This window comes from Gigantopelta aegis, chromosome 12 (genome assembly GCF_016097555.1).
Source record: "Gigantopelta aegis isolate Gae_Host chromosome 12, Gae_host_genome, whole genome shotgun sequence".
NCBI classification, from domain to species: Eukaryota; Metazoa; Mollusca; class Gastropoda; order Neomphalida; family Peltospiridae; genus Gigantopelta; species Gigantopelta aegis.
The window spans coordinates 49,442,742-49,505,384 of NC_054710.1; the positions used below are offsets into that span (position 1 = coordinate 49,442,742).

Here is a 62,643-nt window from a genome sequence, read left to right on the forward strand (position 1 = left end):
TCCCACTGCTCAGACCTGTGACGTACCATCAGGCGTTCTGTTAGTAGGTCTTAACACATTTGTACATCTACTCTAATAGTACCTCGATTGGTGAGGAAGTGGTATATAAACACGTTAACCTAGTTACCTACCTATCTGTGACGTACCATCAGGCGTTCTGTTAGTAGGTCTTAACACATTTGTACATCTACTCTAATAGTACCTCGATTGGTGAGGAAGTGGTATATAAACACGTTAACCTAGTTACCTACTTACCTGTGACGTACCATCAGGCGTTCTGTTAGTAGGTCTTAACACATTTGTACATCTACTCTAATAGTACCTCGATTGGTGAGGAAGTGGTATATAAACACGTTAACCTAGTTACCTACCTACCTGTGAACAGGAGGACACAAGTTCAGCCCCGACGTTTGAACGTGGGATATTAACATTTGACTGTAATAAAAAAATGTGTTCAGATCAGAACGCATTCAAAACAACAAGCAGAATAAATAACATGATTTCATAGATTAATACCACATAAAATAGGGATCTGAATTTATTGTCTTAGACAGATGGGTATGATGCAAAGCAGGTATGAACACATAAATAATAATACAATTTATCTTGCTACCTACACCCGTTACTACAGGCGTTCATTGTTTGCTAAGCATTCAAAGAGGCGTGATTATTTCATAACACTTTCTGTGGTGCCCTAATTACCGGGGAACTGCCGTCATTGTTAAAATGTGACCACTGGCAGACAGTAGGTATGATCGCATGCAGGTGTACACAAATCCTGTGATTGTCGCTTTGTTTAAAGTTTGGAAACACTACTGCTTTGATACATCCAAACACAAAACAATGGTTCACCATATTTTACATTTGAAAACAATCTCCAAAAGAATATTCCATCCATACAATTCAATTCAATATACTAAAATGTTTCCATTTTAAAAATAAACATGTTCCACCTTCCCAGTAAAATGTTTGAAAGGCTGCGAATCACGCTGTCATGTTATGCCGGTTAGCAGATCACGGGACCATGCTACTTGGCTCTACGAGTCAACAGGCGTGTTGGCAAGCGATGAAAAAAACACCACGACTTTTGATTGCGAATATATTAAAAACGGGTATTTAAAAAAAAAAAAATGTTTTATTGATACTTCATATATATTGTAAAAGGTATACGTAGATACCAAACAATAGTGAATTACGTTTTTGATAAATGTTGACCTTTAAGCGGTCACACAAGTGAAAATAATCTACAAAATAATTTTGAAATAGAAAAATATATTTATTACAAAACACTATGAAGCATTCTATAAGCAATGGACACCCTATATAACTACATGTATATTTAATTAAAATATCATTCTCTAATACTCTCTCAATATCCCCACAACTTCTTTACACTTGTCTACTGTTGTTGCTCTCTCTCTCTCTCTCTCTCTCTCTCTCTCTCTCTCTCTCTCTCTCTCTCTCTCTCTCTCTCTCTCTCTCTCTCTCTCTCTCTCTCTCTCTCTCTCTCTCTCTCTCTCTCTCTCTGCCTTTTCTTAAGATTTACGTCTTATAAATATAGAAAGCATTAACATATTTAAATAGCATATTTTGTTTAGATACAATTGTTTAAATATGTATTCTGTAAGACAGTGACCACGGCTCCCCAATCTGTTCACTGCCTATTGTATTGGTGGGAAATAAATCTTTAAAAAAAACAACAACAAAAAAACACAACAAAAACAAGTATAATCTTATGTATAATTAACAAAATGGTTAAATGGTGATGCCTATTATATATATATATATATAATGTCAGACATAGCCATTTTGTACCATCACAGTCAATACGCCATCTGCCGAGCCAGTGGTTACGTAATACATAACGTGTCACATCAGGAATTAGTCTTAGAACTGGAGAAACAAACATACCTGATTTTTGTGGATGCATCGCAATGTTTTGTAATAATATCCACCCCAGTAAGCCAGCAATTAGTATATATTATTTTTCAATACAAAATAAACCACCATTGTCAAAGTGTCGAAATAACTGTATTATGTTTTGTCCATACATTAACGTACGTACTTAAATAATAATCGGAGTGTTTTCTTGGTTAATTGGTCTTTTCTTTCCGTGGCCTGTACCTGTGGTTCCTGATTTGCAGATGTATATTTTGAAGGTCAACAGTCAAGGTCATTATTTACTGCTGTCTAGACACAAATAAATACGTGTCTGTTTTATTAAGATCACAGGGTATTGTGGGATAAGCTGCCACCCCTAAAATGGTAATGACTTATCAGCCGTCCTGCTTTAAGAAAAACAAATTATCACTTGGGTATTGTTTGTGGTCGTTTTTGCTCCAACTTACCCTACCAATAGGCTGTATTAATATACATTTTTTCTTTGGATTTTTTTATTGATGCAAATTGAAATATATTTAGTTAAATAGTTTATTATACTATCAAGTCATGTATGTTGTTTTGCAAGTCAGGTTGATGAAAGCGAAGTGCCTTGTCATAAATTACAGCGTTTGTTTACACTGTGCATACAGAAGTTGGTCCGAGCTGCGGTGACTGTGCCCAAAGCTAGAATGCCGGATGCACCAAAAACAAAAAGAAAATGGCTGCCCCCAGTTAGGAGGAATAATCACGTTTTTTTTTTTTTTAATTAACTCTAAAATAATGTCTTTTTCATTTCTTAAAGTGTCAGTATGTGCTCAAGTCGATAAACAGCGAAATCCAAAATTGCCGCCATTTTAAGACATTTGTCTCAACCAGTTAAAAATCGCGGAGTATAGTGAAAGGTCTATTCCAATGTGGTTGTCTTTCTGATGGCAAACCTGTACAATATCCAAATTATGGCATTGTGTATGCAGCCCATTTGTCTATATCTGTAGTATGCCCAAAATCCCTGACTGAGAACATTTTGTTTTATGATCGTTTAATTGTACGTAAATACAAATGTTTGCTCGATTTGGAAGACCAATGCAACTTGTTTTTGTTTACAGGTCCATAGGAAAAAGGGGCCCCTACATGAGGACAAAAATGCATGTTGTTGTTTTTTCTTGATTATTTTTGTCTTACTCTAAATAAAGATAAACATAGTGCTTATACCGTTCCCCACCATTAGAGAGTATGCCCCCCCCCCCCCCCCCCCCCCCCCCCATACCTCCAGATATGATGGCAGCACTAAACCAAATAAGTTTCGGCTGGGTCAAATTTTGAGGTGCAACAAACTTTTGACACCACATGTCCTGTGATTGGTTATAAATGTGAGTGTGTTGGTTGTAAAAAAAAAGAAGTTTTATCTGGGCTAAAAATGTATGCGATTTTATTTCATCTAGTACCACTGTCAAGTAGCCTTGTGCTTGGTACATGTATGGGGTACCTGTAAAAAAAAAAAAAGTACTAAAATTTTGTGCGAAACTAGTGGTGTTGTAAAAGCATCTGGTTATACCGAAAATGAGCCATGAAAGGTACCATTTTCTTCACTTAATACTTTGAGGTAGGGGTTGTAGTACTGATATTTATGAGTTATAGTTTCCTTGATATATTGCATATAGTGTTTTTAAGAACAAACGTTAATATGGTCACCTATGGGATTTTATATGGTATAGTACAGCCTTATATGCAGCATTAAAATATGGCTATTATGTGTCTAACATATATGGTTATTTCAGCAATTGCTCATGAGAGAAAGCCTTCTGCTGCTAACGAGGCCAAATAGCCTTGCCCTCAAATGTGTGAAATTCAAGGTGCTTGGATCCTTAATTCTGTAAATATGTATAATTATACGTAAAGGTATGTAAGTGTGACATTAAATTCGATGAAGTACATCCTGATGTACAATGTGATTTTGCTTGAGACAATTGTTTTATCATTACAGAAACACTAAACGATGAGGAACATGTGTTTGTTGTGGCTACATCTTTTACTTCTGAGTAGTTCAGACACTTCTTATGGTAAGATGCACATTTTTTTACACCCATCAGTGATGGGTCGTATTATGGTATGGCATTGAACGTCCGTCTTTTTCTTTTTCTTTTTCTTGTCCGGACCATATCTTGAATACAGATGCATACAGGACCATCAAACTTTACATGTAGGAACAACTTGGGATGGCAGTGTGTCTTGTTCTATTACTAGGTCACTGTGACCTACTTTTCACGGTATACTGCACATAACAGTAAATCCTTGTCTAGATCATATCTTGCATACAGATGCATACAGAACCATCAAACCTCAAATGTAGTAACAACTTGGGATGGTGGTTGGTCCAAAACAAACTATTCATCCATACCAAGTTTGACATAATTAGAATTGAATCATACCCGTAACCAGGGCTTCTAGAATCTTTATAAAATCTACTAGCTATGGGATCAGTGATTTAAAACATGTACTAGCCACCATTAAAATTTCACTAGTCCTACTTTACTAAATAATAATAATAATCAGATATGTCGCCTAAAGAGGGAAATACAGCTTAAAAATTCTAACATTGTGTAGTTGGGGTGGAAACGGAATATTCATATGTACAAAATAGAGTCCTGCAACATTTGACTTATATTTTGCACTAGCCGTCAGGCATGGCAATATCAATTATTTACTAGCCCAACATTAAATATCACTAGCCATGGGAGCGGGGCTACCATAATCTAGAAGCCCTGCCATAACATAGTCATTAATATAAATATGGTTTTCCTTCAAACTCTTATGGAACCATTTAAGAAATTGACCTTAAACTTCTACATCATGACCATTATCCTAAGCAGATCCATATTTTGTTTTTGTTGTCATGAGATCAAAAGTCACTCAAGACAAATTGACAATGCATTTCCTACAAAACCGACTTCAAACTTCTACGTTATGACTTTTATATTAGACTGATCCATAACGATCTACCTTTGGGGGTCACCCAGTCAAAGGTCAAGGTCATATTTTACTCATTGTGTCACTTCCAAACTACTTAACAAACCAGCGAAGGGGGGGGGGCACAAGGCCACACCCCCAATTAACCCTTTTTTTTAACTAATAAATGTTATAACAGGGCTCGAACTTAAGAATTTATCACCCACGGTGAAAGGGCCCACCGACGGCAATTTTGAGTATGGCAGACGGCAATTTTTATAAACTGACTTTTGCAGCAAATAATTCACCCCACCATTTAAATAAAACAACAAACTAAAAAACTGAAAAGCAAAAAAAAACCCCACAAAAACAAAAAAACCAACAAAAAACCAACAACCCAACAACCACGTTTGTTTACCGTATATCGTTGCTCGACCTTGTAAAAATACCTATCCCTTATTTTGCCCCTCAGTATCTGGTACTGAAAATTTGGTACGATGTACAAGCTGCCTTATTTTTTTGTGCACTGTTAGTTAACACGTAGTTCAGTTAAAACGGTATCTGTGTGACATTCACGGGTATTCATTTTGCTAAACCGATCAAAGTTTTAATATTATTTTAATAAAGATTTTAATATATCTGAAAAATAATAAAGACATTTTTTAAGCGATCCCCTTCTGTGGGATAACATTTTTCTGTTCTTTTTATTTCCATCTTCATCGAGTGAATCGATCGCATTGATATTGCCAGCTGATAAAAAGTTTCATTATTGTACGACGGTGTATATATTATTTGGCACCCAAGATAAATGAGTTTAATAATGAACACTACACTTTTGTTTTTATAAGCGGTGATATCTCCCCCACCCACCCCCCACCCCCTAAAAAAAAATCATATTAACAAAAATGTTGTTTTGTGTTAAATTAAACGTTTCTAATATTTTATAAGGAATTGCTGAATAAACAAATGACAGTACTGTAAGTAAAAATCATCAGTTACGACCAATTAAATCTGCAGTTGAGGTTAAAATATCAGATTCGAGTTAGTGGACACAAAAGACAGAATGACCGTTCTGATCACGTGACAAATTTGATGCCAAATAAGTAGTTTTTTCAGTCGGAGATTGCCGAAACGATAAAAATAAAATGTTTTCATTGCTAAAATAAAATATAACTGTTATTGTGTGTATCAAACATACAAATGGATACTGGTATGGGACACAACAGAGGCTGTTAAACAATAGTGTTAAATTACGTTACGGACCCTGCCGTAAGCTACTGAAGTTTTTCGTCAGTTGCCCTTTCGTACACAACGCGGCTTGTTTCCTTTGATGTCCAGTGTATAGACTGATCGATATGTTTTGCAGTGTGAATAAAAGTGTGCATTTTGAAATAGCGGAGCTGGGTGCTGTAAATTATAACAGGATGCCGAAAAATAAAGAGAGGCGCAGAAAACCAAATGGGGCTGCCAAACGTGAAAAGGGGCGGCATAACACGAAAGTGAGGAGGCAAAATGCAGTGAGAACGTATATTATACAACACAGGGTACGCGCATGACTAAATATAGTTCCATCGCATGGTACTAACTAAACGCCCATTAACTCCAACAAGGACCCAAACGATAATGTTGATACACGTTTATACATTTTGTAGTGGGTGAGGAGCTTTTCCGACAGCAGTAATTTTTATCGCCGTTAAGTTCGAGCCTGTAACAAACTGACCTCAATTGTCTGCTCCATGACCTTAGTCCTACATAGCCACATATAAGAGGGTTTGGGTCATTAGGTCAAAGGTCAAAGTTACGTACATAAAACTAAAAATTCAAAGTAGTTTTTTTACAAACCAATCAACAGATATCACTATCATGTGCTAAATGATTTAAAGTCGTTATCAGTAAAACATTTACATTAGATTTTTTCTAGATATTGCTGCTCAAATCATTGAGAACAAACACCACAAAATCATCATGTTAAGAGTAGTTTCAGAATGACTTGTAAGGTCAGGGTCAAATATCAAGGTCACTATGTATACTCTGTCAAAAAAGAAACGCATAGGCAAAATATTCATGGAATTATCTTTTTAATACAAAGTGTCGTAATTTCGTATCACAGTCAAATTTGACATGAGTATGTGACAATGATCTTGCTATGAACTGACAGCAGTGGAGGCGTTTTCGTCACCAAACAGCGTCACACGAGGGCGCTAAAATCAGTACCTTGTGTGCCCACCAACAGCAGCAATCACTGCGCAACATGAGTCTCTGAATCCGGGTACGTGAAATCCTAGCCCATTCTTCCTGCAGTGCATGTGACAGTTGCGGAAGCGTCTGAGGCTCCGGGTCATGCTGGCGTACACGTCTGTCCAGTTCGTCCCATAGCTGTTCAATAGGGTTGAGATCTGGTGAGCTTGATGGCCATGACAGCACATTAATGTTCTCATTCTGTAGGAAATCCATTGTTACATGTGCCGTATGCGGCCTGGCATTGTCCTGCTGAAAGAGTTCTCTCTGTCGATCCAAAATGGGAAGCATGTGACGGCGAAGAATTTCATCCTGGTAGGGTACAGCTGTCAAAATACCTTGTACGAACACAAGTTCACTTCTGCCGGTGTATGAGATGGCTTCCCACATCATGACACTCCCTCCACTGAATCTGTCAACTTGGGCGACGCAGTTGTTGGCAAAACGTTCATTGCGGCATCTGTAAACACGTTGTCGTCCATCACGTCGCTGTAGAAGAAAACGGGACTCGTCGCTGAACCATACTTGCCGCCAGTTTCCCAAGTTCCACCCCTGTACATTTGTGCACCAGCGAACACGTAAATGTCGATGTTGACATCGCAGGACGGGGCCAACATACAGTCTCGTAGCCCGTAAACCAGCTTCTCGAAGTCGGTTCGAAATGGTTTGTACAGATACCCTTCTCAAACTAGGTATGCGTCCAGCAGTGTTCGTTGCTGTGGCAATTCGGTGACGCAAGTGCAGAACCCGGATATAGCGTTCTTGTGCTGCAGTTGTTATGCATGGTTAGGATCCATGTGTCTTGGCGAGGGGTTGTCACGGGTGGTCGGCCACTACGGGGACGGTCCCTGACCTGGTTGTTTTGTTGATATCGTTACCATAAGTGCCATATGGTATTTATGTGGACGTTGAATTGACGTGCGACGTCACGCTGTGAGGTCCCAGATTCAAGCATCCCTGTGACTCGTCATCTGTCATTTTCACTGAGGTGTGGCATGATGAAATTGCATCAAACAGTTCACTAATGGTGTTTTTCTGACTTCTGATTTGCGACTGAATGTCTGGCCTTTTATGGTGAACACTGGACAGGATTTCTCCCAAATATTCCATGTTTCTTGCACAAAGCATACAATCTCTGCAACAACTGCTTGGTTGCATTTCGTCGAGCTGTTTCATGCACATTTTCTCTGGTTTACATCCATAAATCCATTCACACATTTATTACTACAAACAATCCTTGTCACAATAACTTTTGCCTTTTAGTATAGTAATAACGACCTTTGAAAACTCAAACTTCGAAAACTGGATAAACTCGATCTCTCGACCCGATTCTTTGGTCCCGCCATAAAAATTTAATAGAGTATGCACCTCTAAAACTCGACGCGTGTGGATTGATTAAACTGTCGTTGCCGATAGTATTTTAAAGATGAGTGTAAGCGGAACGAAATGTTTGGTAGTCTGTGTTTGTCCGTGATGGAGAGCCTCGCTACGTAATACTTAATTACAGACACAGTCTAGTTAACTTGAAAGAGCTTTTGTAATAATTGTTAGCGCTGTTTGCATTTGCTCTCAAAGGTTTGAATCGTGTCAAATTTGAGCTTTTCTATATATGTATTTATGTACTATGTAATGCTTATCAATTACCAGTCGTTTTGTTATGTTAAAAATTGATACATCACAGATCAAGCAATCTGTGGAAGGATCCGGTAATGTGGGGTTTGCCAGATCGGTTTAAAAAAGTTCTGCTTTCTTGTCATCCAAGCAATCTTGCGAAGGGCCCAGAAATGAGGGTAGGTGGCTAGATTGGAGAAAGAAAATAAGAGGTGTGAAGCGTAAATAATTTTGTGTAAAACAAATGTACTTATAGTGTTATTCGGCATTCAGTGTTTTATGTGTTAGTTACTTTCCGCCATGTTTTGACATCTGTAAAATATGTGAGCGTTCCTTTCTGTTATTTGTATGTGTATGTAAATGCCTTCTTTTTTCGTGTTTTTTTCTTCTTCTTTTTTCTGTCAATAAATAGATGTAGCCTGTATGCCCAAGCATATATATTTTTTTGTTTTATTTACTTACTTTTACAATATACGCAAATTAATGAATGCACCACATGTGTCAAAGATGCCAACAGCAGTGGTAGGGTGGGGTGGGATGGGATGAGATGAGGTGGCATGGGGTGAGATGACTGATATATTAATTTGCCTTTCAACTGGGGATGCGTGGATTACAGGTAGGCAGCGAAGCGTACGCTTCTTATAGTGGAGTGGCTTAGCTCCAAATTTTGATGAAATCGTGACACGCTGGTCCAAAGCACCAAATTTGGCATACTTGTCAGTTAGGTCATACAAAAACATTATTTGATGAGGTGCCCGACCTACGATCCCCGGAACAGTATTTTTCAAGATGGCCGCCATCAGCATTATCAGAAATAACCCTTTTCACCATAACTTTGACATAAAGGCCTTAAAGAAGTGGAACCACTGTCTATATCTACTACTTGAATGGTGTTACTGGTTTTATAGTGATTAAAATCATATATATCCATATTCCAAGATGGCCGCAACCACCATTATAAAAAATATCACCCTTTTCAACATAGCTTTGAAACTACAAGACATAGAGAGATAGAACCAGTGTCTATACCTACTATTTCAGCACCAAGGTGTTATGTGGTAATACTACAGTTATGTTGGCCAGTATCATACTTGCCCATATTCAAGATGGCCGCCACCACCATTATAAAACATCACTCATTTCAGCATAGCTTTGAAACTACAAGACATAGAAGGGTAGAACCAGTGTATATACCTACTATTTCAGTATCAATGTACTTCAGTTAGAAATGCTGATTCTCATCTTTGTCTGTCCTCACCATGAACGAAACTTTTCCTTGTACATTGAAGTACTGGAGACACACCATGGTTCTTTGTCTTTGACTATCATAATTATGCTCGCTGGGTCTCTATGCATTTAAGAGGCATGAAGACCATTCCTGACGGAATCAAGGATCAGCTAAAACACGTTTGGGTTTTCCTAAAGGAAAGAAGAGGTTTTCAGCTATCCCTCTGGGCCAAACTCATGAACAAAACAATACAAATGTAAAAGACTCGGAGCTATTGGATTGACAGAAAGCCCACACGCATTGAAGAGGTGGATGGTTGCTGGTCCCGAACAGGTTCGACTACTGACAGAGTTTGAGGAGCAGTATTGTGGGTTTATCAACACAGTAAACCTTTAAAGCACAGGTCAACAAGTTCTGTGCAACAATTACGTCAATGGGTAATCCTTTTTCCGAGAAATGACAGGAGCTCATGTCTCTTGATAGGCATGACTGTGTGAACCAGGCTGTAGTAAGCACTTTCCGCAACATGGAAAACCTTGGAAAAGAAAAGTACAAAGAGTTTGTTAAGAAGGTTTTGGTTGAAAGAAATCAATCCATCCATCCACGAGCCAATTAAAAGAAATAACATCCTAATCTTCAAGAACCAATTATGTGGGGGTTTGGCATGTCAGTCAAAGAAATAACTATGGTATTGTGAATCCTAATCTTCAAGAAACCAATTATGTGGGGGTTTGGCATGTCAGTCAACACTGATACACAAGTGCGTGTAATAGCCACTATGGTATTGTGAATGTACCATTATGTGGGGGTTTGGCATGTCAGTCAACACTGATACACAAGTGCGTGTAATAGCCACTATGGTATTGTGAATGTACCATTATGTGGGGGTTTGGCATGTCAGTCAACACTGATACACAAGTGCGTGTAATAGCCACTATGGTATTGTGAATGTATCATTATGTGGGGGTTTGGAATGTCGGTCGACATTGATACACAAGTGCGTGTAATAGCCACTATGGTATTGTGAATGTACCATTATGTGGGGGTTTGGACAATGTCGTGTCGACAGTGCGTGATACACAAGTGCGTGTAATAGCCACTATGGTATTGTGAATGTATCATTATGTGTGGGGGTTTGGCCACACCGTCGGTCGACACTGATACACAAGTGCGTGTAATAGCCACTATGGTATTGTGAATGTACCATTATGTGGGGGTTTGGCATGTCGGTCGACACTGATACACAAGTGCGTGTAATAGCCACTATGGTATTGTGAATGTATCATTATGTGGGGGTTTGGCATGTCAGTCAACACTGATACACAAGTGCGTGTAATAGCCACTATGGTATTGTGAATGTACCATTATGTGGGGGTTTGGAATGTCGGTCGACACTGATACACAAGATACACGTGTAATAGCCACTATGGTATTGTGAATGTACCATTATGTGGGGGTTTGGCACACTGTCGGTCGACACTGATTCACAAGTGCGTGTAATAGCCACTATGGTATTGTGAATGTACCATTATGTGGGGGTTTGGCACGTCGGTCGACACTGATACACAAGTGCGTGTAATAGCCACTATGGTATTGTGAATGTACCATTATGTGGGGGTTTGGAATGTCGGTCGACATTGATACACAAGTGCGTGTAATAGCCACTATGGTATTGTGAATGTACCATTATGTGGGGGTTTGGCATGTCAGTCAACACTGATACACAAGTGCGTGTAATAGCCACTATGGTATTGTGAATGTACCATTATGTGGGGGTTTGGCATGTCAGTCAACACTGATACACAAGTGCGTGTAATAGCCACTATGGTATTGTGAATGTATCATTATGTGGGGGTTTGGCATGTCAGTCAACACTGATACACAAGTGCGTGTAATAGCCACTATGGTATTGTGAATGTACCATTATGTGGGGGTTTGGAATGTCGGTCGACACTGATACACAAGTACGTACACAAGTGCGTGTAATAGCCACTATGGTATTGTGAATGTACCATTATGTGGGGGTTTGGCACGTCGGTCAACACTGATACACAAGTACGTGTAATAGCCACTATGGTATTGTGAATGTACCATTATGTGGGGGTTTGGCACGTCGGTCGACACTGATACACAAGTGCGTGTAATAGCCACTATGGTATTGTGAATGTACCATTATGTGGGGGTTTGGCACGTCGGTCGACACTGATTCACAAGTGCGTGTAATAGCCACTATGGTATTGTGAATGTACCATTATGTGGGGGTTTGGCATGTCGGTCGACACTGATACACAAGTGCGTGTAATAGCCACTATGGTATTGTGAATGTACCATTATGTTGGGGTTTGGAATGTCGGTCGACACTGATACACAAGTGCGTGTAATAGCCACTATGGTATTGTGAATGTACCATTATGTGGGGGTTTGGTATGTCGGTCGACACTGATACACAAGTGCGTGTAATAGCCACTATGGTATTGTGAATGTACCATTATGTGGGGGTTTGGAATGTCGGTCGACACTGATACACAAGTACGTGTAATAGCCACTATGGTATTGTGAATGTACCATTATGTGGGGGTTTGGCATGTCGGTCAACACTGATACACAAGTGCGTGTAATAGCCACTATGGTATTGTGAATGTACCATTATGTGGGGGTTTGGTATGTCGGTCAACACTGATACACAGGTGCGTGTAATAGCCAGTATGGTATTGTGAATTGCTATTAACAGTTACAGTTATTTATTAAGTAAAACTTTAAATTGGTATGTGTGGCTGCCACGTGTGCACTGTGAATAGCGATATTAAATATAGCTCAAACTGAAACCTCAGTTTCTCTTCATGTCATTCTAAGTGAACAAGTATAAATTTTAACAGTTAGATGCATGTGTAAGTTGAATAATAATAATAAAACAATTAAGAACAGTTGTCTTTATTGTAAAACTGCAAATCGGAACAATAAAAATAGGTAAATTTTGTTTTATTATTTATTTAATTAAGGACAATGTATTATAACAAAATTAATATAATTAATTATGTTTTAAATAATATTGCATATGCATGAATTCAGTAGCACTCAAAATTCCCAATTATGACTAAAATCGCGCTAATTTTCCTATTCCGATCAGCCATGGGACCCTGGTGAAAAATCCCTGTTAATATACTACAATGTGTTAACATTTTAAGTAAATTAAATATATAATTAAAAACAGAAAAAATAATCATTCCAACTAGAATGACAACACAGAATAGAAAATAATAATGTGTTTTCAAAGATGACACTACAAATAGGCATGCACTATTTCAGCTACAAACCATGCGATCAATTCAAATTCGCCTTTATTTAACCTTTAGACTACTTTATTAATTTTTGACAAAAACGACGTTGAGTGCATCGGTACAAGTTTATAATTCTTACTCACATATATTCACTTAAATGTTGTATAAATACATGAAATAAAGTTCATATTTAAATTGAAGTATTATTTTTGTGGGTTTTTTTCTAATTTTTATGATATTTCAGATCAATTAATGTTGGTTAAACTTAGGCAAAAAACCCTAAAATGTTGCGTTTACTTAGGTGCATTTGTGGCCAGCTGTCCAGTAAGTATGGCCATCATTCCCAATATCAGTGGCTTTCTGGTGAGAACATTTATAAAAAAAAGAAAAAAGAACTACAATTTTATCCCAATATTTGGTGACTTTCGTTGTTGGTAAAACCATCAAAATTAGTATCAAAATAGCTGTCACAATCAGCTATCGATCCCTGAAAATGACCGCGACGTGCTGCCATTGTTGTCAAGCGAAAATAATTGTTGAAAACCACTTTTTCAATTCAAAATTTCAAAGTATTTTCCACTGAAAATTAAAAATCTAAAGACACAGGAAGCTGAGTATAAATTGTCTTCAGTTTCCTGTTAAAGGGACAGACCCTAGTTCCAACCCGTGAAAATTAACACTAAGTTTAGTTAAACGGACAGACCCTAGTTTCAACCCGTGAAAATTAACACTAAGTTTAGTTAATCCACAAACCTGTAACACATTTGGATAAAGTTACTACAGTAACAATTGAGTGAATTGAGGTATGTTTCTTTAATAAATGGTTTCCGGTGAGTGTCGTGTGCAGAACGGCGGGAAATATGGATTGGGGAATGCACTGTATACAGTGTACAGTATATCAACTGGCGTGACGTCGAGCGAGATATCTCACCTGCAGTAGTCGGAAGGTAAAGCATTATTCCACCAATATGTTATACAAGGAAATCAATCTTACTTGTAACTAATTACGGGTCCATCGAGAGAGAGAGAGAGAGAGAGAGAGAGAGAGAGAGAGAGAGAGAGAGAGAGAGAGAGAGAGAGAGAGAGAGAGAGAGAGAGAGAGAGAGAGAGAGACAGAGACAGACAGACAGAGAGCAGACAGACAGAGACAGACAGACAGACAGACAGAGAGCAGACAGACAGACAGAGAGCAGACAGACAGAGACAGAGACTGACTGACTTAATGGCGATATTTTGGTGGAATTTACATTGATCTTATTCGACATTCTCTCCAAACTAACGTACATAATGTGAAGTGTCCCATAAAATGAATTAACGTAAACTGAATATATAGTTGTGTACAATTGCTGGATTTATTTTGCAGGTACCCGTATTCTGAAACTGAGCAAGAGTATGGCAGTGATTGGTCAACGACTTGTCCTGAAATACGAAAATGACATGACGAATATTACAGAAAGAGTGACTTTTAATTTGGAAGGTATTATACAGGGAGTTTGTCAAGATCTTACTTTTCTTAATGGACAATGTGGCTCTGGACTTGGACATACTGTCACCAGAATCTCTTCACGTGTAATCACGCTTGAGGTACCTTCATTTGATGCAACAGTGAATGCTGGTACTTGGAAAGTAGAGGAAGGATTAAGTGTCTTTTCAAATGAATTGGGTTTGACAGCCCCATTTGCAAGTAAGTGTAACCTGACGTTAATTATTACCAAAGAAACAAATAAAAATACAAACAGCATTACGTAATTTTAGAGAGGTATAGTGGTATCAGCATTATAAAATGTTGCAGTGCTGAGAGGGATTTAAATAGTTTTTAAACGATTCTCTTTGCACACAATCAGTGCCAGGGCTCGCACTGTCGTAGCCAAATTATCCATTGGCTATTTTTTTTTTTTTTTTTAAATGGCTAATACAATTTGCCAGTAGATAAAATATTGGCTAAGCCATTTTCTATCTTCTGATGTGAACAAATGGTTACATAATCTATCCGACACCTGAAATATAATAATAATAATACCACATATTCAATTAGTGTAATAGCGATTTCGCGACCGGTAATGAGAAACGGTGTTATTCAGAATACAGCATAGGCCTTATGATGTTTGCTTATTTTAATAATCACGGTTATTAATGTTAACGGCATGCATTCAACATGTATGAAAACAAGTCTGAAATATTTGTAGCTTGTTATTTTATCTTTGTAAAAGTCTTTGAACCAAAGTAATAAAAACAGACCGACAATGTGTGTCAATTTGAATACACATGCTAGCTAGTTCAGGGCCGATAGACAAGCAGGCTATCCCAAGGGCCAAGTTCAGCCAGACCTAGCGAAAACAAAACATTCGCTACACTGCTTTACGCGCTTCATGTTAAACCAAATGGACACGTCAGGAACCAAAGAAAGAAATGTTTTATTTAACGACGCACTCAACACATTTTATTTACGGATATATGGCGTCAGACATATGGTTAAGGACCACACAGATTTTGAGAGGAAACCCGCTGTCGCCACTACATGGGCTACTCTTCCGAATAGCAGCAAGGGATCTTTTATTTGCGCTTCCCACAGGCAGGATAACACAAACCATGGCCTTTGTTGAACCAGTTATTGATCACTGGTCGGTGCAAGTGGTTTACACCTACCCATTGAGCCTTGCGGAGCACTCACTCAGGGTTTGGAGTCGATATTGGATTAAAAATCCCATGCTTCGACTGGAATCCGAACCCAGTACCTACCAGCCTGTAGACCGATGGCCTGCCACGACGCCACCGAGGCCGGTTGTCGGGAACCAATCAACTAGTTCGCGAACCTTAGGAGAACGTTCGTTGGCTGAACTTAGGGCTGTTCTCAGTTTGAATGAATATACATCACGATTCAGAGTCAGCTGAGACCCACGTGTCAATTAAGTGGCAACATTGCAGACAGTAAACAATACGATTACACATAAGTAAATCTTGATGTAAATTTGTAAAAAAACAACAACAGTAGTTCGTATCAATGAATACTGTATATCCTGAAATTAATGCAATCATAATATTAATGCGAAAAATGTGAGTTTGTGTTATTCGCATTAATAATATGACCCATTTATTTCTATGTTTTGTCTATGTGTCCCACATTATTAAGACAAAAACAAACAAAGATTAAAATTCGGACATCTTTATAAAACACAGCTGAAAAACAATTCATTGTAGACGAGACAGACCAATTGTCCTATAGCCCATCAATATGCCAGCCACGTGTGACGAACACAGGGTCTTTAGCCACCCTGTCAAAAGCCGGGTACGGTTATAGAATATTTCCGCTACCTAAGTACAACCATTTACTGTACACTAAATAACAAATCTGCAATTTTCGATAATTTTAACTACTCTGATGATTACTAAAATAAAGCCAATAGCCTGTTCAGACATTTGCACATATTTTTCGCGATCATAATGTTTCCGAATCAGTCATTTTACATCAAGTGAACAGCCATTTTGATTGGCTACTTCTTACAACAGGCCATCGGGTTCCACGTTAACGATCGTTGTCGGTAGCTTGTCGGCAAAACCACGGAACCGAAATTTCGTTTCCCATGATTATTATGTCGATTAAAAAAATTAAAATATTTATCTATATGTATATATATATATATATATATATATATATATATATATATATATATATATATATATATATATATATAAAACTACTGGAGATAGTTTTCAAGACAATCAAGGGGTCCAACCTAAACCGTATGACACGTGCTTGAACTTCGTATACCACTACCAAAATGGCGGATAAAGCTCGCTTCGATACACGATGGTGAGTACAGTTTGTCTTACAGCTGCATGCTAAATGCCTTTCTGATTAAAATAATATTGCGATACGGCTCTAGAATGAATACTCTATCCATCTGTTTATGTAATTTTTTATTTTGACGGTCAAAACAAACATGATCAAAATATTTGGTGTTATTTTAATGAAACAAGTTATATTTATATACTTTGAAAGTGTCATGATGAAAGCTAAATTATGCAAATATGTTTTGGAAAGTCATTTTATAAGTGTTCATCCAAGACATTTCTTATAGTTTAGGCACATCTTCGTCAGCTACCCCTGGTTTAAGCCAAGATTTCGTTTACTTCAAAAATTATATTTCCATTTGTACCCCTAAAATATCGTGATTATATTTTTCAACTTAAGGTGTGTCTGTGGGTTTTTTTCAGTAATGGGGAGATAAAATAACGAAAGAGGACAGTTGTTTCCCCTTTTGACACCTAGAAGATCCAGTTCTGGCAAAAGGCTGTGTAATCGTTGTACCTCAGACTTTACAAATTGCACAAATAATGTTCCCTCAATCCATTTAAGAAAGTATCTTCCATATCAACACCTATAGATGTAAATCCTACATCCAACAAGGAATTGCCAACACCACCACAGCAGAGATCATCACAGAAGAAAGGAGAAAAAAGCGATTTAGGAAGACGTTGTCATTCGCATCTCAGAGTGTAAATGACAGTGATGATAATCATACATTTCAAGTGTTAGATGAACCGTCCCTTGACACAGACATGTATACTAATGATATAACAGAAACAATGTCACTCTTCAGAAGCAGTGTTCAAAATGGGGGGTTTTCCACAAAAATCCAAAACAAAACATTTCGTATGTATTATTTAAAGATACGCTAAAATGGCACTGTCACGGTAATTCATCCTGCACGAGGTATTCTGACGCCAACAAGGACTTGTTTTGGACAAGAACGTTTTTTGGAGGTCAGTTTATCAAATTCATGAGTGGGTTTTCTCACCGGGATATTGGACCACCTCAAGGAGTTCAACCTGCACGTGCCAACTACAAGGTGGATGAAGGAAAGATACTTCCTTCATTATGGCTTGGAATCAAGGACAAATGCTCATATGTTCAGATGTTACATGCAATTAAATTGTGCACATAAACTAAGTTTCAACTATTCAAATGCGTTCTTATTTCTAAAAAAAACCCTAAAAAAAACCCCGACCCAAGTATGGTTCGAGACCTGTGAATGCTTATATATAATGGTGTATGACTTGATTACATGTACATTTATATTCAAAGGCAGCCTGAATAGTTGATTTATCCTGAAACTGCTCCTGTTACATCACTGACACTATGTGATACCACTGGCAGCAGTAATGAAACATTTAGGTTATCACACTCCAGATGACAAACATCTCAGAGGCTTTAGATTGGATAAAAACGAATTGTAATGCAGTATTTTTAATGTGACGTCACAATTGTAATTCCAATTTTTTTCTCTGTTCAGCTTGAACAAATTAAAAACAAAATTTAGTAGAATGGCAACAGAAATGTAATGCAAATAAATTTCTCAATTCGTGAAGGTTGACCATCTTACTTATGTCACTCACGTTAGTTAATTTTCAAAACGTCACCTAAGACTAAAACACATGTCTTAACTAACAAAAATGAAATAAATACAATAATCAACCGTCGCTCGTTGTGGAACTCATGTACACAATACAACTTTCAACTTACGTCATATTGTCATTAAATCTTGTCTAAACACTTCTGAAAACCCCCAGATGTAGGTCAAGGTTCAGTCAAGGTCACAGTAACCTATTCGAGATACACGGCATGCATCCATATACTAGGATTGGTGTTTTAGGTGTCCAGTGGGGGACTAACAACAAACTAATACTACATTGCATTATAATGTCGATTTATTAAACAATATATAAAAACTAGATCAGTCATTCCAATGAATCTGGAAACGCGGTGTCCTTGGAGATGACTGCTAGTTAACAACACTCGTCCACAGTCAGTGCACTTAGGTCCGCCTGGTCTGCCGTGGTGGACAACCACATGTCTGTGGACGGCAGACCTTCCAGAGTATAGTTGGCCGCAGTCTTCACAAACTGTTCTGAAAAACAAAATTTGGAACATACGATTAGGTGTCCTAAACCTGGGGGAGCAGATGAAGATATGCCTAAAGTATAAGAAAATTCTTGGATGGATATTATATAATGACTTTCCACAACGTATTTGCTTAATTTAGCTTCCAGGGTACACAAACTTTCATCAAAACACTTTTTAAGTATATAAATATAACTAATTTCCTTAAAATAACACCAAAAACTTTGATCATGTTTGTTTTGGCCGTCAAAATAACGATGTTTTTCTTCAATAGCTTTTTTGTGGTTGAACAAAATCGGGAATTAAGTAAACAAATGGATGGAGTATTCATTCTAGAGCCGTATCGCAATATTATTTTAATCAAAAAGGCATCCAGCATGTAGCTGTAAGACAAAATGTACTCACCGTCGTGTAGCGAAGCGAGCTTTATCCGCCATTTTGGTAGTGGTATACGAAGTTCAAGCATGTGTCATACGGTTTAGGTTGGACCCCTTGACAATCACGACACCCGATTCGGATTCTCAGTGTTCGAGTAAACCTGAATCAGAGTCCGACGCTGCACTGAGGTGGAGGATCCTTCAAAATAAATGAATGGGTCAAATAGGTATGACCGATGCGGGCACGACACAAAACTACCTCATCCTTCCTACACTGTCTATAGGAGGACTGCCACTCTCCCAAGACCGGCTTGATTGTATGAAGCTTATTCGCAACCGCACCGTCCTAATCATGTTGCCAAGTCGAAATGATAAATTGGTTGATATTAAGTTTAAAATCAGTATAAAGTACACCAACCCTGGCATGAGGCAAATGCAAAGCAAACTTGGCAGCTGAATCTGCCTTTTCATTACCCCTGATGCCAACATGGCTGGGCACCCAACAAAATACAACATGTTTATTGGCAATGGATAAAAAGACACACTTTCGTATCACCATCCCAATTAAAGGATGGTCCAGCTTCATATTTTGTAAAGCTTGGAGACACGAAAGTGAATCAGTAAAAATAATAAATTTGGATGCTATTAAATCTTTGATTTCCTCTAAGGCTTTAATGACTGCCCAAACTTCAGCACTAAAGATTGATGCCGAGTCAGGCAGTCTCATGGAAATGATAGTGTCTGATGGAAACACTGTAGCACAAGCCACAGAATTCCCATCCCGTGATCCGTCTGTATACACAGGAATGTAATCACGGTACTTGTCTTGAATTTCCATGAACAACTGTTTATAAATAACAGCATCTGTGCGATCTTTCTTCAGATGCGCCAGATCAAACACAATTGTAGGTGGTGTAATACACCAAGGTGGTAACACAAATGTTGAATGCATGCCGTTAAAATTAATAACAGTGATTATTAAAATAAGGACACATCATTAGTCATACGCTGTATTCTGGATGGCACCGTTTCTCATTACTGGTCGCGAGATCGCTGTTACGCTGATTGAATATTTGGTATTATTATTATGTTTGAGATGTAGGATAGATTATGTAACCGTTTGTTCACATCAGAAGATAGAAAATGGCTTAGCCAAAATCTTAGCCACTTGCAAATTTTATTAGCCATTTTTTTGTAAAATGTTAGGATAGAAGTAAATGCATTATGAATTATTAAGTTCACTCATGTACATGTTTTTTTGGATTGATTCCGTTATCAAACCTCTAAAGCAGTATTTAACCATTCTTGACCTTTGACCTTGAAGTTGTCAGGAAAAAGAATGGATATATGTACATATGATAGAAGTAAATACATTATGTATTAATATAAAGTGGATTAGCAGTGGCTGAGCAGAAACAATGAACATCAAACAATGAACAAATAGCAGAAACACAGTTTTTTCTAACACAATATCAATTGTTACACGAAATTATTTCGCCAAATGAAAATAAAATTTTCCAACTTATTTTAAAATGTGCAATGAGCGTCTTAGCTGAAACAGGTGGAGATAACTCTATTCCAGATGGCGCGACGATCGACAGGGTCCCAGAAACCTGGTTTGTCTCTGACTGGCTTCAGGTTATAAGCGACCAACTGAGTGACTGAGTTTGTTTTAACAGTAAAGTAATATTTTAAATATTAGAATGAGTTTTGTTGCATTTTTCTTAATGTCTATCTAATTGGGGAAAGTACATAACAAAAAATTGGGGTGGCAAAGTTGAGCTTTTATGCGGCAAAGAGTACCCATGCACACATTTTTATACAGTGTCAACACGAACGCATTGAGTATTATACAAAATATATATTTATTACTTTTACTGTTAATGTCTTTTCCACGATATCTAAGTATATAAAATACTAGACCGCCCTGTGTAGGAACGTCCTGTATAGAATTTGGCGAGTACCACAGCTACACGTAGCTCTGCAAGTTCAGTCAATAAGCACATGCTTTTCTTGGATTGATTCCGTTATCAAATCTATAAAGCAGTGTTTAACAATTATTGACCTTTGGCCCTGACATGTGACCTTGAAGTTGTCACAAAAATGGATATATGTAAATATGTTAGGATAGAAGTAAATACATTATTTATGATTAATTTGACTCAATGTGTACATGTTTTTCTTGGATTGATTCTGTTATCAAACCTCTGAAACTGTATTTAATAATTATTGACCTTTGACCTTGGCATGTGATCTTGAACCTGTCAGGAAAAATGGCACCAAACATTTTTAAAATCCCCAATGCCTAATTAGCTTCAAAATGATGTATGTTGCCTGCTTTCTTCATAAAATTCCAACGGGAGATTATATGTTGACAACTGGCCCTGGACTACCAGCATTAAGCATTATTTGTGAAAGTTGTTATTTAAGAGTGTTTGGTCAAAATAATGATGAATTGTGGATATTTTGTTTCATGCTCAAAGTTCAAAGCCCTGATGGCTAGCAGCCTCAACCTTTAGAGACTCGCGAGTCTACACACAATGTTTTACAAGCATGGACCCAGACTGTTTTAATAGAGAAAGGTGGTTGATTAAATCATCTTAGATGGCATTATGAATTATTTGTCTTTAACAAAAAATATATTTGTCCAAATCATCACTGGTGTTTTCTTGCTATGATATGTTTTCAGCTGTGGTGACCAACTCATCAATCAATGTTACAGATGCCCTCCCTACACAAAAACAAATTGACTCCACCAAAGATTTTAACGTCAGCACCATCATTCATTGTGCATTTCCAAGTGTGAACGTGTCCTGGGTGTTTGGTGACAGTCAAGTAAGATTTACTATACTTTATATTATATTACCCCCTGGTGAACATCTACATGTAGGTGTGTTTCCTAGGATATATAACCCCATTGGGGTAAAGTTTCCAGTGACACCTGTATAACTGAAATCAACAATATAAATCTAAAATATATCATTCGGTAATGATACTTTTAATAAAAATAAATTCATTGTTCATCATTATATTGTTTTGGATTTTTGTACAGTATATTCAAATTTACATTAAAAAAAAGTTTGCCAATTGCAAAAGTATTGAAGTTTAAACACAGTTTATGTTTATATATAATCAAATTGAAATTATGGAAGCCATTCTTTAACACCTATAATATAAAATATGTTTAATGGTTTAGTATTTACTGGATCACATAATTGCCGTGTAATAGCCGACTTTAGAAGTCTATAGAAACATTTTCCAAAAGAAGAGCGTTGGCTTATACACAGAGGCAACAAATTGGTGCATAGAATTCTGATTGAAAACACACCCGACCGCGATTTACAAATTTTTATCAGACTCTTAAAGCTTTTCACAGCGTATGTAACAATAATTTGTGCACAGTATAAATAAAACATCCCATCATGCAATGTTATGTAGTTTTTTGTTCTTTTATGCATTAATAGTTTGATGAATAATAATAAAATTACTTGTTTTATTGTCATTTCAATGGTAAAAACGTGTTCTTTCAAACTGTCCGCGATCTTTGTTTGACACCTCTGTCTACATGTATATCATTTTGTAAGCTGTTTATTTAACCTGATTTTGTCACCTGCACCGTTGTGAACACGTCACAGAGCACAGAACTGATTGTTTCTTTGTGTGGGGAAAACAGGGATTAAACATGCCTTAATGAGTGTAGTGTTTGCTGTCCAGAGAATAATTAAATTACTAATGTGCAGTGATATGTTGTTACAGCTTGAATTGTTTCTTTTCCTGTTGTGATTTGCATTTGTAAGGCCTCTACATGGAACAAATAATGTTTCTTAACTACGCATAGTTGACAAACACTTTGTTTAATATTTTTTTAAAAGGAAAAATTATGTTTATCAAGCGTTCTTGTATAATTCACGTAACCGAACAATTGGTTACCTAGGTAAAAACCACGTGAACCGACTTCCGGTTACCTCAGATTTCGAAATATTGTCCCTTGATTTTCGCAAACTGCAAATTGCACCTTTTGCTATTGTTATCTCTAAGCCAAACAAATCCCATGACTTCAGGAACCGACCAATCATATTATCGCTTTTAACTCAATGTGCCACAAAACGTTAGCATTGTTGTACGTCTCAGGCCCGTACACAGGGGTGTGGGGGTGTGCGTGGGTTTGTTTGTTTGGTCTTTTTAGTGTGTGTGGGGGGGGGGGGGGGGGGGGGGTCTCTTTTTTTTGCAATGGTCCCATCACGAGGAATTCAAACTCCTTAAAAATCTTGGATTTGGACCAAGGATGGGAGTGATACACAACCTTAATTTATGTTTCATCCTTGTGATTTAAAAAAAAACCTGACCCCACATTTTTATTATTATGTGTGTGAAAATTCAGAGTAAAAAAAACTATCTTAAAGGCATACTGTCACGGATTTAAGGACCTTATTTCTCTAAAAATTTACAATAAATAAAAATTACATTAATTGTTGGAAACCAAATCTAGCTATCGCATCACCTTAACAGAACCATGATGGAGTGAAATCTATTCCAACTCTCTCGGCAATTTTAGTTTTTAAATTATGGACCATTGCCATAATTCAATTATTTTTACAGAATATCATTAATAAATGGAGTATGGTGGTTATGAAGATGGTTGAATAAAGTACATTTAGGAACAAATCGAATTATTTTTGTTGAGGTAATACTTTGTTAGGCCATTACATAGGTCAGTGGTCTGTGACAATATGCCTTTAATAAATAATAGTGTACCAAAAGTGAAGATATCTGCGCACAATATGTTATAGTAATATCAATTCATTATAATTTGGTTTTGGAGCCTATCTTCACACAATCGGTTAAACAAAATGGTGGTGGGCGTGTATACAGCAGGGCTCGAACTTAACAGCAGCACCAACAGCAACTGTCATGTATGTGTGTGTCTGTATTATTATTATAACAACAACAAAATCTCTCTCTCTCTCTCTCTCTCTCTCTCTCTCTCTCTCTCTCTCTCTCTCTCTCTCTCTCTCTCCTCCCTCCCTCCCTCCCTCTCTCTCTCTCTCTCTCTCTTCTCTCTCTCTCTCTCTCTCTCTCTCTATACATCTCTATATACATACATACATACATACATACATATATATATATATATATATATATATATATATATATATATATATATATATATATATATATATATATATATATATATATATATATATATATATATATTATTTTAAATTTCATTTACGGGGTGTGATCAAAAAGTTCCGAGATTGTTCCTGTTGCGAACGAACGGAGTGCGACATGGCCATGCTCCTGCAGCAGAAGCGAGCAGTGACTTTCGTTATTCAGTATACCACGTGACGTCGCGCGTTCAACATCAGGAACTGTGTTACACGCATTTTTGTGACCATGTGTACCGAATTCACTATGGACCTGAAACTTGAGCAGAGAGCAAACATCAAATTATGTGTCAAACTCAGGAAGTCAGCCACGGAGACCCTCGAAATGCTTAAGCAAGCCTACGGCAACGAATCAATGAGCCGGATGAAGTGTTTTGAGTGACATTCTCGCTTTAAGAGGGGCAGAACGTCACTGGAGGATGCAAAAAACTAAAATCTAGCACATCTTTTGGCCAAGCGTGCTAAAAAAAATTTCAAATAAACAGTAAAAATTTTTTTTACCGAATTGTGGTATTCCCATTCATAATGAATTCAAGTCTTTTAACAAATTTAATCAGTCAGGCGCCTTGGAGAAAATTTCGTTGGTCTCATCCGCAGTGTGTATTTTCTTACAACCAGTCAAGCAAGTCACATGACATTTCGTACACCCCGGCAAATTCTGTATTTTCCCGCAAATGAGACGATATACTTGTGGTATGCATTGGCTATTGACCAATCAAAACACATGAAATTTATCTAAAAGGTAATAAATAATATATATATATATATATATATATATATATATATATATATATATATATATATATATATATATATATATATATTATAATATTTCCTATTTAGTCTCCTTCCCCCTAGGTGGTGGTTGGAAATTATTGAATGCTGTATTTAATAATAGATAACATAATCCATAGGCCTACTGGAATTTGCGATGGGGATCACCTCCCCTCCCTCCCGCAGCTACTTTTTTTTTTACAGATCTTTATTGTGACAGGTAGTGTGTCGGGGAGGTTTACTGGAAGTGAGGAGGTAGTATGGAATAATTACAAGATATCCTGTATTAATCATATGCATCATCATGCATGTGTATCACGGTTATATAATCTATCCGACACCTCTAACATAATAATACAAAATATTCAATAAGCGTAATAGCGATCTCGCGACCTGTACCGAGAAACGGTGTCATCCAGCGTAATGATCGATGTTTGCTTATTTATAATCTCGGTTATTAAATATAACAGCATGTGTTCAACAAAGAAAAGTTTGTTAGCTTGTCATTTTAACTTTGTGAAGTCTTTGAAGACATTTAAAAAAAAAAATGTTTTTAAACCTGACCGATAATGCGTGTCAGTTTCAATACACATGCTAGTTTAGAGCCGAAAGACAAGTGGGCTGAGTTCAGCCCGACCAAGCAAAACAAAACGGCCGTTGGACTGGTTTATGCGCTTCACATTAAACCAAATGGCCACGTCGGGAACCAATCAAATAGTTCACGAACGTTATGAAAATGGTCTTTGGCTGAACTTAGGACTGCTCTCAGTCACGCTTAAGTCGGCCGAGACCGCACATGTCAAAAGACACCGTTGTGGACATTAAACAATACGATTACAAGCAAGTACAATGCACATCTTGATGTAACTTGTTGTAAAAAGAAATGAATACTTAACGGCTGTTTCGGTTTATTTCCTTTGTTTTTGTTATTTTCGCACCCATGGTCGAGTGCATGCATGCAAATTGCGGTTAAACATACACTGAATAAAATTAGTTTACAATAGTCATGACATTTCTTAGATAAAATATTATATAAATGTCTGATTCCAAAATTGAAAAACTAAAATAAGTGTAAACATAGCAAAATAAGTGACTTGCAACCACATGTATGAAACTGCAATTATAAATTTGTGTTACCGGTAATTATTATTATTAAACATTATTCATATGGTTTACAATAACCAGTGTCATATATAGAGGATATTTCATGTTTTGACCCAAAAAAAAACAACAACAAAAAACCCATGACATTTTATATTTATTATACAACTTTTTGGCAATTTATCTTTATTTTTAAAATGCCACCAGCAAAATGGTTGCAGGTTTTTTACAGTGAATATAACATTTTCTACAGTGACGATAACATATTTAAAAACACAAGACAATTGGGCAATACAAATTTATTCTAATACTACTAGGCAAATAAAATCAACATACATAAAATATATACAAATATAAACATACATATAAACACACACCCTCCCCCCCCCCCCCCCCCCCCCCCCCCCACTCCTTGAAGAAGACCGAAAATAAGACTAACTGAAATCCAGTCCCAAGCAATGCATATAAACTAGCTGGTTGTCACAGGGAGGAGGTGGGAAGCAAACATTTGTAAACGCAAAGCTGGGACCGCTGTCCTATCTGTAATGCTAGCAAGAAGCGCGTTTGATTGCTTGCGCCAAGCATGACAAGCCAATCAGATTAGTCCCTGACAACACATGCGCTAAACAAGTTGCATATCGTAAGGCGAAGTACCGCTGTACTCGAGATTAATGCATGCATTAAAGGGTCAATCTGTCTTGTGTTTTTTAAACCCGGCTAAATAATATAGCCTCACCTTTAGAGTGAAATGGTGACATTTTCACTCTAAAATGTGTTATCGTCACTGAGTGACAGATAACACTTTTAGTTCAATGATATGTTACGATATTTCACTAAATGTTATATAATAAATTATATTATTCCAAACTAATGAAACAATATCTACCTCTGAAGTCACAAACTATACAATATATCTAATGGAACAATGTCTACACGCCTCTGACGTACATCACAAGCTATACAATATATTTCTATAAGTATACTATAAGAATATATGCATTGATGCTTGTGATATTGCTATTATTTCCGTACATGTATCCGTCTAGAAATAGTGTTATGTTGAGTCATGATTATTTGCAGTTCTTGAAAACAATTATTTTCTATAGTATAGTGCAAAGGTCAAGAAAATTATGAATCTGGTTGTTAAATTTGTTATAGCACTCTCTAGTTTTGAGATAAACACATTTCACAATCTTATATTATTCCTCAAAGAAATGTTACAATGGAATATGATGTATATACTACTCAAAAGAATTTAAGGGTCAGACGATATTTTCGACATTATTTTCTGAATGTCAATTATATTAGCTAGACCGTAATGTCACGCATGGTATTGTTCCATTTTGACGAAAGTGGGTCTAAGCAACCCATAAATGAATTAAAAGCCACTGTCATTGACACTGTCGACTAGTTCTAATGGCGAAAACATGCTTACATTTGCACGTAAATTAGGGCGAAAGCGAAAGGTCTGCTAAGTGCCCATAACTTGCTTTTTCACAAAGCGCTTCATTTGCACGCTTTGCACGTGTATTCCATGTTCCCAATGCTGAATTTCCGTATAATTGGAGCTTGCGTTCGTGTACGGTGCACACTCCAAATTCGACAATGGTACGACTTCAACTGACTATCGAAGATCGATGAAGGGCTATTGCTTGGCTTCAGGATGGCAATACGCAAAGAAATGTTGCTCTGAGACTTGGTGTCAGTCAGAGTGTCGTTGGCCGACTGTGGCAACGGTACCAAGCAACGAATTCTGTTCGAAATCGTCCACGTTCGGGAAGACCCCGAAGCACTACAAATAGAGAGGACCGCTACATCACCAATATGGCTCTACGTCAACGCACAACCACTGCACGCCGATTACGTGACAATCTGCGGACTGCGACTGGAACTCGAGTGTCTGATCAAACCATACGCAATCGTCTGAGAGACAATAATATACGCTGCCGTCGCCAGGCTGTTCGACCACCACTCCTACCACGTCACAGAACGGCCAGACGTCACTGGTGCACGCTTCATCTGCGGTGGCAACGTGTTCAGTGGGGTCGAGTGATGTTCACTGATGAGTCCAGGTTTAGTCTCCAGTTCAACGACGCTCGGGTTCGTGTCTACAGACGTCCTGGGGAGCGCTTCGCTGACGTTAACGTTAGACAACGTCACCGGTTCGGTGGTGGCAGCGTCATGGTGTGGGGCGGCATCTCTATCTACCACAGGACCCCCCTCTATGTGGTGGATGGCAATCTGAATGGAATCCGCTATCTGAATGAGATTATTCGGCCGTTGGTTCTCCCAGGCCTTCAGCAGATTGGCGGCGGGGCAGTTCTGCAGGATAACAATGCCAGACCCCACCGCGCCAGGGTTGTAACGGACTTTCTCAGACAACAAGGTATCGCCAGGATGGATTGGCCAGCATATTCGCCTGACTTGGCCCCAATAGAGCACGCCTGGGACGAATTAGGCAGGAGAGTTTGGGATAACCATGCCCCTCCGGCCAACCTTCATGATCTGGGTCAACTTCTTATGGCAGAGTGGCAGGCCATTCCCCAAGAGTTCTTCAAACGTCTGATCAACAGCATGAGGCAACGATGTGTCGAGTGTATTCGCGCCAGGGGTGGATTCACACACTATTAAACGAATGTTCTAATGTGTAAAATCCATGTTTGACAACCTTCAACTTTGACAGCATGTCATTTGACTTTCTTGTATACAGTGACGTTTATTTGTGTTTTTTTGTAAATATGGAACAATAAATAAAAAATTTGGTGTAGTTTACATCATCAATCTAGTACACTCTGAAACTTATTTGGTTATAAATGTTTGACCCTTAAATTCTTTTGAGTAGTAATATGTGCTAATGTGTTACTAACTGGGTATGTCAGTTACCAACACATTTTAATTTTTGATCTGCCTACTTAGACTATTATGTTGCCATGTGGTGTATACATGGCATAACTAACAAAAATATAACACAAAATAATATTTTGTAGCACTGTAGTAGGGCAATGTTAAAAACATGCTTCAAAAGGTAAATGATGCAACAAAGTCATGCTATACTTTCAAGTTTTTATTCATAAACATTATTCCAAATTTATTAATTTGTGTTGTTTGGAAATTACCATTAAGATCTTAGAAACAAAATGCAATACTTAGGTTTATCATATTCAATTTTAATGACATTTTTCTCAGGAGCAAATAACACAAATTGAAGATGGCTGCCAGATCACATGACACAGTTTTAATACAAAAACTTAGTATTTTATGGTGTATTGATTATGTCAGAAATATGGCCATAACAGGAATTTTGTTTTTCACTCCTAAGGTATCATTTGTTGGCTCATTCCATGCAAGCTCATCCTGGGATGCAAACATTAAAATTGATCTTATAAATTCAAAAAGTGTTGTTTTTTAAAAATATTTTGGATATGTATATTTATGTTAAATAACAAACAAGTCATAACCAGTGAAATAATTGTGTGTGTGCCGCTATTTGAAAACACAACATATGCAAACAAAACAAAACACAAAAAAATAGTTAAGCTTTTTCTTTGCTTAATATGTTGTTATTTAATACCAAAATGAGTCAGTATATAGTCATTTCACAGACAACTAGGTGTCTTAAGATTTACCACACCTTTCTTTTCTCTTCATTTAACAGGTTCATTTGAAAAAAAAAAAAAAAAAAAAAAAAAAAAACACACGAAAGTAACACCATTTTGCATGTAACACACGTAACGCAAATATCAAAGAAGTTTTCATAATTAGTAAAATATTGAATCATTTAAAATGTGTTTACAGGTTAAAAGTTAGAATACCAATATGAAACCAATTTGACCATTTTAGGTTTGCAAAAGCTGCAAGTTATTATACAATGCAGCCTTTATTGAGTGTAACACACGTAACGTTACGTGTGTTACATGGGGTAGGGGATGAATGTTTTACCCAACAAACATGTATTTAAGTAATAAATTGCACAAGAACATCTAAATACAATCAATGTGAACTCTGCTACTGTCTGTATAAATGTACGGAAATGTTTATTTATATATTTATGTACTGGTTTTACACTTAACATTATAATGTTTAGAGTTGGGAATTTGGTTATGGAATTAAACATAATATCTTGACCTGTCTTAGCTCACAAGCATGCCAGCAGGAACTGGAGGTTCTATTTTGCAAAGAGCATACATGGGCAGGAATTAATGGTACATGTATCTACCGGTACTGGCCACTTTCATTTACCCTTTTGTAATTGACTAATCGACTAAGGTGAGATCCCCCGTCTAGGAATCTGGCCTGCTATAAGGGACAAACATCAGGGCTCACCCTGCCCATTGCCAAATTAGCCAACTGCTAATTTTCATGCAAAGTAGCGACTACATTTAGTATTTGGCAAATAAAATGGTTCTTTAAATTAGTACTATGTAATATATATATATATATATATATATATATATATATATATATGTGTGTGTGTGTGTGTGTGTGTGTGTGTGTGTGTGTGTGTGTGTGTGTGTGTGTGTGTGTGAAAATTGGCTAAAACTAAATTTCTTCCAGTGTGAGTCCTGCATTATATAGATGTAATCACTACAGTGAATTAGTGTTTTATCATAAGGGCCAGATTCATCAAGATATATTCTATAATGTGGCAGATCAACACCCATATGATATATTGACTTACATTTTGGTGAATAAAAGCAACATACAAAATTTTATTATCACTTGTAAACTCACAGAACTTTGGCAACTTTCAAATCTGATAGAAAAATGTCTGTCGTGTGAATGTAACACACGTAACGCAATAAAATCTAAGCCATTACAAATATATTTGAAATTTAGCCAATGTTTCTTGTTTATTTTGTGAAGTACTAAAGTAGGATTATTACAAATCAGTACTTTATAACAGGAGCCCTTTCATAAATGTCTAATTTACACACATTTTCACACAAAGTGAGTCTGAAGTGTAACACACGTAACGTGGAATGAGCCTTTTTGTGGAATTGCCCTATAGCTAGAGCCTCCATATGCACACCCTATATCATCATTTTAGCTGAGCTGGGGGTGTTACCGTTAACCCTTAGTCATATAAAGCAAGGACTAAAACGTGTTTAAAGTAAAAAAAAAGTTAAAAACAATCCTATCAATGACTTACAGAAGCTCCGTCAGCTAGAGACACTAATAGTTCAATAATCTCTTATTTGAATAGGTTTGCTAAGGACTTTGGTGTGACTGGGCTTCTAATGAGTGACTGTAGCGCTAAGTTTAAAGCACCATGGATGATCCAGCCACCCAAAGTTGCATTTAATATCTGTGATGAGCTTGATAAAACTAATCTAGCAGTTTTTAAAGAATTTTATATTTAAAATAGTTATGGGGGTATTTTATAATGATTATATTCAAATTTTTACTGATGGTTTTAAAGACCCCCGGACTGGTAGAACTGGTATGTCCGTTGTGGTTAAAGGTCTACATTTATCCAAAACGTAATTCACTATAGTTTGTTATCTACGTATACCTTTTACAATATATATGGAGTATCAATAAAATAAAATTTAAAACATTTACCCGTTTTTAATATATTCGCAATAAAAAGTCACGTTTTTCCCATCGCTTGCCAAACAGTCTCTGAACTCCAAGAGTCAAGTCACGTGACCGGCATAACATAAACGCGTGATTAGCAGCCTTTCGGTCATTTTACATGGAAGTGGAACACGTGTATTTTTAAAACGCGAAAATTTTATTCTATTGAATTGAATTATTGTATGTTTGGAATATTGTTTTGAAGATATCTTTCAAATGTGAAACATGGTGAACCATTGTTCGGTGTATGGATGTACAAAAGCCGCAGTTAAAGGCAAAAGAAGTTTGCATATTTTTCCGAAAGCCAAACCGACATTGTTTGCACGGAAGCAGTTCTTAAACCGAACATATGCATAATGGAAAGGACCGTCAAGATGGGATTCGATTTGCAGTGACCACTTCACACCTGGGGAATACGACAATTATCTAAGATGATCGATGGGAATGACACCAACAAAACGTTTGTTAAAGAACTTGTCTGTTCCAAGCCTGTATCCCCCTGTTCAGCCTATTTGCAGCCCGGAACCCGAACGTCGCCCGGAGACAAAAACAAAGCCGAAATGTTAATGCCGAGGTGTACATTCTTCATATTTGGCACAAAGATACACCTCAATCACAAGTTTCATGTTTCGGTTGTACATAACGATATCCCGAACATCGACCGAAGACAAAAACAGATAGGCCTACCGAATGTTAATGCAATTTTTTTCTAAAAAGATATTTTCCTTCATTTATTGTTTTAACATATACAGTCAGACCTCGTTACAACGACCGTCGTTATTGCGACATTTACGCCATCCGACCACAAATTGTCTGGAACAAACGTGTGTGTGTGTCTGTCTGTCTGTTTGTGTGTGTGTCTGTATGTCTGACAAATCCATTTTGATCATTTTCTGTAAAAGAGTTTTTTTGGTGTGCTTTCTAGGTTAAGCGTATCAATTTAGTATAGGGTGATTCTGAATTGTTATAAGTGAAGTAAACCAAGGAAAGAATTTCAAAAATATTAATTTATTAATAAAGTAGAAAAATTTAGTTTTTGATTCCGTTTTACGGCAAAAACAGACAAATCCATACTTTTTTTTTCTTCAAATAATGGTCTAAACATTATATGTTTCAAAGTACACAAATATGTTAAAAATGGTAAATATTATGACTGTTATTAAATATTCAACATAAATCAGTATTAATCTAACAAAACAAGAGGTCCTGGGGGAAACAAACATTCATATGACTAGAAATCTAATCAGATTGATATTAACTACAAAGGAATAATCACCGCCATGAAAGCGAGTCAAGGTTCTTAAGGTTTATAAAGTTTGTGACTAGTATCGCCACACAAAGTTCCAGTAGGATATAATGTAGCACTAGCTTGAAACCAACCAATGACAGTTCAGTCCTCATCACTGCTTTCCTAGAGGTCCTGTCTGCCAATGTCACGCTGGCCGACATCGGCGAAAATATTCTCATAAAAGATCCGGACAGTGTCAGCTGCACCAATCTCATCAATAAGTTTGAGGACATCAACTTTCTTGGCAGGCTTCACACAGTTGACCATGGGAGTGATGGCAGGGTGTAACTCTCCTCTAGTGAAGAACATTGCTGTTCTTTATTTCAGACTCTGGCTCCAGTTATTACCACCGATGGTACTGGGTGTAACTCCTGTAGCGAAGACCATTGTTGTTCTTTATTTCAGACTCTGGTTCCAGTTATTACCACTGATGGTACTGGGTGTAACTCTCTCCTCTAGTGAAGACCATTGCTGTTCTTTATTTCAGACCCTGGCTCCATTGATTACCACCGATGGTACTGGGTTTAACTCTCCTCTAGTGAAGACCACTGTTGTTCTTTATTTCAGACTCTGGCTCCAGTTATTACCACTGATGGTACTGGGTGTAACTATCCTCTAGTGAAAAATATTGCTGTTCTTTATTTCAGACTCTGGCTCCAGTTATTACCACCAGTGACACTGGGTGTAACTATCCTCTAGTGAAGACCATTGCAGTTCTTTATTTCAGACTCTTGACTCCAGTTATTATCACTGATGGTACTGGGTGTAACTATCCTCTAGTGAAGACCATTGCTGTTCTTTATTTCAGACTCTGATTCCAGTTATTAACACTGATGATACTGGGTGTAACTCTTCTCTACTGAGGACCATTGCTGTTCTTAAGATGAATGCTAAATCCACGACTGGCCCAGTAGCTGTTTCGTTAAAGTTGATTCATCCATCTTTTGAGAATGAAGTCCGTTATATGTGGCTTGGTGAAGCTAGCTTTCCAGGTAAGAAATAAAGACTGGTAAAGATTATGCAAGAAGTACAAGAATATAAAAAAAAATTTTTTTTAATTATGTCCTTGACCACATAAGTACATGCAGGTTGTTAAAATGGAAACACATAACAAACTTACATGGAATTGATAGAAGTACAGATATCTTAATCAACAGATGACTCCAGCCATGCAGGGGCATGACATTGGGGAGCAGCTTGTTTTTAAATTTTTATCAGCGGCAGGCGCCAGTCACTGTGAAAATTGATTAGTGATTACTAATTTTGTGTAGCAATTTGTTTTTTAAACGTATAGTATGATAAATTAAATATGAACAGACGATTTTAAAATAACTTTTATATCATTTATTTATTGAAATTTTATTTAGTAGTCATAAAGAACAAATAAATTCATGTATATACTAGTAATCATGTTTGATGTGCATAATGTGGTAAGTCATAATCAGTATTCTCTTTTATTACCCATATGGTTAAAAATATCTTGGTACAGGTCAAAGTCATAGTCCCAATAGAACGCCAACGTAACACTTTTGACGTCACACGATGACGCCATCAATTGGCGCACAACCTTACAGGAACGTCAACGAAATAAGATGAGTAATATAAATTAAGATAGATTATGGGTAATAAATAGGATATTAAACTCGTTACCATTTTGTATCATGTTTATGTCCCTTATGAAATAATTTTCATTGTCACTCGCTAAAGTATTAAAGTTAAATTATTTCAATCGGGACATAAACATGATACGAAATGGAAGTTCGTTTAATATCCTATAAATTTGTCACCATTTTAAAAATAATAAACTTTCTTGAACTTTGCTTGCTATGTGACGTCAACGTTCAACAAATAAATCAACTATAGTATAAAATTTATTTATTTATCTATTGAATTCCAATAAATATTACAGCATATCTGACCACATTGACAAAATAGTTACTGGTAAGTCGTTTTGATGTGCCCCTAGTTACACAATAATTAGCTTCTTAAAGATCGCCCTCTATAGAGAGCTCCACTATTTAATTTTCAATTTTGTCACGATAGTAAATGATAATTTATTAATTTATAAAGACCACCTTAGAAACTCCCTGTAGGAAGTTTAAGCATTGTCCAATTAAAAATCTATATTACATTAATGCATAGATTTTGATATAGACTTCAGCATCTTTAAAACACAAAACAAAAAATAAGTTTAAAAGTTTGAATCAATTCGGCCGCAGCAAACAGATTTTTGTTTTTCAAGAACCGGGCAGACAACCAACAGCCTTTAACTTTAACCCTGGCATGAAGGTGGCCCCAAGGTACCTAGTATTAATAACATAATACACCCTCCCCTTCACTGTACGCCGGTAGGGGTAAATAAGGGTCAGTATGCTTGCAAATCCGTAACCAACTGCGACAAAAATTATTTTAATACCAGATAAGTGCAAATACAAAATAAGAAAATGGATAAGAAAAAGAGAACGCAGAGAATGGGAAATAAACGTATCTTCATCTAAGAAGTATATATATGCACAGAAAACGAATACTTCCATGAATGAACACCATCTTATAGAAAACAGGTCCTCTACACATGTGGAAGCTGTCTAATATATAATATTGTATTATGTGTTACGCTGTACCACATATAATTAATTAATGTATACTATACAATGGAACTGATCCTAAAACAAAAACCATCTCAGCATAAAATACATCTCAAAACTTTCATTAAAGACGATTATCAGGTATTACCGATAATTATTATTCATTTGATTTCAACTTATTTTCGTTCTTATAAACAATTAAGGTCCAAACACGCTGTCCTGAGCACACACCTCAGCTATCTGGGCTGTCTGTCGAGGACAGTGGGTTAGGTGGGTTTTTTTAGTTTTAATTTTTGTTGTGGGTTTTTTTATTTTTTATCCCACTGCCCCCTTTCCTTTCTCTCCTTTGAATTCCATCTCATTTCTTCCCGATTTGGCAACTCTTATCTTTCAATTTCTTTCGCTGTCCATCTCCACACCCCAGTCCTTGTCTCTCCAACCGCGACAGGTGCTTGTCTCTTCTGGCTATCTGTGCCACACACCTGCCATTCCCCATCAGCTTTTAGCTGTGGACTTAGTCTGACTACTTCGGGGAGAGTTCAGTAGTTACTTCTGGCTTTGTTAAGAGGCACTTCTAATCACCTACTATGCACCCCTGCTACCGGCGGTCATTAGTTAGTGCCGTGGGTCAGACCAGCTTTATTAGCGGCAGAGGACGAGGATGCCAGGTGGGTGCAGGGAAATACACAGAGTCTGCACCCGTGGATGAAGTTGAGACAGGTAGGCGATGGTGTGGACACCTCAGAAGACAGAGTTGGATGACACTGACAGAAAGGGTCGAAAAAGACTGAAATCGTGGGAGAAATTGGAAAGTTTTTTTATATTAAGATATGAGAATGATAGGGGTTAGTTGCTAGTTGGTTAGCGAGAGGGAATAGGGTGTATGGGCCTTATACCCACCAATTGAGCCCTTAAGAACTCGCTCTGCGTTGGAGCTGGCAACAGGCTGCAAACCCTGTACCTACCAGCCTATATTCTGATGGCTTATCCACTGCGCCACTGAGCCCGCACCCCCCCCCCCCCTCCCCCACCCCCCCCCCACCCCCTAAAAAACCCCAAAATAATAATAATTTTAAAAAAAACCTATAAGACATATTTTGAGATTTGTAAAAAAAAAATCCCCCAAAATAATAATAATAGCCACCGAAGAGGAATTTTATTTGGCAGCTGTTTTCTGTTATTTGGGAATAGGGTTGTCTAAAAGTCTTTGTACCTGTATACACCATCAAGGCCAATCGCAAAAGCATACTTTAAACATTTATTTGAAAGGAATATTTGCCATTGTAACAACACTGGATGACAATAAGAACGATCATAAGCTGTTACAGAGGTTATTTTAATTGTGGAAATCAGTTAACCGAATTCGATTACAATTTTTTTTTCTTTCAGAGTATATTATAAAATGTAAGCAGTTTGAAACTTTAATTTATAAGAACAACTGATATAATTTTAATAAAATATCCCGGTAGACACAATACGTCTTCACTTCATAAATATATTTTTTACACGGGGCTCCTAAATAAGCATAACCAGTTGCAAACAACCGTTACGTCATCATAATTGTAAGTGGTGGTCCTAATCGGAAGAGGAACTTAGCAAGAAAGAAAAGATACTGGGCAAAACTTCGAAAATGGGACTTTGGCTGTACGGAGATATCTAGATTATTCCCAGATATATATAGCATGTTCTTGGTTGTTAGGGATGACCTTCAAAATTTAATAATGTCAAAAATATGGATCGTGAAATTATGCAATACGTTTTAGAATTGTCATGATCTCTGAATCTTGGATGGCAATTCGCAGCACGATACTAACAAAATGTTGCCAATACGAAACACAGTGGTACAGCACTCACCTGATGCGCGATCGATCTAGGATCGATTCCCATCGTGCTATTTGCTATTCTGTCTGGGGGATGGTGCATATAAAAGATCCCTTGCTACTAATGGTAATAAGAAAATTACCAAATATTTGACATAATAGCTGATGATTAATAAATCAATGTGCTCTAGTGGTGTTGTTAAACAAAACAAATTTTCATTTAGTGATGGTCGGGCACTTGTCGTATTATTGTATGAGACGGCCCCTGGAATACGAAATGGCTGAGTGGGCGATCATGTGACGCAACGTCACGATATAGGTTGGCAAACTTAGAATTCTGCTGTCCGACGTTTGCCGAAGCTTAGCTCTGTGTGAATGCTGTCGGGCTTTTTTCTGTAGTGTGTGTATTAGTCATTAATATCTGGATTTGTTTTTGTATCAAGGAACTCGAAAATGATCGATGTAACTGTATTTGACATCAAACATAGGATTGTTGTGGTATTAGAGCGGGAATCTTATACTATACTCTTTGTTGGGCAGCGATTGAAAAAAAATGACATAGCTTGGTCTCGACTGTAATAAGAGCATATAACTGCATGTCGATGTTTTTCCGTTCATGATTAATCATAAAAACATACAAGTGGCAAAACGCCACAGTGCTGATAATTTGTTTTACACTATTTGGCAAATACCACCTTTTAAATGTTTATGCATATTTATATATTATTTTTCAATTTATATTTTATTCCTTTCTTTTCTTCCTTTGTCCCTCGGGGTAACCTAGTGATGACGTCACATATGGGACCGATTTACAGTTTTATTTTTCCCCATCCCTGTACTATATACTGTTATTTAAAGTGGGTTTATAAAAGGAAATGAAAGTTACAAATGCAATTTTCCAGGCTTCCAAAAAACCAACAAGAAATTATTTGGGGGTATCACAAAAAGTCAGTGCCAAGAAAATTAATTGAATGTTGTTTTTGGCCCTCCTAGTTTTCCCCACAACCATTTTTAAATTTTTAATTAGCAGCTTACAGTTGCATAAGACTTATCAGGATTCTCTGTAAGATGCGCATCTAGTATAATTAACAACTCAGATACTCGAACAATTAGTAACTAAATGCATTCACTTTTGTACATTATCTGTTGTAAATTAACTTGTCCTATATTTACATTATTATCTATGTTCCTCTATGCTGTTGTGGAATGGTCTCAGTGAGTCAGAGTGTAAAGGAAGTTATGTTCTGTGAAGTCAACACTAAACTAATTTCGTATGTCTGTATTTCGTTATATTCGATTTGATACAGTACTCTTTTAGTAATAATGTACCATCACATAAATCGACTTATTTGTAGTTATTTATTGTAAATAAGTGTAAAAATAGCAAAATAAGTGCTTTGCAACTACATGAAACTGCAACTATAAATTTGTGTTATCGGTAATTGTTATTGAACATTATCCAATAAACGGTGCCATAAAAATTAGATCATTCCAAGCTAATGAAACAATGTCTACCTCTGAGTCACAAACTATACAATATATCTAATGAAACAATGGCTACATGCCTCTGACGTCACAAGCTATACACACTATATCAATATATACGTGTATCCATAAGTATACTATAATTTTATGTGAAATTGTTATCATCTGCGTACATGTATCTGTCCAGAAATAGTGTTACGTTGTCATGATTATTCCAGTTTAGTGAAATAGACCAATTTAGAGTAACTTCTAAGCTGTGAACGTATTTGTAGTTCTAATAACAATTATTTTCCATAGTTTTACACAGATGTGATAATAAAGAAATTATAAAACTTACAAGTACGAAGGTCAAGAAAATTATATGAAACTCATTCTAGTTTGGATAGTAACACATTTCACAATATTACATTATGCCTCAAAGAAACGTTACAATGGAAAATGATGTATATCGATATGTGCTAATGTGTTGCGTCAGTTACTAACTGAGGGTGTTAAGTCAGTTATCAACACATTTTAATTCTTGGTGTGCCTACTTAGATTATTATGTTGCCATGTGGTGTACCCATGGCACAACTAAGAGAATATAACAAATATAATATGTGGTAGCACTGTAGACGGGCAGTATTAAAAATATGCTGCAAAAGGTAACTGATGCAACAAGGTTATGCTATAATTTCAAGTTTTTATTCATAAAAATCTATTCCAAATTTATTAATTTGTGTTGTTTGGAAATTACCATTAAGATCTTAGAAACAAAATGCAATATTTAGGTTTATCATCTTCAATTTTAATGACATTTTTGAAAAACAAATGTTTCAATGTAATTTGGGTTCTCTTCTCAGGAGCAAATAACACAAATAAAAGATGGCCGCCAGGTCACATGACACATTTTTGAAACAAAACCTGAGTATTTTATGGTTTATTGATTATTAACAAATAATTCTACATGCATGTGAAAAATATATGGATAACAGGAAAAAATCATTTTACTCCTAAGGTATCATTTTTCGTGGAATTGCCCTATATATAAATGTTAATTCCTGATTTGCATTAGTGCTTCTTAATAATTTTTCTTATTTAAAATTATTTAAATAATTTAAAATAATTTTATGAAAAACAAAAGTACTGAGTGTTATTCGGCATTCAGTGTTTTATTTGCTAGTGATGTTCCGCCAAAATACATCATCGTTCATTATATCATTTACTTCCTGAATCACAGGCATCGGAAGATGCCAACAAAAGGGGTAGGGTGACACTTATATTTAATTCACCTTTCAACTTGGAATGCACAGTTTTCATAGTTCAGACAGTGAATTAAGCGCACGCTTCTTACAATATATTGACCGGCTTCGGTGGCGTCGTGGTTAGGCCATCGGTCTACAGGCTGGTAGGTACTGGGTTCGGATCCCAGTCGAGGGATGGGATTTTTAATCCAGATACCGACTCCATGCCCTGAGTGAGTGCTCCGCAAGGCTCAATGGGTAGGTGTAAACCATTTGCACCGACCAGTGATCCATAACTGGTTCAACAAAGACCATGGTTTGTGCTATCCTGCCTGTGGAAGCACAAATAAAAGATCCATTACTGCTAATCGGAAAGAGAAGCCCATGTAGTGGCGACAGCGGGTTTCCTCTCAAAATCTGTGTGGTCCTTAACCATATGTCTGACGCCATATAACTGTAAAGAAAATGTGTTGAGTGCGTTGTTAAATAAAACATTTCTTTCTTACAATATTAAGCCAAATCATCCAGCTTCAATGCAGTTTAAAATTTGTACACTTGTATATTAATTTTGATAGCTCAAACTGTAACTATTTCTTCGTCCCCTTCAAGATTAAGTTATCGAAGTTTGACAGCACGATACAGTGAAACCTCCCATAACAAAATCTTGTTACCATGAGTATTCAGTTTAGAAGACTGAGCTTAGAGCGAAGAGCATTTGTTGTATGCAGCTGTTCCAGGACTGCGCAAATTAAAAATTTGCATAACCTGAAAAGGGGTTATGCCAAAAAAAATTCCATAACCTATTTTGGTTTGCATAACCTGGTTTTTTTTTTGTTTTTTCTAATTATAAAAAAACAAAGAAAAAAAACAAACAAGAGAGTTGGAATGGTAAGTAAAACGTATATGTATACAAATGTTTAAGAGATTTAAAAATAATAATGATTAGGACTATTGTAATAAATTACCAAAATATAGTGAATGTCAGGCTTGACCTATTATATAAAACACATCATCATGTGTGCATAACTACATGTGAATAAATAAGAAATCACTGCAAGGCAATCTCTTACCATTAATTTTATAATATTAGTCTTTTATATGTATATAATGTGTCATGACATTCAGTCCTGAGTGGGAGACTCGGTGCAATCCTCCTCATCTGAAGAACAATGGATACTGTCACTATCCGATTTGGAATTACAGTTAATAATAGGGTCACTGTGACTCTGGTTAACCTGGTTGCTGATCCAGTTCGAGATTGTAATGACCATCACAATATCGCCATTTTTGATTGGTTCAATTCGGATATAACGCCTTCTAACATCCAATGGGAATGCACCTACTTCGCAAGATATTTATACACACTTGACTGGTTACGTTACGTGCTCAGGTCACAATATTTCATGAGAACCGTTTCGTTCGCGTGTCGGTTACGCAACTTTAAATTCACGAGAACCGCCAATTGGTTACGTGGTAAACAATTACATTCTATAATTAAAAGTACCATATATCAGTAATGAAAGTGAAAATCAGTTTGTTTTTGAACCACCAATGTAGCACGGAACCGTAGTTCAAGTGTTTTAGGATTAGGTAGGCCTAACTCATCGGTTACGAGAACTATGTTCACGTAACTTAACAATCGGTTACGCAAATAAAAGTCACGTGAACTGACTTCCGGTTACCTAAGATTTTGAAATATTGTCCCCTGGTGCTACGAAAAAGCACTGCATCAGGAACAAGTCTAATGTTTGTACTCGCGATAAAAATACGTTGGTACGTTACCGGGACTAATCATTCAATAAATTTTACACGAACGGTAAATCGGGTATGCCAAATAAAATAGTTGTTGTGCAATTTGTGCATGCCTGCTGTTCTATATTAAACAGGGCTGCGGAATTGCACTCGCCTGAAACAGTAAAATTACCAGGAAAATCAATATCAAAACCCACCAGCCCGCCGGGCGACTCGCAATTTTGAGTTTTGTGATGTTGACTTCCAAATTCATAAAACGAAACGTACACCGCATGGTGTTGTGGGTGGTCTTAATAACAGGGTTTCACTGTAGTTATTTTCCTCCTTTTTGTTTGAATTGCAAAGTAAAAGTGCTGACGAATGGTTTGTTTTATATATGGCAAATGAAGGTGGTCATGATTTGAGGAAAAATCTCAGTCTAGTGATATCTGTAGGCTAGTGTTGGTTTTTTTTACTAGCCCGAATGGCTAGTAAAACAAAATCTCATTGCACAGGCCTGATTAAATAAAAAAAAATAATAATAGTAATAATAAAAAATGTAACAAATAAAATTAAAATGTTTGACAAAATTAATTGGTACTGACCGTTGCTTATTTAGAAATGTTTACAGAGCTGTGACTATAGGTCATACGCGAGGGTCAAACGTGATTATAATTGGCTGCATCCACCTTAGTCTATGACACCGTAGGCCTAACATATTACGTATTTTTACGTATATTGTTAACAACAATCCTTCCCAGCCTCCATGAACATTTTATTATTTTTTTGGTAAATAATTTAGGTTTGATTTGAGGTAAGATAAAAAAAAAATGAAAGTACTGTAAAAAACACAAAAACAAACAACAACAACAAAACAACTCAAAACTATTTTTGTGTGCAATTTAGAAAACAATCGGCTCAGAAATAAATAACTTGTAGTAAAAAACATAGTAAGATAACAACATTCCCAGATAAAAAAAATACTATAGATAAACATACTGATACCATATCAGTATAATATTTAGATGACCTGCATCAATAAATAATAAACATTCAATTTGAATTTCATAACGAAAACATCCTTTTATTGTATTTGCAGTCTTTGACTACAAACATTCCAAAATTCAGTAACCTGAAAATCAGAAACTGCCTACTATTTTTGTGACCATTAACTTTTATTGTTTATGTTGCTTTCAGTCGCACTTATCTAGCGATTGGTAGTGCTCTTTTATTAATATTAGTTGTTCATTCTTCTTTTTGTAATAAAGAGAAATCAAAATAAATAATTTTGTTTTGGATTTGACTGATAATACAAAGTGGTCAGGTTCTTCGTAACGAGTACATCTTGGGTGATAAATTGAATTTACACTAACTTTATGAAAACGAAACTTGATTATCGTGCCACACTGCTGTGTTCAGCCAGACCCGAGCAGAAAAACGCCCACTAGACTGCTTTGTGAGATTCGCAGTAAACGAAATGGCCACGTTGGGAACCAGTCAAATAGTTTGCAAAGAAACATTCAGTAGCTGAACTTGGAGCTGTTCTCAAGAAAATGTTTCCAGACATTACTCATAGAAAAGGTCTTTAATTAATAAGATGCTAGGTGAATTAGCAATCGGCTGGCGTGAACCTAGAATATGTCAAGTAGCTTTGTGCTCGAAACATGTAGGGGGTACCTGTAAAAATAAGTACTCAAATTTTGTGCAGAACTAGGATAGTCATAGACGCTACCCGTTATCTCTGAAATATATGTCCGACGCCATATAACTGTAAATAAAATGTGTTGTTAAATAAAACATTTCCTTCCTTCATTATCTCTGAAATAAGCAGCTTGCCCCCCCATTTGTTTCTGATTCACTGTAAGGGTGTGGGATGGCTGTATTTAAATCCGTAGTGTTTATGTCCATTAATACGCTGCAGGTAGGAGTTTCAGGCACATATCTTACTGTTGTCGTCTATGAGCTAGTATTTGCTAGTATACACCCTTTAAGACTGCAGTGGCCATATTTTCGACAAAAGCCATGCCTCTGTTAAAAGAACATCAGTATCTTTAGTTGTCCAATTGGAAGTCTCATCTGAGGTGGACACAGGTAGAATGAAGAAGTAGAAGACTATGCTTACCCAGGTTTGACAAGTTGGAGAGCCAGTTACACGACCGATCCACCCAGAGTAGTGCATTACAGGGTTAACCAAGATCAACACTTACGTCTACTCCTTCAACATTCCTGCATAGAAGGATCAGAACCGCCGAAAAGGGATTCGTTGTTGGAACTATATATAGACTGGAAACATTGCCAGAGGGTGTAGGAATCAGTCTGTCAATTTAAACTGAATGACACTTTTGTAGAGGAGCAAACAAAAGTTAAGGAAGATAAAAGCTCCACAGTATTTCCTAATTCCATTCCAGCTGGACTTACAGGTAATGCTAATGAAGTTCAGAGCAGCGCCTTTTCAGTGGAATCCCACAAAGATCATTGGAATCCTGTACAAAAAAGGGAGAGTGTCATACGGGTCTTGAAATTGCAAGTTGTTACCAGCATAAGTGAGTAGTATGGGAAGGTTACATATAAGTGTAAAAGCTGCAACTGAACACACAGCTTCCATGGCCTACACTCTACAGCCCTCAGTGCAGTGCATACAGGATCAGTTCAACTAGTGTCTAGGTCAACATGCTTAATAGTGTTATAAGGGCCTACTTGTACTTAACCATTCGATTTTGCCATTTTGTAATAATGTCTTGGGATTAGGAATGGTCTTAATGGATTCATTGTTCCTGAAAACCTAACTAAAGACACAAACATTATCAATTTCGGTGTAACATGTGAAAAGTTACAAGGGAACAATGACGCGGCCGCCGTATTGGCAGCCATGTTGGATTTCACCTTTGTGTAATAATGTGTCGGGGTTAAAAATGATCAACAGAATGCATGGTCACCGCGTGTCATTTTGTTAGCTATTAGACTACTTTTCCCATCAATGTACAGTGTATGTCTACTCTGCTATATACCTTTCTCTGTTCATTTACCATATTACAATCAATTTATTGTTAGAATATGTTTATATGTCATACAATTATTGTTTTGAATAGATTTGCTTTATGTTTGTTGAAGAAATTTCTTCTCTACATATAACATACTGCCTGAATAATCTGGCAAGTTGCAGAAAAAGTATCTATATGAGTTTAGAAATGGGAGGTGCCATGGCTTAATTTTTAATAGCACCATTACACCTATACACAGTGTTTAGTGCATCTTGATCCATTGTCATGGACTGACATTTGTAATATCTCCATGCAGTATGACTAGAATAGAATAGCACCATTACACATAAACAGTGTTCAGTACATCTTGATCCATTGTCATGAACTAACATTTGTAATATCTCCATGCAGTATGGCTAGAATAGAATAGCACCATTACACATAGACAGTGTTCAGTGCATCTTGATCCATTGTCATGAACTAACATTTGTAATATCTCCATGCAGTATGACTAGAATAGAATAGCACCATTACACATAAACAGTGTTCAGTGCATCTTGATCCATTGTCATGAACTAACATTTGTAATATCTCCATGCAGTATGACTAGAATAGAATAGCACCATTACACATAAACAGTGTTCAGTGCATCTTGATCCATTGTCATGAACTAACATTTGTAATATCTCCATGCAGTATGACTAGAATAGAATAGCACCATTACACATAAACAGTGTTCAGTACATCTTGATCCATTGTCATGAACTAACATTTGTAATATCTCCATGCAGTATGGCTAGAATAGAATAGCACCATTACACATAGACAGTGTTCAGTGCGTCTTGATCCATTGTCATGAACTAACATTTGTAATATCTCCATGCAGTATGTCTCGAATAGAATAGCACCATTACACATAGACAGTGTTCATGCAGTGCATCTTGATTCATTGTCATGGACTAACATTTGTAATATCTCCATGCAGTATGACTAGAATAGAATAGCACCATTACACATAAATAGTGTTCAGTGCGTCTTGATCCATTGTCATGGACTAACATTTGTAATATCTCCATGCAGTATGTGTAGAATAAAATAGCACCATTACACATATAGACAGTGTTCAGTGCGTCTTGATCCATTGTCATGGACTAACATTTGTAATATCTCCATGCAGTATGTCTAGAATAAAATAGCACCATTACACATATAGACCGTGTTCAGTGCGTCTTGATCCATTGTCATGGACTAACATTTGTAATATCTCCATGCAGTATGTCTAGAATAAAATAGCACCATTACACATATAGACAGTGTTCAGTGCGTCTTGATCCATTGTCATGTACTAACATTAGTAATATCTTCATGCAGTATGTCTAGAATAAAATAGCACCATTACACATATAGACAGTGTTCAGTGCGTCTTGATCCATTGTCATGTACTAACATTAGTAATATCTTCATGCAGTATGTCTAGAATAAAATAGCACCATTACACATAGACAGTGTTCAGTGCGTCTTGATCCATTGTCATGTACTAACATTAGTAATATCGTCATGCAGTATGTCTAGAATAAAATAGCACAAATACACATATAGACAGCTAGCAGTGGCTGCATGTTGCTAGTACGTTGTAGGTAGTCTCGTGGAAGACATTGGGAAATTTTGAAACTTGTTAATTTTAGTAAGGAATTATAAGTGTTATATTTTAAAGCAAAGAGGCATCCTCACACACGCACACATAGACACATATTTAGGGCTGCGTACTTGTACGGATTGACCGTATTTTGTATGGTTAAAAGGCCGACTTGTACGGCGTACGGATTTTACGGCTGATTGTACGGGTACCATCACTGCAAAAGTACGGGTTCTTAATATATTAAAAAAAAGTATTTTAATGTGCAAATTATGGTCAAATAAAGCTTTCATTCACATACTTTCTCAATCTTGTACTTTTTTCATTGTCATTGCTTATACATCCCCTCCGTTCAAAATCGCCCCGTGGAACACATGCAGCCGACCCCAGTTACACACACCTGCAGCCGGCATAATCGGTCGAATTTGCTACTTGCTGTACATGAAGTGACATCTGTTGATAGTACAAAGCACACGAAGCAGTCTATTCTACTGTAAAATCATTTATTTTCGCGCAAAAAAAAACATTTACCGCGAAATTTACGACCCCATGAAAAATTAATCCAACAAGACTGGTTCCTTATTAATGCTAAATACATGCTTAAAACCAGTCTTCAGGAATTACGAGTGTTTCGCGCCTTCACGGTCGTTAAATCTATTCAGTACTTAATTAGTGTCTGATTATATTGATGTAGTAAACTGGGGGGGGGGGGGGGGGGTGTCTTATAATAAATTCTCCATCGATGTCATTTGTCGATGACGTGGCATGAGTGAATGAGAACACGGAAGTGTCGTAAGTGTCGACTGGTGATTACAGTTTATTGTTATCAGTGTCTTTCTGCACCTGTATCCATGCCTGAAAACTTAAGCTGGGTTTATACTTTTGACGCCATCACCCGCCGTAATACGCTATAGTATACAGCCGCAGCCGGTGGCTGCCGGCGTTCGTCAGCGCATAGGTTTATACTTTAAACATCAGCGAGCACTCGCTGTAAACCGGCGCATGTCGGCATCAAAAGTTCCAGAGATCAATTGCGTTGGAACTTTCAAGATGTGCGCTTGCAAACGCCAATAATTCAGCCAATCAGAAGTAGCCACATCATTTAAGAACACACATAATAGGTAGTTTTACTCACTTAGGCCTACTCGGTTTACTCATTGTCTGATTGGGTTTTTCCCCGTCCCAAGCATTGCTTCACAACTGGACAAAGGTCAAGGTATGTTTAGTCCTGTCTGTGAGATGATGGATATAAAATATGCCTTGCTACTAACGAAAACATGTAGTGGGTTTCTCCTGAAACTGTCAGAATGACCATTATGTTTTTCACGTCCAATAGCCGATGATTAAACAGTTAATGTGCTATTGTGGCATCGTTAAATACAAATAAACTTTACTTTCAATTATAACTGCTGCATTAGCATTTATGTCAGCCATCTTAACATCTGGTAAAATTGAAATATCTCTGTGGAGCCTTGACAATAGGTCGGCGCCTGCGAGCGTTGATTTACAATGATGCTAAACGCGCGGTTATGTGACTGCCGGCAGTCGCCAGCTGACGCTCCCAACCAGTTTAGTGTATGCTAGCGAATTACGGCGTCAAAAGTATAAGCCCAGCTTTAATATTCTGTTCCCGCGCCCTATCTCAAACACGTGCTGTGCAAGTTAGTTCCACAGGACTCGTACGGGTCATGAAAATCCTGGAAAGTCGTGAAATTTGTAAATAGCATATATATATATATATATATATATATATATATATGTATATATATATATATATATATATATATATGTGTGTATGTGTATGTGTATGTGTATGTGTATGTGTATGTGTATGTGTATGTGTATGTGTATGTATATGTATATGTATACATATATATATATAGTATTAAAGAACGAAACAGCTGTTTTACGGCATTGCCTTAATGGGTTACAGTTTGAAACAGTTCTTTAAGTCATGACTTTTTTCAACAATAGCTTATAGCAAAACGATTGAGGCGAGCAATAAACTACTCGCCAGTTTTAAGTTTTAGGCGAGTATGAGGCGCGCGCGAGTCGCTGCTCGCCTGTATATATATGTAGGAGGATGGAACAACTGTCTTTAAGGTAAACTGATTTCGAGTGGTGAACTAGTTGAAACTGGAAACATTACGAAGAGCGTTTAAACGGGGTCGCTTCGTTTACTTTCTGTCTGTCTGTCCATCGGTCTCACATATAGTATTCTGGGTGGGGTTTTTTTTTTTTTTTTTTTTTTGGGGGGGGGGGGGGGGGTTTGGTGCTGAAATTAAAAAAAAATATGGGTGCTGAGATTTTGACTATAGCTTTATCATGTACTGTTACAGATCTATCCATTTTTCACAGAGTTGTGACCCTCGAACTTATGAGATAGAAAAATGTGTTTGGCCAGTTGGGGACATGTTTTACTTCAGCAGTACTCCCAGAATATACCGGCCTCGGTGGCGTCGTGGTTAGACCATCGGTCTGCAGGCTGGTAGGTACTGGGTTCGGATCCCAGTCAAGGCATGGAATTTTTAATCCAGATACCGACTCCATGCCCTGAGTGAGTGCTCCGCAAGGCTCAATGGGTAGGTGTAAACCACTTGCACCGACCAGTGATTCATAACTGGTTCAACAAAGGCCATGGTTTGTGCTATCCTGCCTGTGGGAAGCGCAACTAAAAGATCCCTTGCTGTTAATCGGAAAGAGTAGCCCATGTAGTGGCGACAGCGGGTTTCCTCTCAAAATCTGTGAGGTCCTTAACCATATGTCTGACACTATATAACCGTAAATAAAATGTATTGAGTGCGTCGTTAAATAAAACATGTGTTTCTTTTTTTACTCCCAGAATACTTGTTTACATTATACTGATTGGTGACTTTAGTTATATTGAGCATTATTTTTATTCATGTTTCCTAATTGTCATGCATTCAGGGTGTTAACCTTGAGACCACTGGATTAACTGTAACAAATATAGGATGATTAGGTACAGCTGTAAAAGTCATCACTTTTTTGTTGTCTGTGCATGAAAGGATATAAAATGTGTATAATACGAGGTGGTATCAAAAAGTTCCGAGACTAGGCCTATATACAAGAAAGTATTCACTTGATTCAAGTTTGGGCACCATCCCCTTCAAAATAGTCCCCTTGTGCAGCGATACAGCGCTCCCAGCGGCCTTGCCACTGCTGTTGCCACTGCTGGAACGCGTTCTGAAAGTCTTGTTATCCAAGCGTGTCAAGCACCTTCTGCGATTTGCACAGGATCTCCTCCACAGTGTCAAAACGGCGACTCTTCAGCTGCAACTTCATCTTCGGGAAGAAGTCGCAAGGGGCCAAATCTGGCGAGTAGGGCGGGTGCGATAGGGACACCATGTGTTACGAGAGCTCGGTGAGAGGGTGCATTGTCGTCATGAAGTATCCAATTGCCTTCGCGCCACAGTTCAGGCAGTTTCCGCCGAATGTCCTCCCTCAGACGCCTCAGAACATTGCAGTAGAACTAGCTGTTGACGGTCTGGCCCCCGGGGACGAATTCACGGTGAACAACCCCGTGAATGTTGACGAAAACGATGACCATGCGGGGTTGAGCTCGTGGAAGGTCGTCATCCAGTAATGTTCTGCCGCTCTTGAAGTGTGCGTGCTACTCAAAACACCTCGCACGACTCATTGCTTCATTGCAATACACATGACGAATCATGTCAAAAGTCTCAGTTGCAGATTTACTGAGTTTGATGCAGAATTTGATGTTCGCTCTCTGCTCTAGTTTGCAGTCCATGATGAAATCGCAAATGTGCCCGTGCACATGGTCACAAAAACTCCCGTAGCACAACACAAAATGTTCACAGAACGACGCCACTCGGTAGACTGCCTGATGACGGTTACTTCTAACCCCCACAGCAGTACGGGGATGCCCGTACTGCCATCTGTTGGCGTGCTATGGAAGTAGTCTCGAAACTTTTTGATACCACCTCGTATATATATATATATATATATATATATATACATATATATATATATATATATATATATATATATATATATATATATATATATATATATACAATTTGTTTTATTATTATTATTATTATTTTTTTTTTTTGGTGGGATTTTGTTCTTGTGACGGTATTTTAGAGCAGTAATGTGTGTAATTATGAAGAAAATATGTAAGTTAAATTTGCTGACTTTTACTAATTTGTGTTCAGACACTTTATTCTCAACTCTCTGACCAGAATTTGTACTAAACACAATGAACTGTTTAGTTCTACGTGTCTGGGAACAGAAAAGTAACATTTGACAATTTTATGTAAAAAAAATCAATCAAAATAGCAGAACATATAACTAATTGAAAAGAGTGCATGCGGTTCAGAGCTCGTTGATCAAAATGTGACTGCAGTATCACGAATGTAGTAAAGTAAACTGAACACTTTTCATTTTAATCAGACAAATGGCCTGTCTGCCAGTTGGCCTGCACTATTGCAATCGTTGGGATCATTATTGTTGGGGAATTATCACTGTACAAATGGTGAACCAGCAAAATGACAGTATATCTAAAGACGACACTCGTGGCTGCAGTCACGTCTTGTCACAACGTCCCTCTGATGAGTGCATACATTGGTGATTTACGTGTGTGTAAGAGTTATAGCTGTGCATAATATTGCTATGTTAATTAGTAATGTTGTCTATTTCTAGGTGATCCAGAGCGCATGTCTGCCTTAAGTGCAGGTTCTATCTCGGGAATTGTGATCGCTGTTGTTCTGGCTCTTGCTATTCCTACTGTGTGGGTACTGTATAACAGGTAATTAGAATAGAATAAAATAGAATAGATGTTTAACGCCACCCCAGAAGAAAATATGCATCGGCCATTGCGTGTCAGACAAGAGTTAATAAAATCATGAGTAGAGAAACTTTAATAACTCGAATTTGAAAGGGGCAACGAAATGGTTTGATTTTCAGAAGTTCGTATAGAACACCTCAAAAGTGAAACGGTATTGCAGATGGATGAGTTCATTTAATTTTGTAATAATGTTTGGTGGTTACGTAATACTTAACGCGTAACGTCAGGAATGAGCCTTAGAACTAGAGAAACAATTTACCTGTTTTTTGCGGGATGACACATAGTCATACATTGCAATGTTCTGTAATAATACACCTCCCAGTAAGCCAGCAATAAGTATATCCAGTACTATATATATATTATTTTTCAATACAAAATAAAATACCATTGTCAAATTGGCTACACAACAAGTCGAAATAATTAACAATGTTTTTTCCATGCATTAACCTACGTACTGAAATGATACACGGAGTGTTTTCTTAGTTAAGTGGTCTATGCTGTTAGTTGCTTCTGCCTGTGATTCCTGATTGGCAGGTGCGATTGGTAACCAGACACACAAATGCATACCGGTATTGTGAAATATTACCTGTCGCCACTAAAATGGTAATAGACATGGTTTATTACTGTAAATAGTTCTGTAAAACCACAGAACTGACCAATTGCGTAGTCCCAAAGAAACAAAAATTATCACTTGGGTATCGTGGGTTGTCGTTTTTGCTCCAACGTAGCATATCAATAGGCCTAATGGTGTACATTTTTCCTTTGGATTATTTAACAGAGAAAAATACTATAACCCCATTTTGTTCCGTTAATGCAACTTGAATATTTCAGTGTTGGAGATTAAACATTTTGGGCAGTATCCCAGATGGATACTAACATTTCAAAATCTGGTATCCAACCTGAGAATTTAGTATCCTACTTAAATGAAATTCATAAATAACATCGTAACAAACTTGGATGACACTGTTCTCGTTCCCAGTCTACTGCAACGCCGCAATCGCGGAATTTGTGAAATTCGCAATCAAACAGAATCTATTTTTGAATAATACTAACATAAATTAATATTTAGTAGTCATTTATAAGTGTTTCTGACATTATTAATGATAAACCTACCTGTATCAATTTTCTGCAGATGTGAAATCAATATCTCAAATAAAATTTGAAGGGAGGAAACATCCAACAAAAACAATAGCGACTTAGCGGTTCCCAGTCTATTGCTACGCCACTATTACTCCAGCGTAGCATTAGACTGGGATGGGGGAGATATTGTTATGGCATAGCATTAGACTGGGTACGAGCTCGAAAATACTGTTACTTAACTTCACTAGTAAATGACGACTTTCACTATTTAGCGAAAAATAAAAACGCAGGATTAAAAAAACAAACAAAAAACAACATTATATGGTATCCCGGTGGGATACTGGGTTCTTGAAGTCTGGTATCCAAGATTAAATTCTGGTATCCTCGTGATATTGGGATACCGTTAATCTCGAACACTGTATTTAGTTAAATAGTTTATTATATTATTACGTCATTTATGCTGTTTTACGAGTCAGGTTGATCAAAGAGAAGCGCCTTCTCGAAAATTACTGCTTTTGTTTACATTGTACATACAGGAGATGGTCAGGAGCTGACGTCACTTCGCCCAAAGCTATCCCACCGGACGTCACAAAAACGAAACAAAATTGCTACCCCCAGTTAGCAGAAATAATTATGTTTTATTTTATTAACTCAAAAATTACGCGTTTTTCATTTGCTAAAGTGTCAGTATGTGTTGGTGGTCCGGGTATGCATCTTTCCAACACATAAGGCTCTTGTTTGAGTTGACCCTACCTTTAAGAACTCGCTCTGGGTTGCAGCCAGTACCAGGCTCCAAACCCTGCACCTACCAGCCTGTAGTCCGATGGCTTAACCATTGTGCCAGCGAGGCTGGTTTTAAACGACTCCGTTCGCACACGCACCGATTACCAAACACATAGTCCTTCGTTCTGCTTGGTGGGCGATCTATTAATCTGTAATTAATACCTGTATCCTCGAGAGGCTGGAATCAGCCGACACACCCGAGCTTTGCTTGGCTGATGTTTCATTCTTCTTTAAAATACTATAAGCACCTATAGCTTTATCATTTGAATTTTGAAGTGTGTTAGTATTAAATTGAATAGCAATTCGAGCGGGAACATCGCTTCAGTTCGAGAGTTCAACAGTTTTGAGTGTGTGTGTGTGTGTGTGTGTGTGTGTGTGTGTATATATATATATATATATATATATATATATGTGTGTGTGTGTGTGTGGATGTGTGTGGGTGGGTGGGTGGGTATGTGTGTGTGTATGTATGAGTGCGCGTTTGGGTAGTTATTCTTAAATATCAGTGGGGTTGTTTGAAGTTTCTAACCAAATGTATTCTGTTAATTCCATTGCTTTAATGTAATTTTCAATTTAGCTTGCATTAATGTGAAAATGTAGCCATGAATAGACAACACAGGAGTTGATGCAGGAATGATTTATTAAAAAGAGAGGGGTATTTGTTTAAAATTATGAAAAACTGGTGGTAACCAGGATTTTTATATTCGCGGCACCCATACTGGCAGGGAAGGGGGGAGGGGCACCGAAAATGGCTACGAGTCGGAGCAAATATATAAGGTTATGGTAAACACGAAGAGGGAACACTTTTATATTAAAAAAAATTATATCTAAAGATTTCAGGGCAATTTAGTCGTGTTTTGCTACTTTTTCTATAATAACAACTAATACGTGTTTCTCTATAGTTAGGCCATGCTTTCAAAGAAATTACTTAGGAATATGTTCTCAAACCTATTTGTTGCCTTTCGGTTGGAAAGTTATTAAGGGGACTACAGTGCTGACTATAATGGCTGGGACATTTTAATAGTAATAATAATAAATATTGCACATTTTGTCATGCATCTGTCAGTTATTTTGATGATGTTTCTGCTGAATACTTTGTGATCTTTATTTTTACGTGGAAAGTGCTTGGGTAGAAATTTGAGTACTGCCTTTCAAAAATGTATTTACTCGGTTGTGCTATATGTTCTTTCTTTTATTATTTCTGGGTGTACTCCACGGTTCACATCTTGGATTAATTGAAGTTTCTTTATAGTTACTTCCATTTAGAGCTTTGCTGTAGGAGGTTGGCACTTTTAAAACGGTCCCTGGTCGGGGGATAAGTATGAGATTTGTTTCCTGATGGAAAGGGGATGATTTTCTGCGATCATGGAAAAACGGATACAATAACATAAAATCTTTTTATATTTTGTTCAGTATCATTTCTTTATAACATCTTTATTTTTTTCTTGCTTAAACTTAGTTATAAATATTTATATTATTTTGGCATGTGTATACTATTATTTAAGAAAAGACTTAGCATTAGTTTTATTAATGTGTAGTTAGGGTCCAAAGTTGAGAAGAAAACATAAATTGCGAAAAATATACCTGCATACCAGGGGTGGTTTGACCACGTAGGCAATTACTCAGCATAATGAGCTTTTAACATGAGTAACTCATGTGCATATGCTATATATGTACCACGTTTTGACTTTGTGGCTCAACTCCTTGATAGTAAAATGAACTTACATTTATAACCCCCGTTCAAGAGCTCATGAAATTATCAATTGATTTTGGAGGCTTTTTGGATGCTAGTAACCTTTTTTAATTATAAATACATCAATACCTATAAAGTTTAGTTTATTATCATTCAGAAATTATATTTTTTTATATTTTGGGGGACTATTACTCCCTGATTATTTATCACAGATACAAACTGTTATTTGATTTAAAGTATATACCTATAGATGTGTCTTAATGAGAAAGCTTATCTGAATCATTGAAATATTTATGTGTAGTTAGGGTCCATAGTTGAGAAGAAAACAAAAATTTATCCAGCTTTTAATATGATTAACTAATACATGTTTGGTATGTATGTACCACATTTAAACCTTGTGTCTCAACTCCTTGATAGGTACATGTAAATGAACATTTGTTTAAATATTGGTAAATATCCCCTCGGGATGAGTCGTTTTTCATACAATATCACTACTCTATCGACATCATTTTTAGGTCTGTAGATTTGTTAACCTTAAAACATTTCACACTAAAATCAATGAAAATTTGGTACATATATGTATACATATATATGCATATAGTAAATTCATATTAGTTACTCAGTCATATTAAAAGTTCCTATAGGTGAACTATGAAAATTAGATGAGAAATCAAATTGGAAGAGTGGTGGTGTTGTGCATTACATACATGTATACAAACAAGTATACATGTGTACATTAAGACTATATCATCTCAACGACTCATCGCTAGGGGATAATTACTAGTATTTTTCAGATCTTTCTGGATACATTTTGATTTTAAAAAATGAAAAAGTGCAGTTTTGGTGCACTAATGTTTACTTCGTTCATGAGTACGGGGGTTTTAAATATACGTTCATTTAACTATCAAGGTACATATATAGCAAATGCACATGAGTTACTCATCTTAAAAGCTCATGGGCTGGGTTATTGCCCACGTGGTCAAACCATCTCATCTTTGGAACCTAACTACACATTAATATTTCATTTGATTCAGATAAGCTTTCTCATAAAGAAACATCTATAGGTATATACTTCAAATCAAATAATAGTTTGTATCTGTGATAAATAATCAGGAAGTAATAGTTCCCCAAAATATGAGTTACTCATGTTAAAAGCTCATTATGCTGGGTAATTGCCTACGTGGTCAAACCACCTCTGGTATGTAGGTATATTTTTCACAATTTATTTTTTCTTCTCAACTTTGGGCCCTAACTACACATTAATAAAACATTTGATTCATATAAGCTTTCTCATTAAGAAACATCTATAGGTATATACTTCAAATCGAATAACAGTTTGTATCTGTGATAAATAATCAGGGAGTAATAGCCTCCCAAAATATAAGAAATATAATTTCTGAATGATAAAAAAACACAAAAACGTTAGGGGTCTCCAGGTCAGATATGTACAAAATGAGTGCAGTTATAGATTATCCAGGTATGAATTAGCTAATATAGCAAATTGCAGCTTGATATCTTTATAATGCATTAAGTTATTAGCATTCAAAAGGTGCCCGAAATTACATGACACAGTCGCAAATGTCAAAAATGGGACAACGGGCCCTGCATTTGATCAACCATAATTTTAAAACTAATTAGAATTTGACCCTAAAATGTTGCATGCGTCCATTATTTATATGGAAGTATAAATGGGTGAAATTTTATATAATTTGGTGACCCGGGAACCTCTGATTGAGTTGGCACGGAATGACCCTATTGAAACATGTTCTTTGTGGTCAAATTTATTCACCTTCGTTATGAGTGGTCCTTTATGAAATCACACATTTCACCCCTAGTGCTGTTGTGAACCGTGATATTATCATTGTATGGGTTTTATTGAGTATACTCGTGTTTATTTATTGCCAAATTATTATACTTTCAAAATATAACATTTGCATCAACTTGTGTTTTGTGTTGTTTTTAATACTTTGAAAAAAAATAATTGGTATACTTTCTTTTGATCGTCAGTTTATATATATATATAACTTAGCAAGAATTCAGCAAATATTTTGTTTTAATTAGGGCCTCCTTACCAAAATTAGCACTCCGCTTCTGATTGCTTGAGGTGGTAATTTTTCTTATGGCGTTCTTCGTTGTAGTTTGGAAGTGCTCATTTACCTTTCGATATTGAATGTATTCAGCCATCAACCATTTTTTTTTTTAAATTGTGTTAAGCCATCTATCCGTGTTAGTAAATTTCCAGATTCGTAAGCAGATTTACCTACAAGTCCTCTGCATCTTCGCTCCCATATCATATGTGTGGAAAAAGGAATTCTTTCCATGTCGTTCGCTTTATGACACATTCTACCTTCACCAATAAACAGTTAGCACATTCATTCTGTATTGCAATGATATAGGCGAATGTAATTGCAGACATTATTTTTAGTGTTGAAAAACATTGCTCCAACACAATAAATACAACTGTTTTCGTTTTAAGAGATAGTTGTGAAAGTGAGTAAAAACTAAGTCATAGCAATACTGTTTGTATGATGTTTTAACATACTAGTTGTTACCAAGATTATGACACTAGTGAAAGAAATTGTGTTCGTAATTTGCTAAGGACAACGTCTTGATAACTCGTTAATAATTTGTTATCCTCTATTTATTCCGGTTATTTCAATACTAATCTTTGATATAATAACACATTGATATTTTTGTTATTATAACACTAAAAGAAATATTACAATTTGTGCCATGTAACATTAGGAATAAATCATAGATTATATTTATTTCCAGGCAAATAAAGAAGAAAGCTGAAGATGTGCAGAATGAGTCTAATAACTAACGGAAACCAAAATCAAGTTCACAACTCTGCATGTTTCTGCAATTAGTACCTGAATAAGGAAGACAGAAACATGCTAATGCTAGAACTCCAGTTGTCTTGTTTTCAATTTGTATGAAACTGCATCAGTAAATAAGGCTCTTTTTTGTTGGTGTTCCAGTATTTTACATTTGGTTGGATTTTTAAAATAAATTTGCTGCTGAAATTATATTATCGTAGTCAGAAGTGCAGTATTTCACTAGTTTTACATTAGTTGTCAAAAATAACAATTGTTTGTTTGCATAAAACGGTAACTGATGAATTGGCTTGTTACTGTATAATGAATAATGTTAAAATTCATATAAAAATACATTATTAGTTCTAATATTTTCACAAACAAAAGGGGGAGGGGCATAACAATTATGAACTGTATACATTATATCTCAAAATGCTGAAACAGCAAGTTTAGACAGTTTTACTTGAATTGTTACTTATAATCAATCAAGCAGTACGAAGACATTAAAAGCAGAATTGCATGTGCAATTACTTTATTTAACTGTTTCATTTATACAATGCGTTTTTGTCCTAATATGTTTAACAGCCAATACCTGATTTTGCCTTCCAATATTTTCGAACGTGTATACTAAAAATATATATATATTACAAAATAAAATGAAAAATGACTGCTAAAATATTAGGACAACTACACTAGATATACAGACGCTGGTATTCAAAACAAGAACATGTATTTTATCTGTAATTTTAGTCACAAAGACTGTTCATTGGAAAGAATTAAGAATTATTTTATTTATTTACACTTAGAATGTTCATCGGTTACCATTTCATGCAAACAAGCTATACAAATCACTTGATCCCATATACAATATGTGTATAAATAACTCGGGAATATCAGAATGGTAAAGTTAATGAAAAAAAACAAGTGTCGAAGCTGTCATTATGTAACTTTGACACTACATGTTTAAGATGATTTACGATTTTTCATGTGATTTTTATTTATATTGCAGTATATTATTGTCTTATATTTCATGTATTTTATTGTCTTGTTCATATTTCATTTCTAGTTTTTTTAATTTTCTTCTTTATATTTCTATTTCTATTTTTATTTTAATGTTTTTATAATTGAATCTATTCTTTGTTTTATATTATATTCTATTTCTATTTCATTTACAACAATTTATTCTGTTTCAGTATCTTTTTTTTAGTTTTTTGTTTTGTTTTTGTTTTGGGGGGGTTCTGTGGGTTTTTTGAGCGGGGTGCTTCGTAGGTGGGGGCTTCTTTTCTTTTTTGGTTTTGTTTGTTTGCCTTTCGTTTTAAAATAATAACATACTCAAGTTATGAACTAGGAGCTGTATGATTACAATTTATTTTACTGTATACTTTGCATTCCCAGGTCAGTCTAGGATCGATCCCCGTCGGCCCAATGGGCATAAGTGGTATATCAAAGGTCGTGGTATGTGTTGTCTTGTCTGTGGGATTACACATATCAACGATCCCTTGCTTCTAATGGAAAAATGTAACGGGTTTTCCATCCAGGACAATATATCAAAATTACCATTTATTAAATGTAATGTTTCATACCCAATAGCCGATGATTAAACGAAACAAACTTTAACTGTGTATTCCTAAAAACGAGTAAAAAGTGTTATTCCTTGTGTAGCCTTAATGTAAGTGTCTTACAAAATACGAAAACAATATGTTCAAAACTTTATCCGAAAACAAGGATGTCTCATACTTGACTTAATTTTAATGTTTTCAGTACCTACATTATACAGCAAATAATACAAATTATGTCACCATTCAAGACAACATCATATGAATTATTTCACCATTCATGAGTCCACTCTTGCTCCTTTATCCTTTTACACAAAACTAATTTTGATGCGGAATTTTCAAATTCTTTTTTTTATGAAATTGAAATAGCATTTAGTGGGAATTTCGTTACAGCCAGTGCACCACGACTGGTATATCAAAGGCCGTGGTATGTGCTATTCTGTCTGAGGTATAGTGCTACTAATGGAAAAAGTAGCGGGTTTCTTCTCTAAGGCTGTATGTCTAAATTACAAAATGTTTGACATCCGATAGTCGATAATTATTAAACCAGTGTGCTCTAGTGGTGTCAATAAACAAAATAAAATAAACTGTTCATCTGGTATTTGACTACAACTTGGCAAAACAGTTTTGTCTGGTTATAACTAAAAGGGGCTGTCTAGAATGTGCCGTCATTGTAACGTTTCTGACTAATTTACGCATATCCTAATGCATTTATTCAGCTTTAATGTTTTGAGTCCTCGGTACAACTCTTTTGCTAATATATATAAACATGTCATCAATTCAGGTGTACCTATTAAATATAGATATGACGTCTTCATACTATGTATGAATGGGTACACATATACCACTGCTATTTTACAGCGAACAGTACTTCCCGTTTTCCCAATAGCAAACTTGCGATGCGTTTAAATTGTCATATTACATAAAAATACATTCAAGTTTTGAAACCATATATCAGTGGTTACATGCCACTATTTGACATATATTATAAATGACTGGCCTCGGTGGCGTCGTGGTTAGGCCATCGGTCTACAGGCTGGTAGGTACCGAGTTCGGATTCCAGTCGAGGCATGGGATTTTTAATCCAGATACTGACTCCAAACCCTGAGTGAGTGTTCCGCAAGGCTCAATGGGTAGGTGTAAACCACTTGCACCGACCAGTGAACCATAACTGGTTCAACAAAGGCCATGGTTTGTGCTATCCTGTCTGTGGGAAGCGCAAATAAAATACCCCTTGCTGCCTGTACGTAAAAGAATAGCCTATGTGACGACAACGGGTTTTCTCTAAAAAAAAAAAAAAAAAAAACAGTGTCAGAATGACCGACGTCCAATAGCCAATAATAAGATAAACAAATCAATGTGCTCTAGTGGTGTCGTTAAATAAAACAAACTACTTTTTTTTTAATATTATAAATGCGCATTAAAATTGAAGAATTTCATTACTTATATCAATTGTTTTCTTAAAGTATATAGTTAGATGTGTCGCTCTTACGTGTGTTCATTCGACAGATTTTGCTGGCTTAGTCCGGGAGCCAAGTGTTCATTTTATTAGGGTTTTTTTTTTTTTTTTTGGGGGGGGGGGGGGGGGGGTTTCAATCCATCCAACTTGATGTAAATCCTTTTAAATCCCGACCCTGTCATGAATAGCTACCCCTATTATTATTATCCAGCAAATGCAGGTTCGCAAAAGAAATCAGTCTATGGCTCCTGGACTAGCTACGGAATTTTACTGTTCATTGTTTGTAAACACATGTAATGTTCGTATTTTTGTGTACATATTTTAAAATAGTTTCCAAACTATATAATCAATCATTACATGTCACTATTTGACATATATTCTGCATGCGTATATGAATTGCTTTCTTAATTTATATATGTAGATGTGTCACAGTTACGTATTCTTTAGATGGACTATAGATGGTTTACGAGTTTTATTGCTACACTTTGTGAACTTAGTCCTGGAGCCAAGGGTTAATGCTATTAGATTAATTTTTTTCTCAATTTCTCCAACTTGATGAAAATCCTTTTAAAACCTGACCATGTCATGAATAGCTACCCCTAGTATTATTGTCCATCAGATGCAGGTTCCGAAAATAAATCAGTCTATGGCTCCTGGACTATTTACGGAATTTTACCGTTCATTGTTTCTTTAACTAAATAGTGTCCATGTGTTTGTGTACATATTTTACAATAGTTTCAAACTATTTGACATATGTAGTTAGATGTGTCACAGTTACGTACTCTGTAGATGGACTTTAGATGGTTTACATGTTTTATTGTTACACTTTGTGAACTTAGTCCTGGAGCCAAGGGTTCGTTTTATTAGATGTTTTCCTCAATCCATCCAACTTGATTCAAATCCTTTTAACATCCGACCCTGTCACCATACTGTTATTATCCAGCGCATGCAGGGTCGCCTCCCCCCCCCCCCCCCCCCCCTCAAAAAAATAAATTTGCCTTGGCTCCTGGACTAGAATATTTATATTCCAAATGCGTATATGAATTGTTTTCTTAATGTATATATGTAGATGTTTCACAGTTACGTATTCTTTAGATGGACTTCAGATGGGTTACCTGCTTTATTGTTACAATTTGTGAACTTAGTCCTGGACCCAAGGGTTCATTTCAATTTCAATCCATCCAATTTGATGTAAATCCATTTAAAATCTGACACTGTCATGAATAGCTACCCCTATTATTATTATCCAGGAAATGCAGGTTCCCAAATGAAATCAGCCTGTGGCTCCTGGACTAGCTACGGAATTTAACCTTTCATTGTTTCTTTAACTAGATAGTGTTCATATTTTTGTATACATATTTAAAAATAGTTTCCAAACTATATATGGACCGTTACATGCCACTAGTTGACATATATTCTAAATGCGTATACGGACTGCTTTCTTAATGTTAGCTTCGGAATTTTACCTTTCATTGTTTCTTTAACTAAATAGCGTTTGTATATTGTGTGTACATATTTTAAAATAGTGTCCAAACTACATACGGATCGTTATATGCCACTCTTTGACATATTCTAAATGTGCACTGAAATTAAAGAATTTC

The 62,643-nt window shown here is 36.5% G+C and overlaps 1 protein-coding gene across 1 annotated transcript; it reads left to right on the plus strand.

Moving 5' to 3' along the window:
• The first annotated feature begins 3,876 nt into the window (after positions 1 to 3,876).
• On the plus strand, positions 3,877 to 59,083 carry LOC121386694. Its single transcript, XM_041517686.1, has 6 exons — positions 3,877 to 3,941; positions 14,546 to 14,866; positions 22,151 to 22,296; positions 34,178 to 34,361; positions 51,511 to 51,616; positions 57,987 to 59,083. Exons 1-6 carry the CDS (start codon positions 3,878 to 3,880, stop codon positions 58,033 to 58,035), a joined length of 870 nt encoding a protein of 289 aa, XP_041373620.1. The 5' UTR covers position 3,877; the 3' UTR covers positions 58,036 to 59,083.
• The last annotated feature ends 3,560 nt before the right edge of the window (positions 59,084 to 62,643 follow it).

Bases quoted from the DNA above. Each gene is read 5' to 3' on its own strand.
- LOC121386694 (XM_041517686.1), top strand. From the start codon at position 3,878: ATGAGGAACATGTGTTTGTTGTGGCTACATCTTTTACTTCTGAGTAGT. The intron at 3,942-14,545 runs GTAAGATGCACA...TTTATTTTGCAG, and splicing joins TAGTTCAGACACTTCTTATG to GTACCCGTATTCTGAAACTG. The intron at 51,617-57,986 runs GTAATTAGAATA...ATTTATTTCCAG, and splicing joins GTGTGGGTACTGTATAACAG to GCAAATAAAGAAGAAAGCTG.